The 72,089-nt window shown below is 36.1% G+C and overlaps 1 protein-coding gene and 2 long non-coding RNA genes across 4 annotated transcripts; 1 reads left to right on the top strand and 2 right to left on the bottom strand.

Moving 5' to 3' along the window:
* Positions 1 to 48,268: 48,268 nt before the first annotated feature.
* On the bottom strand, positions 48,269 to 54,771 carry LOC128212939 (uncharacterized). 2 transcript variants are annotated; one of them, XR_008257645.1, is made up of 3 exons: positions 49,834 to 49,957; positions 49,405 to 49,592; positions 48,269 to 48,419 (listed from the first exon to the last, which is right to left on the bottom strand). XR_008257645.1 is itself a non-coding variant. In XM_052918342.1 (3 exons), exons 1-3 carry the CDS (start codon positions 54,729 to 54,731, stop codon positions 48,391 to 48,393), a joined length of 345 nt encoding a protein of 114 aa, XP_052774302.1. In that variant the 5' UTR covers positions 54,732 to 54,771; the 3' UTR covers positions 48,269 to 48,390. The 2 variants fall into 2 exon arrangements, 1 of the variants encoding a protein (XP_052774302.1); XM_052918342.1 differs by lacking the exon at positions 49,834 to 49,957 and adding an exon at positions 54,604 to 54,771.
* Positions 54,772 to 54,844: 73 nt separating this feature from the next.
* LOC128213151 (uncharacterized) lies at positions 54,845 to 59,115 on the top strand. The gene is made up of 4 exons (XR_008257689.1): positions 54,845 to 54,925; positions 55,345 to 55,453; positions 56,673 to 56,895; positions 57,443 to 59,115. It is a non-coding gene; the product is annotated as an uncharacterized LOC128213151 (long non-coding RNA).
* A 6,043-nt stretch (positions 59,116 to 65,158) lies between these two features.
* Positions 65,159 to 69,353, bottom strand: LOC128214614 (uncharacterized). The gene is made up of 4 exons (XR_008257946.1): positions 69,162 to 69,353; positions 67,256 to 67,344; positions 66,533 to 66,747; positions 65,159 to 65,942 (listed from the first exon to the last, which is right to left on the bottom strand). It is a non-coding gene; the product is annotated as an uncharacterized LOC128214614 (long non-coding RNA).
* Between the last annotated feature and the right edge of the window lie 2,736 nt (positions 69,354 to 72,089).

Here is a 72,089-nt window from a genome sequence, read left to right as displayed (position 1 = left end):
ACACTCGAAAGTTTACATGTATATATATATACAAGAATAACAGGCATGAAAAAAAGCTTAGGTAAAATTTAAAAGTCACTTTTATTGATGCAGACTGACATTCTAAAAAATGACAAGCATTTTTAGTGAAAAGATATCCCCCGCCAACGATGGCTTGTTTGTGCTTGATGGCTTGTTTGTGCTTGAAGGTTAAACAAAATCTCAGAAAGAATAAGATAAGCACATTGGTTTATTCCTTTCCGAGCCAAATTATAAAATATCGACCGGGACTACTTTATGATAAAAAACTTTAACGAAATAAATCAGAGGGATGATTAAATAAAACTGTCTTTTCCGAAACTGCTTACTCGGAAACATCAATCATTGCAAAATAGTACTCAATAGTTGAGATAAAAATGTAGCCGTAGAAATTCACCGAAGAAGTTCATTGCAGGATGTTGGTTCATATAACATTCAAGTTTCATTAAATTCTAGCAGCTAGTTACTGAGAAACGGCTGCAAACAATGATTTTTTTAATAAATCAAGGGCAATAACTCCAAGGACAATTGACCGATCAAATTTTTCTTTGGACGGGCATCATTCCAGTATAGTGGTTCATATTTATTTTAAGTTTCATGAAATTCTACCGGCTAGTTACTGAGAAAACGCAGGTGACGGACGGACGGACGGACGGAAGGAAGGACGGACAACGCCATTTCAATATCCCCCTCCCTATTTCATAGGCGGGGGATAATAACTGAATATCCAGCATGTTAATTAAAATAAATCAATAGAATTTAACATATTATATTTTAATTTTAAAACTAGAAAATCTTGAAGCATGACATAAGACAGCTAAAACTATAGCGGATAGAAATTTATTAACCAAAGCACACCTTCAACTGTAATGTTTTCACTACATGTAACTTTAGAGTCACCACACTGCATTCTATATTGCTCCCTCTGATGTCTAGCACTTTCAACATGACTTTCATATTCATCAAGAAGTGTCATTTTATCATCTTCAGAAAGGGCACCACTTTGTGAAATACATGTATTACAAGAAAAGGTTTGGCATCTAAAACACAAGTCTGTTTTTGGTTTAGCTAAGACTATATGTGGGCACAACTAACGCCATACTCTGGTAAAAGTATTAAGACTTATACTTCTAGCACCATCTATTTTTTCATATTCAACATGAATGTCTGCTTGTGACTTATCAGATGGCAACAACAACACTTTACTATTGCTGTGGTTTGGAAGTCTTCCGGTAAGGGGCATTGCATTGTCAGATGCATAGCAGAAGAGGAACTTTCTTATGTTTTCTCTTTCCTCAAATGTGATTGCATTATGAGGTAGTCTTTTGGTATTACCATGAGTCCTAGCAATCAATCCATCATTGTCAAGAGAGCAACCAATTATTTTTAGTTTCTCCTTTCCGATGTTGTATGCAAAAAAGAATACCTCACTGCAAACTTCAACTCCCTTAATATAAAACTTCTGACTGGGCCTAACCCTCTCTTCTGCCGTTTATGCTTACTACTTTCAGTTTGTTGGCCATTTTTTCTGTGGCACAACATGGCTGATGTAATAACTAGTCCACCAAAATGGCCGTCAATGAGTCTTTTGACGATTTTTAGACTATGGCAGACTCGTTACAGGGATACACATGAAATGTCAAAATAATTAAAAAGTATCCCTGATTGCTCATTATTGTAGCTAATGTAATAACAAGATCAAGTTCATCTGTCTGCATACCAGCTGAATACATATGTAAGTCAGTAATATCATTAGCATCGACAACTTGACTGCATGGTTTGCCATAGAGGTTTTTACACCTGCAGGTATGAGCAAAGAAATCATCAGTTTTCTTTCTCTGTCTTATATCCTGTGCAGAAGGTTCCAAATCATGGTCAAAACTTTCACACTGAACAGTCTCTGTATTACATATATCACCATCTGATTCATCATTGACAGAATTACTTTCATGGCTAGAATCATTTTCTGAATCAGACTTACTAAATTCTATCTCACTTGCACCAGAACTCTCTGGACACAAAACCTCATGAAAATAAAGTCTACTGTATCAACTTCTAATAACTCTTCGCGAAATAAATGGTCTTGGCTTCATTCGTAGGAGACGGTGCTTTCTTGACTTAACTGCGACATATTCATAAAATTTGCAAGTGTTTTTCAAATTTTCCGCCATAATATCTGTTGCTATTAGTGGTCTATTAGTCGTCTGTTGTTACGGAAAAATACTTCCGGGTCAAACTGTCAAAAGGTTATTTAAAATAAAAATCAAATGGCAATTTAAATAAAGGATGACAACATAGATAAATGCATACACTTCCAAATAATTGTTTCCGTGTAATTAATCCGAAAAGCATTCTAATGCCGTATGGATAAACCGGCAAAACCGTCATATCTTCTGTACGGATTTCGACATGTTTTCATCTATATGGCGGAGAGCGACATCTTCAAATCTTGAAAGGGCGGTTAATCATGATTTAAGGTCAGGCAGCATGAATATTATCGACAATATTCAACTGATAGCAGAGTGATGTGCCTTTATAGAGTGTATACACTTCGATTTTGTAAATACTTTGAAAAATAATGCCAAAATAGTTAATTGACAAAACGATAATTGCTCAGAAAACGTGTTGTTTTTTAATCTCGCTTTATCTCAGTAACGTGATTACCTCAACAGGACTCATTTTCGCTGACGACGTTATGTTATAAATGAATCATACTGTATACATCTAGATACATACCAAAGAATAAATATTATATTATCAAAAAGTTTGTTAAACGTAAACCATGGTTTGTTTCTTTAAGAAGCACAAACCATGATGGTTTTCTTCATGTTAAATGGTCATTGAGATTTTTAAAAGCGTTAAATTTCGTATTCCCTGAGTATGCATTAATCATTTTATCATTTGATCGTTTCTGAACTATCAATAATAATTGCAAAAAATGAATATGACTGTACAAACCACTTGATTTATCAATGTATTATTGTTGTTTTTGTTTTTTCTGAAATATTTCTGTATGTGACATGTTTTTACTATTCGTGTCTTTCTTTATGACAAGCAATGAAAGCGTGGGATGGCATTGACATAAAACGTCAGTTTGGGATAGGTCTCAATGTTGTACCATGGAATATCAAAATGGATCAGCCAACATTATTATTATAAAATAAAACTATAAATTTTGTTTGATAAAGAACAAGCTTTATAAACAAATAATTGTTTACACTGATTAAAGAAAAAGAAAACTTCAAGTTACCAAAAAACGTTGTTACGAATCTTTGGGCACATTTAATGGGTATTTAATAACTCGTCCTCAAACTCAAAGGCTATGGGTTTTATTATATTTTGGTTTACCTTAAGTCCCGGCTCATCAAAGCTCAATAAAACGTTTGAAGATGTAAATAATCTGATTTTTAATGAATGGGTAACTATGAAAAGTCAATGATCATTCATTACCCATAAAATACCAATGATATTATGTAGGAACTGTACGTCATCCAACATTTACATAGGCTCAAACGACAACCCGTCAGCCAATCAAATCGAAGGAATTTCAGTTAAAATACGTCCGTCTTAAGATTACCCACAAGAAAAAGTTGTTGTGAAAGGGGTCGGTGGGTAACTGGAAAACAGAAAAACCGGAAAACACTTAAATGTTCATAAAAATATGCAATAGAGTTTGCGAAGGAGTGTTGGTGTCTGGGGTTCATACGTATAATCATATACCAACATATTAACATTCTTACACAGTGTTTGGTGCTGATATTGCCAGAACAGTGGCCGGGTAGAGGTTTGGGTGGTTACCTGTGGGTAGGGATTGACCTAACCATGGGAGACACTATGCTATGCTTTTACACGCTACTGCTTCTGATTATATTAGCAAAATCTAGAAGTATTTAAATTACACGATAAATAAAATACCTCCTCTTTGTAACACCTTCCAAAGATTTTTTCACAAACCGATTCTGATGATATTCACTAACCGATTCCAATGATATTCACAAACCGATTCTGATGATATTCACTAACCGATTTCAATGACATTCACTAACCGATTCCAATGTTATTCACATTATATAATTATTACAATGATATTTAATAACCGATTCAAATGACATTCACTTAACGAGTCCAAGGATATTCACTAACCGAATTCAATGTTATTCACTATCCGAATTCAATGTAGTTCATTGGTTGATAGCAAGCAGATAAGGAGCTAATGCCAACCACGGCATCTATGCACAAGCTGATAAACTAATGGTCTGACAAACGTTTCTCCAGATACCAAGGCGAAGGACTACCGCCTATCGAAACGTCAACTGGTTTTGAATATCAACATATATGTCGATGACTTTTTTGATGTTCAGCTACATAAAACAAACTTTCCAACCACAAGCCTCCCCGATGTAAACAAGCGCCAGCAATGCCAGCAGGACGCCAACTATCCCAAGGAACCAGTACCACAAGTTACCGCCACCTCCGCCCCGACCCCCTCCGCCTGAACCACCCACCACATTTGTCTTTTTTGACCCACCCTTCACTCCACCACGCGCTCCGCGACACTGGACATTACTCGCTGGAAATATATATATCGATATTACAGGATCATGCAAAGAGTGTAGTTTATCTACAGATGTGGTTAATTAACAATTATTTGGCATACAATAAACTAAACCACTCACATCCTCGCGTTATGATAGCAAGATGACAGTCTAGGTTGATTTTATCAATCGTACAGTTTGATATAATTGTTTTTAATTGTTTTTACTATGTTCGAGAGTTTCACGTTTCCTTGTTTGATTATAATGATCGTGTTTCTAAAATGAAAATATTTATTAATTAGAGTTTCAAATCATTTGGTTGGCTACAATAGTCATATGCTTAAAAAATGACGGACTAGATTTCTGAATTATTAATATTACAAAGTGGTATAATTTCACTTCCAACAAAAACTTCAATGACTAATACCGGATGTCGACGCACATTTACACAATATTCAATATTTAAACTTTTATCAACTGAGTTCCGCACTGGAAGGAGATGGCTGGGTGGTGCTGTTTAACGCCAGTGGTTACAATGAATGTATGTAACTCTTGTGTTGCTGATGTTATCTGGTATCTGGTTGATAGTGGTGTTGTCTTGTGGTAACCTTGAGGCATATAAGGTAACCGTATGGTTTGGTATGAGTTAACCTTGATTTGGTATGAGACTACCTTATGGTTTGGTTTTAGGTTATCTCATGTTTTAGGCTTCCTTATTGTTTGCTATGTGGTTTCCTTATGGTTTGGTTAAGGTTACTTCATGTTTTGATATGAGGTTACCAAATGCTTTAATATGAGGTTACCATATGGCCTAATATGAGGTAACCTCATGATTTAATATGAGGTTTCCTTATGGCTTGGTTTGAGGCTCCCTTATTGTTTTGGCATCAGGTTACCTTCCGGTTTATTTTAGGTAACCTCGTGTAAAGGTTTGAAATGAGTTATCTTAAGGATTGATATGAGGTTACCTCACGGTTTGGTATGAGGTTACCTTATGGTTTGGTGTAAGGTTAACTTATGGTTTGCTATGAGTTTCCTTATTGTTTTGAAGCATCCTTAAGTTTTGGTATTAGGTCACCTTATTGTTTAATTTTTAGTTACCTCATGTTTTGATATGAGGTTACTTTGAGGTTTGGTATGAGTTTCCTTATTGCTTGATATGAGGTTACCTTATGGTTTGGTTTGGGGCTACTTTATGGTTTGACATGAGGTAACCTTATGGTTTGGTATGAGGTTACCTTATGGTTTGGTTTGGGGCTACTTTATGGTTTGACATAAGGTGACCTTATGGTTTGGTATGAGGTTACCTTATGGTTTTATAATAGGTTACTTTATAGTTTGATATGAGGTTATATTTTGTTTGTTATGAGGTTATATTTTGTTTGATATGAGGTGACTTTATGGTTTGATAAGAGTTCTAATATGGAATAACCACATGGTTTGATATGAGGATACCTCATGGTGTGATATGAGGTTAGCTTATGTTTTGATATGAGGTTACATTATCGTTTGGTATGAGGTTCAATTATGGTTTGGTATGAGATTACAGTGTTGTTTGATATGTGGATAATATTTGGTTTGACATGAGGTAACCTTATTGTTATCATATGAGGTTACCTTATGATTGTATATGAGGTCATGTTATTTTTAATTTGTTGTTCGTTTTGTATGATTTTCAAGGCAGCTATATGTCTCAATGCGTGTCTTTCGTTGTAGATGTGGTAAGCCTTTAAACGACATCACAATTTATATTTCAGCTGGTGAGTTTTACGGTACCCAACATGTTTGAGTGACAGGTTTCGAACATATAATTCTCGAACACATCGCTTAAGGATCCAACAACGAAGGCAGATATATTTAATTCTGAAGAGGGCTCCTTTACCATTTTAGACACCCACTAAAACTGCATGTTCATTTTTATAGTATTTCAGAAGTATTTAAATCGAAAACGGCTTTTACTTGTAAAATACTCGTGATAGAAATGTATACTTGATATATGAGTCATGACAGATGACAGATGACTTAGTTATGAGTATCCGAAATTGACAGGAGGCATTGTTAACACTCGACTATGGCATTCCACAACCAACTCTTCTTAAGCTATGTTAAATGCCATTACGCCTCACGATAACATTTTAATATGATTGACCGAGAGATTCTTACCATGTGACCATCTTAAGATCAATAACAAATATTTGAAACGCCTTATCAAACATACTTTTAACTTGGTGAATGTCAAACGTTTTGGGTAAAACCATGTTTGTCCATTATCAGTAAATATAACCCTAACATGTAAATACCATAGGAAATCGTTGTTTTATCCCGACCCCAACCCCACGCACACATAAAGTCAATGTTAGCTCATAAGTAAACATTTGATATGACAATGTGTTACAGTCATAGAAATTAAGCTATGTAGTCACCAGCTAGTCGGGCCAGTAAATCACAAATTTAACTAGCCTAAATTAAAATTCACTAGCCCAAATATTTTTCTTATGTCAACGGGTTAAAATAACTGATGATGCTGCGTTTTTATTGAGCTCACTTTTTCAACGAAGAAATGATAAACCCCTCATTTTGTCTAGTTAACAACGTAAAACAATAGCAAAGAAGGGCTATATTGCTTTGCAATTGTGTGGCCATTTCTGAATTTAATTAACATTTGATCAAATTCAACCTCTTTTTGAGAAACACATCTTGAAGCTTCAATGGGCGTGTCTATTGGATTAAGCCTCAAATCTTGGTGCAATTTTGATGTGACACTAATTCCATGGCATTTAACATCATCAAAATGAATATCACCATATCCATCTGTTAAAAAAAGGATGACAATTCTCCGAAAGTTTAAGAATCAAATAATTTTTGCATTGTGATCTCAGTCGCAAATTGTATTTATAAACAACGATCACCATTGGATATTGGGAAGCATCACATTGATATGAGCGGTTTAGGCCAGATTGTAAGTCAACCAGAGTGAAAGTATTAACCAGCACATTAACATTAGGGTTTTGGCTGGTACAAAAGTGAAATTAGGATTTTTGTCACTAACATTTCGGGCTAGTACTTTGAGGATTTTCGCTAGCCCAAGAGAAAATATAGTAGTTTGTTTTGCTGTCGCACTAGTGCTAATTCCGACCACTGATGTTATCAAGATAAATTATACAGGCTGCTTTATTCATTAATATGCCCCTAGTGTATATATATATCACTGTTTTGTAAGAAAAGTGAAAACTACTATTTAGATAGCAACGTTTATTACATATAAATATTAAAGTTAACATATGCCTGAGGTAAATATGATGCAAATTTATGTGACTTGCAATAAACATGACATTTTACACTACGGTTTTAATATAAGTAAATATGAACACAATAACCAGCATAAGGAATAATAAATATAAATATAAATGAAAAGGAGGTACATGTATTTTAATGTACGTATAACGAATATAAATAGAAATCAAAAGGAGGAACATGTATTTTAATGTACGTATAACGAATATGAATAGAAATCAAAAGGAGGAACATGTATTTTAATATACGTATAACGAATATAAATAGAAATCAAAAGGAGAAACATGTATTTTAATGTACGTATAACGAATATAAATAGAATCAAAAGGAGGAACATGTATTTTAATGTACGTATAACGAATATAAATAGAAATCAAAAGGAGGAACATGTATTTTAATGTACGTATAACGAATATAAATAGAAATCAAAAGGAGGAACATGTATTTTAATACACGTATAACGAATATGAATAGAAATCAAAAGGAGGAACATGTATTTTAATGTACGTATAACGAATATAAATAGAATCAAAAGGAGGAACATGTATTTTAATGTACGTATAACGAATATAAATAGAAATCAAAAGGAGGAACATGTATTTTAATGTACGTATAACGAATATGAATAGAAATCAAAAGGAGGAACATGTATTTTAATGTACGTATAACGAATATAAATAGAAATCAAAAGGAGGAACATGTATTTTAATGTACGTATAACGAATATAAATAGAAATCAAAAGGAGGTACATGTATTTTAATGTACGTATAACGAATATGAATAGAAATCAAAAGGAGGTACATGTATTTTAATGTACGTATAACAATCATATTTAAAAAATGTATTAATATTTCATGATCAGAGTTGGATAGTGAGTAGGATATAGTATAATATTAATAAAAAATCGAATATGTTACGTAATGAGCAAGCGAATACAAATATTTAAAGAGCTGTCGGTCGATCGTTGCCCGATTTTGCCTTAAATTTAAAATGGCAACTGATTAGTGGAAGGCATATTTAAACATAAACTACAAGTGTTAAAAAATGAGAATATAATGACATGCAGCAACAATAGAAGCTGGTGAGTACTTAAAGAACGACGCAATCCTTGTCATTTCATAATCAGCACCATCTTTAAAGGGTCTCGCTCAAGTTTTTGTAAAAAATGCACTTTTCTTATGTATAACGAACAAAAGTGTGGCTAATCATTAGGAGAGATGCAACTAAGATACTGACGACTGGATCCCTTCAATAAATGTTGATACATGTATATGCTTAAATAATGTGTTTGAAGTTCACGATTTTTAATAGCATTAGTCACGCGATTCAACAAAAGGCTTACTAGTTAATTTATCCTTGAGTTTGTATATGAGTCCTTGTGTGCGTGAGTTTTTGTTTTCAGTTTTCAAATAGTTTTCTGACTGTTCCAGCCCACCCCAATAAAACCATTCTTTTAAAACTTAATTTCGATATCATACACAGAGTAAAATAGTGATACAATAAGTGTTTTCAAGTGAATTACCGGGACAACTAATGGCTTGTCCAAAAACATGAGCGAGTTCCTTTAAGGACGACTAAACCAAAATAGCACCAACTTATTAAAATGACTAGACTAAAATAGATAACGTATAACTAATGACAACTGTATGAAATATGAAGAAGTAGCAGTATACAAGTATTCTTTACATCTTTTTGATAAAACAGGATAAAATATACCGAATATGCGTCCAAATGAAATACACTCAAATACACTAAACCATAATTATATTGAATGTTTGTCTGTCCGCACACATTCACCTCCTGGTGATAAAACGAGGTAGTTCGGCTACAGTCACAGTTTGGGATAATTGCACATTAAAATAAGGAACACAATTCTTCAAAGACTATGCAGCGGCATGGTTATCATGGTTGCCCGCATTTAAATCTTGTAGATTAACACTTTTCGGGTACAAGCTTCGGGGTGTAGGGGATTTATAAGTTACGTTAAGCTTAAAGCATGCATCATCCGGATCATCTGCGGAGGCAGAACTTCAATATAAAATAGCCTGCAGCCCCTATGACAGCCACGCCCCCAAATATGACGAGGTACCAGTACCAGGCTAAAGTTCCGCCCCCAGCGCCGCCTCCACCCCTATATCCCCTCACCCTCGAACCACTTCTGCTTCCGCCACCACGCCCGCCACGACAATCGACCTCGCTAACTGTAGGAAGTATTGTAAACGGTTAGTTAAAAGGCATTAGTATGTTCGTTATTCACGGGATTTTGTTTGTTCAGTATCCGCCTTCCGGTTTTGAGTCTTGGAAGCCGTTAGTAAGACACACGAACCAAGGTTATCAAAATGTTCATGGACACCACTGACAGTTCTGACGCCGTTTATATATTAATTTGCACCTCAACTTTCATTCCTTTAATGAACTGCCTTTTGGGCAATTGCGGTTATCATCCGATGAACGGAACATCTTAGAATTTATTCGGATCGCGAATCATCTCTTAACAATAAACAGGAAAATCATTGATCTTGTTATTGTTTGTATTGTGTGAGCAAGTCCCGTAAAAATATATTAACATTTAACAAAGGGTTATTTTATGATATGTTAAATCAATTGTTGTCATTTGTGTTTCAGTTTTACGTTTTAAAGTGAATACAAGTTATTGTGACTTCAATTGATAATATGTATCCGGTTACAGTCGAGTCGTTTATGTACAGAATGGGTGAGGTGAGAAAGAATTACTGTCAGGTATTCTTAAATGAAATGAAGTATTTTTTAAAAAAAATCTTGAATGAAATAATGAAGTATTGGTATAAATATAAGTAATAAATTGTGGGATTGATGTAGTTATCGGGGATATGAACGCAGTTGGGCTGGCAAAAAAGTTATCCAAAAGTTCATGGACACCACTGACAGTTCTGACGCCGTTTATATGTTAACTGCATTGGAAATCGACAATACAAAATGTTGACAGATTTTAATGTGATTTTTTTAAACACAATGTAAGCTGGAATTAACTACAATTTATACAGCATATGCCCAATTTTCAATTTTCAAAACTGTTCCAAACTGAAGTTTCCAAAGTTAATGGACTCTATGAATAACTGATAACAAGATTCAGTGTGTGTATAGCACGTGATAAATTACGTCATATATGCTACGTCGGAAGGCAATATTTTGCTTAAATTAAAGACTTAAATCAAAGATAACTTTTCGCTTACTACACCATTTTAAATGAAACAAAAGCCGGTCTATGCGGCTTAAAGAGCCCCACCTTTGTTTTATAACCAGAGTTTGATAAGGTGGATAGTTTCATCAAACACTTCGACAAACCTGTTTCCAAAGCAATGTTTTGACAGTGCTCCGTCAGACAGCCGAATCGTGAAAAAGTGTTATAAGAAACTAAACTCTCAATCAAAATTTGGTAAATGACAAGAGGCGGGGCTCCGTTATCGGCATAGACTGTGCTATGTTTCATGTAAAATGGTAAAGTAAATAAAAAGTTATCATTGTTTTAAGTCTTCAGTCGAAGCCAAATATTGCCTTCCGACGTAGCGTTTATGACGCAATTTATCACGTGGTATACACATTGAGATTTTTACCGTGTATTTAATAGTTGAAAACGTGCAAACATTAAATGACTGGTGAGTGCTTAAATATTAACAGTGAACAACTATCGTCACAACAAAAAAGGTAGAAATACAGCGGCTTTGCACCTTTCTCTCAAAAAACATTCTTCATAAGAACCATTGATTTAATGTTGTATATATTCACCCTTTGCGGTAAATTTAGGCAACTGAATTAGTTGTGGTTTGTCTTATTTGGGAGTAAGAGTGCGTTTTAACAAAATCTTTTCTTAATAAAACTCTGATAAATTATATGTTAGGGTTATTTTTTATTTTGTTGTACTTCACTAATTCCATATAAGATGGCGCTAAATGTCTCAGTTAATAACTCCAATCAAATCGACCAAAAAACAAACATTAATAATTGGTTTGGCCTAAGTTTGAGAGCACACAGTTCATCCAAAGGTTACAAGATAATTTATCAAGGTATGTCGTATATTCATACCCAATACACTTTTATCGATATCATTTATTAAATTAATCAGGAAACCTTATTATTTGTGACATTAAGAGCAATGTTTTAATTCTGGTTGATGCGCTAAATACTTTGACTCTGCAGTTATTTTTATAGCCGCGATTATTAGTATAAGAAGAGCAATGTTCAAAGAAAAACAGGGGGTCATTTCAAAACAGGATCATTGTCGTAACTTTAAAGGCGCCCAAGAAAGGTTAATGAAAAAATGCTTTATCATGTTTAACTCATAACATTTAAATGATCAAAACAAAACAAAGAAAATTTGATTTGTGTACAGATGAAAAAATAGCATCCTTTATTAATAACAACTACGTTTAATGAATAAATACGCGGCCACAAATTCCCACGTTAACCCCCTCCCACCCCCACCCCCCACCCCCCCCCCCCCAAAAAAAATAAATAAATATCGCTATACCTATTTATCTGTATACATATTATAAGCGTTTTTCATCATTTGAGTCAAATAAGTTATATTAATCATGATAATGTTTGAAATTTAAAAAATGTATCAACCTTTTTCAAATAACTGAAATTTGTATAAACGTCACAAATTGTAACATTTGATTATTTTTATTTCCTCATGTTTGTGTTCATTTCATATACTGCTTATAGCTAATTTCACTCAAATATGTTGCAAAATAATAAAACTATGGCAATAAGATAATTTAACTTCATCAATCTGTATCAAAACGGCTCCAGACCCATTATCCAGATGACGGGTATTTGAATAGTATTTTGAACGGTTTTGGATGGACGTCTGTTTAAATGAAAAGACATTGAACAAAAAATACATGGAAACTTTTTTATGAAGAAGTTTTTGAATTAATAAACATATTTTGTTTGCAAAATGATCCAGCAATTTAGTGCCAATATACAACTTATATTGATTATTTTTTTATGCATTATAGATATCTATTACTTTAACACACTATAAAAAATACTTTCATTTTATTTTAACAACACTCTCAATGCACTTTTTCTTTTAACGTGAACTATTAGCAATATCTATATATGTTATTTGCGATGAAGAAAATTATTTATAATCTCAATACTGATAATAAAAAAGAACAATTACCTTCAAATAAAATGCTCAAAGCAACTATTAAAAGTATATAAACTCCTCTCCTCAGCGCCATATTTGTTTTTAAACTATAAACACAGCGTACAACTTGTCCTATTTATATATCGACATATTTGGAAATGGCTGCGTTTATTTTGAAATCCGACAAATCCGGGTAGTATTAACGTTTCCAATCTTTGGTTTCGAAATATTGTTGCAAATAATGTATGAATAGTTTGATTTAACTTATGTAGAGCTGTATTCCCCAAAAGAGAGCTAAAAGATGTTTTATATTTTATGCAATATATTTTCTTAAGCTAAATATACTTGCTATTTGGTATGTTTTGAAACAGGTACTTGCCTACAGGTACTAAGGCGTAATATATTAATGTTTGTTTCAGGTTGCTCACTACCCCTTTTGCCCCGACCCTTAACATTAAATGGCCGATTGAATAGACGTTCTTAAGCATATAATTTATAGTTTTTGGTAACAGAAAAATCTTAAGAAACAATTGACCTAATAAAAGAAATTCGACCACTAGCCTATTATTGAAACCTGGAACATTTTTACGCCTTATTAGCAATCAAATTAAAGGGATTCGATCACCAGATATTGTTTGTGATTAATTGTTGTAAAATGTCAACAAAATGCTTATTTCAACGACAAATTATCGTAAATTATTTATGCTAGCTCAGATGTAAATAATTGTTTTATAAATGCGACAGAATACGCTCTATTTTTAATCGCAATACTGAAAACATAAACATCCATTAGCTCTCTGTTAACGCTATTTAAAATTGAACTAATTACAGGCGCGTTGCTGCCTATTCGCGAGTTCCAGACTGAATACACATGATTCTGACAAAAATTAAAACAATTCACAAAGCATTTACAGTATTCGTATTTGACTTTACATGATGTTACAGACATAGGGCATTGACATTGAGAATAGAATTATGCAGTACAAAGGCAAGAAGGATGGGAATTTAGACCTCTGTTAGAAAATATGGTTGTTATTAACATAACTGCGGCTTTTATGCTTGCTATTTTAGAGAAAAATATCTGCGAGTAAAGGATTTGTTTTTAGATTAAAAATCCTTAAACTGTCCATTTCCCAGTACTAAATAAAGCACCTCAAAACAGTCATTATGCACTAGATTGCCCCATTGTATTTTATAAATTTAGGGGGGGGGGTGCAAATATGAATCCAAATGAATATAGGTCTAGCAATGCCCCCGATTAAGGTTCTGAGTCCCAGGACTCTGTTAAAATGCTACTGAAAGTTAAGTTTAAAAAATACACCTTTATGCCTAAGTATTTTTTTGTCGTTTTGCGTTGTTGTTTTATGCGCGTTGAGAATAGTTAAAAAGGTACCATACCTTCAAACAAAAGACTTAAAGCAACGATTAAAACCATAAATGTATGTTCCTCAACTCCCGATTTCTTTTGTGTTTACGTTATCTCTTTGTCAATGTTTGATAATAAACCACCAAGTGTTCTTTTTGAATGATCGACATATTTTGCAATATCTGACCGTATTTTGAAATAATATTTATCTTGGTAGTATTACATTTTCAAATCAAGGGTTTTGAAATACACACCTTGCATATTTAATAAATAGTTTATATAATGTTTAATCAAACATTGATTGCAATTGTGCCATATTACTTAATATCAACTTGGTTTAGAAAGATGGTAATATGATTTATACTCACCTGTATTTAAAGCAATTTTCATGGAAAAGTAAGTTCAATGTACAGATGTACATAAATACTACGGATCACCTGTTTTATCTTGGTATCAAATAATTGTTTAAAACTATACCGATTTCAGACTAATTTCAATTCAATAAAGACATAGAAACAGCAACGTATTGTATTTATGTACTGGTCCTGAATCAGTTGGAGCTAGCCCATAGTCCATGAGACAAATCTTCTTGTCAGTAGCCTCCATGGCCTAGTGGTCTGGACTGCTGACATTAATTATTGTACTGATAATACGGACCCGGTTTAACTATGTCAATCGTCAGCATATTTACGGAAAAGCATCACGTACCGTGCGGAAACAATGAAAATGCCAAATCGCACACGGTACATCAGATCTCTGATCTGACTAACCTTCTATTCCCTTATAATCGAACTATAAATATATATTTATAAAAACTATTTCCCGTCTTTTATGGTGCATTTTAGTGCTATTATTTTTGTGTTTATTTAAATGAATCTATTATTTTGTCTCCTTTATTGACATTCATAAAGTTATCTTGAAATTGAATTCAGCCACAACCTCCGTATATCCACTAGTGATATATATACATAAACCGGTTAACTAACAAGAATAACGCTAAAAATATTATTCTTTTAATATTTTCTAATAGTCATATTAAACGTTGTTTGGAATGATACATATAATATTGTATACTATTTGTAATATTTCTGTAATTCTATGGTAAAATCATATAAGTCTTCATACATGTACTATTCATGTAATTATGCAGCATTTTAAAAAGAAACAAAAAATCTCATAGATTTCAAGTCCATCCTCTCTAGTTATGAACCCTAATTCTTCAGTGTAACTCCTGATGAACGATAAGCATACAATTTACATCATCTGTTTGTTTCGGACATTGAACATTCAAGGTCACGGGTATCTCAACTTTTATAGAAGATTTTAAGGCCAAATTAAGCCCATGAACAACATCAAAAAATCTAAGGCATATACTGTATACCGGGTCTTGTAATCATATGGTGGCATAAAACTGCCGTAAGATAACAATTATTTCGTGCTATCTAGCTATCTAGTCAATATTCGCGTTACCTTTCTGGTAAGATAAATATCTTAAGACTTATACAGGCTTGAACGTGTCCAGAACCTACACTTATTACCCGTTTTTAGGTGTACAACATTAACAGGTTATCTAGTAATTGTACGCGGATCAACTTAATAAGTGACATTCTAACTGGCTAACGTAATTTGGTTCGTGTTACCACTTAGTTATAAATGCATTCCAGATTAAGGCGCTAACAGCTTAACAGCCTAGTTATGATTTGCGGATTCCACTCAATAAGTGACATTCTAACTGGCTAACATAATTAGATTTGTGTTATCACTTGGCTATAAATGCATTGCAGATTTAGGCGCTAACAGGTTTTCTAGTTATGGTATGCAGATTCCACTTAATAAGTGACATTTTAACTGGCTAACGTAATTTGATTCTCGTAATTTGATTCTCGTTAACACTATAAATGCATTGCAGATTTAGGCGCTAACAGGTTATCTTGTAATGGCTTGTGGATTCCACTCAATAAGTGTCATTTTAACTGGCTAACGTAACTAGATTCGTGGTACTACTTAGCTATAAATGCATTGCAGATTTAGGCGCTAACAGGTTATCTAGTTATGGCTTGTGGATTCCACTCAATAAGTGTCATTTTAACTGGCTAACGTAACTAGATTCGTGGTACTACTTAGCTATAAATGCATTGCAGATTTAGGCGCTAACAGGTTATCTTGTAATGGCTTGTGGATTCCACTCAATAAGTGTCATTTTAACTGGCTAACGTAACTAGATTCGTGGTACTACTTAGCTATAAATGCATTGCAGATTTAGGCGCTAACAGGTTATCTTGTTATGGCTTGCCGATTCCACTCAATAAGTGTCATTTTAACTGGCTAACGTAACTAGATTCGTGGTACTACTAAGCAATAAATGCATTGCAGATTTAGGCGCTAACAGGTTATCTAGTTATGGCTTGTGGATTCCACTCAATAAGTGTCATTTTAACTGGCTAACGTAACTAGATTCGTGTTACCACTTAGCTATAAATGCATTGCAGATTTAGGCGCTAACAGGTTATCTAGTTATGGCTTGTGGATTCCACTCAATAAGTGTCATTTTAACTGGCTATCGTAACTAGATTCGTGTTATCACTTGGCTATAAATGCATTCCAGATTTAGGCGCTAACAGGTTATCTAGTTATGGCTTGCGAATTCCACTCAATAAGTGTCATTTTAACTGGCTAACGTAACTAGATTCGTGTTATCACTTGGCTATAAATGCATTGCAGATTTAGGAGCTAACAGGTTATCTAGTTATGGCTTGTGGATTCCACTCAATAAGTGACATTTTAACTGGCTAACGTAACTAGATTCGTGTTACCACTTAGCTATAAATGCATTGCAGATTTAGGCGCTAACAGGTTATCTAGTTATGGCTTGCCGATTCCACTCAATAAGTGTCATTTTAACTGGCTAACGTAACTAGATTCGTGGTACTACTTAGCTGTAAATGCATTCCAGATTTAGGCGCTAACAGGTTATCTAGTTATGGCTTGCGGATTCCACTCAATAAGTGACATTTTAACTGGCTAACGTAACTAGATTCGTGTTACCACTTAGCTATAAATGCATTCCAGATTTAGGCGCTAACAGGTTATCTAGTTATGGCTTGTGGATTCCACTCAATAAGTGACATTTTAACTGGCTAACGTAACTAGATTCATGTTACCACTTAATTATAAATGCATTCCAGATTTAGGCGCTAACAGGTTATCTAGTTATGGCTTGCGGTTTCCACTCAATAAGTGACATTTTAACTGGCTAACGTAACTAGATTCGTGTTATCACTTGGCTATAAATGCATTCCAGATTTAGGCGCTAACAGGTTATCTAGTTATGGCTTGCGGATTCCACTCAATAAGTGACATTTTAACTGGCTAACGTAACTAGATTCGTGTGATCACTTGGCTATAAATGCATTCCAGATTTAGGAACTAACAGGTTATCTAGTTATGGCTTGCGATTTCCACTCAATAAGTGACATTTTAACTTGCTAACGTAACTAGATTCGTGTTATCACTTGGCTATAAATGCATTGCAGATTTAGGCGCTAACAGGTTATCTAGTTATGGCTTGCGAATTCCACTCAATAAGTGACATTTTAACTGGCTAACGTAACTAGATTCGTGTTATCACTTGGCTATAAATGCATTCCAGATTTAGGCGCTAACAGGTTATCTAGTTATGGCTTGCGGAATCCACTCAATAAGTGACATTTTAACTGGCTAACGTAACTAGATTTGTGTTATCACTTGGCTATAAATGCATTGCAGATTTAGGCGCTAACAGGTTATCTAGTTATGGCTTGCGAATTCCACTCAATAAGTGTCATTTTAACTGGCTAACGTAACTAGATTCGTGTTATCACTTGGCTATAAATGCATTCCAGATTTAGGAGCTAACAGGTTATCTAGTTATGGCTTGCGGAATCCACTCAATAAGTGTCATTTTAACTGGCTAACGTAACTAGATTCGTGTTATCACTTAGCTATAAATGCATTGCTGATTTAGGCGCTAACAGGTTATCTAGTTATGGCTTGCGAATTCCACTCAATAAATGACATTTTAACTGGCTAACGTAACTAGATTCGTGTTATCACTTGGCTGTAAATGCATTGCTGATTTAGGCGCTAACAGGTTATCTAGTTATGGCTTGCGAATTCCACTCAATAAGTGGCATTTTAACTGGCTAACGTAACTAGATTCGTGTTATCACTTGGCTATAAATGCATTCCAGATTTAGGCGCTAACAGGTTATCTAGTTATGGCTTGCGGAATCCACTCAATAAGTGACATTTTAACTGGCTAACGTAACTAGATTCGTGTTATCACTTGGCTATAAATGCATTGCTGATTTAGGCGCTAACAGGTTATTTAGTTATGGCTTGCGAATTCCACTCAATAAGTGACATTTTAACTGGCTAACGTAACTAGATTCGTGTTATCACTTGGCTATAAATGCATTCCAGATTTAGGCGCTAACAGGTTATCTAGTTATGGCTTGCGGAATCCACTCAATAAGTGACATTTTAACTGGCTAACGTAACTAGATTCGTGTTATCACTTGGCTATAAATGCATTGCAGATTTAGGCGCTAACAGGTTATCTAGTTATGGCTTGCGAATTCCACTCAATAAGTGACATTTTAACTGGCTAACGTAACTAGATTCGTGTTATCACTTGGCTATAAATGCATTGCAGATTTAGGCGCTAACAGGTTATCTAGTTATGGCTTGCGCATTCCACTTAAAACGTTACATACTAACTGGTTAACGTAATAGTGTGTACAGCTGTGTACCATATAATCCATATACTGTGTACATTTATTATACTCGCACTCGGGAAAATCCCATCCGGCGAGTGTTCTTATAAAATTGTTAGTCATATTAGGTTTTTAGAGCATATTTCACAGACAAAATGTAACACTTGTTAGAGTTACCCTGGTTCCAATGTATAGCACTGTCACATGGGACACCATTTAACGTCCCCCGGAAGAAGATTAGTATATCAAGTGATGCAGAGGGGAATCAAACAAGCGACCCCTGCATCAGGTCAAGTGTGTTTTCACTTAACCACGGATCCGCTACATCCATAACATAGTGAGGTTGCAGAATTCTACTTGTACCGGTACGGGTACGTGTGGACTACTTTTTTGTGCACTATGTCGTCAATTTATGTCAATATTGTACAAGTTAAGAAATACATCAGCACGAGGAAATGGATTTATGATCACAGAAGATACAGGTACACATTTAAATTCATTTCAAACTTCTCCGTTTATGTGTCTCTACATGTACAATAACGCATGTACATTTTGTCTACGTGTGCGACAGACATTTAAAAACCGGTTTAAACGTATAACGCGTTCAGTCACCAACTTCATTACGCAGCGGTTACTTCCCTTGCCTTACAGTATTGATTTGTATTGATTTTAGATTATATAAGGTCTGCCCCTGCTCAGTGCGTGTTATGTGTCCGCCCGGTTAGCTCAATCGGTAGAGCGTTGGACTCTGAATCGGACAACCCGGGTTCGATTCCCGGGCGGACCAGGTCACTTCTGTTGTGATTGGTTATGAAATCCTTTCTACGGCCATTCGCACTGTACCACTGCCCCTGGCATGTACAGAAGTTGTCAGTTCCTTGCAGAGGTGAAGGCACCCAGTACTGGTTCTGCCCAGGATAGGTGTGCGGTGGTTGAACTGTCACTCTGGGACCCTTCAATGTGCTCACGCCGGGACCCGGAGTATAAACTACTAACACCACCACCAGTGCGTGTTATGGCTTGACCCAACGCATCATCCGAGGAGGTTTAACTACAGGAAGGAGGCGAATTTAGCCTCACCAATGGATGAGGCATAAGGCCGAAGATAATTTCGAACCCCAATGTGTACCATATAGGAGAATGTTTGTTTTATTTAAGTTCATACAATATTCAAGCAAACCGGTCAATAAGTAGCCTTTGGCAATATTGTTTAAAAACACTAACGAAAGGAGAAAGGTGAAAAACGAACTCTGATTGGTCAATTTTACTGACTCTTGATCGAACTCTTTAACCGTATTTAAACTATTGTACGTACGGGTATTTTACGTCGTCTGTTGTTGGTTGTTTGTTTGTTGTGTGTTCATACATCAAGGCTGACAGATATGGAGATTTATTGGAAAACAGGCACTCCTTATAAACTTGTATTTTATATTACTCAAAGCATACGAGGTTTAAAAAACCCATTTCTTCATATTTCAATAATACAATGAAAACTACAGTGACAAGCACATTAGTCGAAAAAAATCCCTTTTATGAGGCACACGGCACGGACCCAAATGACAATGAATGACAACGATGTCATAATTTTCGGTAAACTTGCACATCGAATCTAAACAAATTCATGATACAATATTTCTTCGTAAAATTGCCACAACTTAAACATTTTGCAAATGATTTATGTTTCAATGTTTTGATATAGTTATGTATATACATACATAAATATGACATACAGACTTTTTGCAGAAAAGGGAACAATCATACATTAATATATCACCCGGTATGTATGACGTCATTCCGAATATAGACGAAGTAGACAAACATAAGTACTGCTACAATGGCAACTGTCAAGATCGTGCCCAGGCAGCAACAAAATGGAATGGAACCAATGCTCTTACTAGTCTCTTCTGTACTATAGTCATATAAAGTGTATAATCCAAAATCCAAGTTTATGTAGAAATACCAGTTCGTTTTATGATAAAATCATTAAATGAAATATTTCACAATTTGTGCGAAAATAGAAATTAGCCTTTTATAAGTAATTACTCGTCACCATTCTAGGAAACAAAATAAACACATAGTTATTAATAACTTTGATACAAGTTTTGGTGTATCCATCCATCCATCCATAATCATCCATCCATCCATCCATCTATCCAAGAACACCTTTCCGATAGACACAATTATCCTACTTGCTTTCAACATCAGATATTATGAGTAACGTCAACTCATTTAGATAAATGGTGTAATTTTAATTGATTTACCTCCCTTGGAAGGAAATTAAATAAAGAATTTCTGATTTAAGGACATTTGCCTGCTGTATCGTACGACAGAGTATAAGGAAAACTAAATCTTCTGTACAATTTGCTTAGTGTCAAAAAAATACGAGTCACAGCAAAATGCTTTATTTATTTTTCAACTCAGACAAATGGTATATAAATCAAAGCACTGATATAGTGCTGAATGGCTTGAGCGATGATTCCTTCCATGTGATATTCAAAACAAGATCATATGCGAGTGATAGCATAGCACTCGCTCACTCGCTCTCGATCCTTCCTATCCACTCATTTTACCTACCGACACACCTGCCTGCCCACTCACTCACTGTTATAATTATCATTCATAATCATATAACGATGATCTAGTTCTGGCTTCCATAACTTTAATGTTGATATTTATTTTTTTGATGTTTACAACACATTAAAGTTATGGCGTAACCCCCATAGTAAAGTCAACCAGAATCAATTGAGTGTGATGATGCAATGCAATCACATGACCATGATGACGTCGATGAATTCTATTTATAGCATCGGATTCACATTGTTCATTTAGTTGAATCCAATTGCAGTAAGGCTGTAAATACCTTTTGATAAGTAAAAACTATTTATTTATTCCAAATTTGTTATTAGTTATTTATTATTCGAAATAGAAAAAATAACAGGAAAATAAACACTAGGTCACTTGGGTATTTTCTGAAAATCTTGGTGTCACGTGATTAAATTTGAACACAACTATGACCTAGATAAGAAATGCTTGTACACGTAATAGGATTTATTAAAATGCTAAATCAACTATCTTTAAAGCGTTTTTTGGTTTTGAAAATGAGTTTGTGAACTACATTTTACCTCATTTACCTAAGGATACAGCTATTTTGTCTGTACAATGCATACAAGTGAAATAACAGCGTGACATAAAATGTCACGAATTCTGGTAGGGTTTGGATACGGCGTTCCCTTCAGCTAACACATCCAAAAAGGTAATATATAAGGTGTTCGCTGAAGTTCTTTAGCTACGATGATCAGCAGTTCCGTTACCACCTAATACGCAAATTAAAAGGGAAGTTCCATTTTCAAGTACTTTTGGTTTGCATTGGATTTATTATATGGGGTGTTATATTTACAGTAGCGGCATCATGTAAATCGTATAATATCTGTACAAGACATTAAGCTCGTCAAATTCTATGATGTTGTGTTGCTGACGCCGTCATCGACGACAAGAAATATATATTTTATTTTGACATATATAGCATTCCTCGTGTTGGTTCCATCCTTATAAGTGGGAGTGTACATGGAAAACCCCCAAAAGCCTATACATTAACTATGACGTTGTTGAAAGACACAACCAGCGGAAGGTCTAGAAATTGACGTTAGAGGGGGCCTAGCTTAGAGGTGCAACCATTTGTGATGCAACCTCCCTAAGAACCAAAATTTAAATGGTTAAAAATGTAGCAGAGAAGAGGGGGTCCGGGAAGTCCCAAAAGATATTTCTAAAAAAAATAATTTGATATTATGCATTTGGGGCGTATTTCATTGAACGTGACAACGAACACAACTGGGACAGTACTATATTGTACAGACAGAAGCCAAGTAGTATAAACATTCATTATGACATTGTTTAAAGGTACAGCCGGGGCAGTAATGGAATGTACAGGAAATAGCCCGGTAGTCTTAACATTAACTATGACATTGTTTATTTATTGAGTGTTTAAAGGTACAACCGGGACAGCAATGAAACGTTAAGTGAGATGACCAGTAGTCTAAACATTCATTAGGACATTGTTTAAAGGTACAGCCGGGGCAGCAATGGAATGTACAGGAAGAAGCCCGGTAGTCTTTACATTTACTATGACATTGTTTATTTATTTAGTGTTTACAGGTACAACCCGGACAGCAATGGAATATACAGGAAGAAGCCAGGTAGTGTTTACATTAACTATGACATTGTTTATTTATTTAGTGTTTAAAGGTACAACCGGGACAGCAATGAAATGTACAGGAATAACCCAGGTAGTCTTTACATTAACTATGACATTGTTTATTTATTGAGTGTTTAAAGGTACAACCGGGACAGCAATGAAATGTACAGGAAGAAGCCAGGTAGTCTTTACATTAACTATGACATTGTTTATTTATTTAGTGTTTAAAGGTACAACCGGGACAGCAATGAAATGTACAGGGAGAAGCCAGGTAGTCTTTACATTAACTATGACATTGTTTATTTATTTAGTGTTTACAGGTACAACCCGGACAGCAATGAAATGTACAGGAAGAAGCCCGGTAGTCTTTACATTAACTATGACATTGTTTATTTATTTAGTGTTTACAGGTACAACCCGGACAGCAATGAAATGTACAGGGAGAAGCCAGGTAGTCTTTACATTAACTATGACATTGTTTATTTATTTAGTGTTTACAGGTACAACCCGGACAGCAATGAAATGTACAGGGAGAAGCCCGGTAGTCTTTACATTAACTATGACATTGTTTATTTATTTAGTGTTTACAGGTACAACCGGGACAGCAATGGAATATACAGGAAGAAGCCAGGTAGTTTTTACATTACCTATGATATTGTTTATTTATTTAGTGTTTAAAGGTACTTCCGGGACAGCAATGAAATGTACAGGGACAAGCCAGGTAGTCTTTACATTAACTATGACATTGTTTATTTATTTAGTGTTTAAAGGTACAACCGGGACAGCAATGATACGTTAAGTGAGATGACCAGTAGTCTAAACATTTACTATGACATTGTTTATTTATTAAGTGTTTAAAGGTACAACCGGGACAGCAATGAAATATACAGGGAGAAGCCAGGTAGTCTTTACATTAACTATGACATTGTTTATTTATTTAGTGTTTAAAGGTACAACCGGAACAGTAATGAAACGTTAAGTGAGATGACCAGTAGTCTAAACATTTACTATGACATTGTTTATTTATTTAGTGTTTACAGGTACAACCGGGACAGCAATGAAATATACAGGGAGAAGCCAGGTAGTCTTTACATTAACTATGCCATTGTTTATTTATTTAGTGTTTACAGGTACAACCGGGACAGTAATGAAATATACAGGGAGAAGCCAGGTAGTCTTTACATTAACTATTACATTGTTTATTTATTAAGTGTTTAAAGGTACAACCGGGACAGCAATAAAACGTTAAGTGAGATGACCAGTAGTCTAAACATTTACTATGACATTGTTTTTTTTTATTTAGAGGTACAACCGGGACAGCAATGAAACGTTAAGTGAGATGACCAGTAGTCTAAACATTTACTATGACATTGTTTATTTATTAAGTGTTTAAAGGTACAACCGGGACAGCAATGAAACGTTAAGTGAGATGACCAGTAGTCTAAACATTTACTATGACATTGTTTATTTATTTAGTGTTTAAAGGTACAACCGGGACAGCAATGAAACGTTAAGTGAGATGACCAGTAGTCTAAACATTAACTATGACATTGTTTATTTATTTAGTGTTTAAAGGTACAACCGGGACAGCAATGAAACGTTAAGTGAGATGACCAGTAGTCTAAACATTTACTATGACATTGTTTATTTATTAAGTGTTTAAAGGTACAACCGGGACAGCAATGAAACGTTAAGTGAGATGACCAGTAGTCTAAACATTAACTATGACATTGTTTGTTTATTTATTGTTTAAAGGTACAACCGTGACAGCAAGTAAATGTTAAGTGAGATGACCAGTAGTCTTAACATTAACTATGACATTGTTTATTTATTTAGTGTTTACAGGTACAACCGGGACAGCAGTGAAATATACAGGGATAAGCCAGGTAGTCTTTACAATAACTATGACATTGTTTATTTATTTAGTGTTTGAAGGTACAACCGGGACAGCAATGAAACGTTAAGTGAGATGACCAGTAGTCTAAACATTAACTATGACATTGTTTATTTATTTAGTGTTTAAAGGTACAGCCGGGGCAGTAATGGAATGTACAGGGAGAAGCCAGGTAGTCTTAACATTTACTATGACATTGTTTATTTATTTAGTGTTTACAGGTACAACCGGGACAGCATTGAAACGTTAAGTGAGATGACCAGTAGTCTTAACATTAACTATGACATTGTTATTATTTAGTGTTTAAAGGTACAACCGGGACAGCAATGAAATATACAGGGAGAAGCCAGGTAGTCTTTACATTAACTATGACATTGTTTATTTATTTAGTGCTTTAAGGTACAACCGGGACAGCAATGAAACGTTTAGTGAGATGACCAGTAGTCTTAACATTAACTATGACATTGTTTATTTAAGTGTTTAAAGGTACAACCGGGACAGCAATAAAACGTTTAGTCAGATGACCAGTAGTGTTTACATTAACTATGACATTGTTTATTTATTTAGTGTTTAAAGGTACAACCGGGACAGCAATGAAACGTTTAGTGAGATGACCAGTAGTGTTTACATTAACTATGACATTGTTTATTTATTTAGTGTTTAAAGGTACAACCGGGACAGCAATGAAATGTACAGGGAGAAGCCAGGTAGTCTTAACATTAACTATGACATTGTTTATTTATTTAGTGTTTAAAGGTACAAACGGGACAGGAATGAAACGTCGAGTGAGATGACCAGTAGTCTAAACATTTACTATGACATTGTTTTTTTATTTAGAGGTACAACCGGGACAGCAATGGAACGTTAAGTGAGATGACCAGTAGTCTTAACATTTACTATGACATTGTTTATTTATTTAGTGTTTAAAGGTACAACCGGGACAGCAATGAAACGTTAAGTGAGATGACCAGAAGTCTAAACATTAACGATGACATTGTTTTAAGGCACAACCTGGAGAGTACCGCATCCACATGTATCGATCCACTGGTACATTTATACACACATGTCCTGCAAAATCAATTAACTACTGCACATCTGTGAAAATCTCAGCAAATAATAGTTTATTCATTACATAATGTATGAGTTACTTACAGACTGTAACTAAGATTTACATGACAAAATTATTTACCTGTCAGAAAAGTTTAAGATTCTTAGATAAAATAAACAAAGGTTACACAATTTTGTGGTAAATATAGGTAACACCTTTAATAGCCAGTATTTATTAATTAACCAATTCTGATTTCAAGTGCAGATATTTTGTTGTTCAAACATTGCTTAACACATTGTACTGTTTATAACTTAACTATGAATTTTAGGAGTGCATTGTTCCTCGATATATTTCAAAAAACGTGTGACAAAAGAGAAATTTCCGTTTTCCCGTCTTATTCTTATTTTTTACACCTTACAATTTGTTGATTGCTTTTGGACTCTTTTTGTGACCGATTATCTTCCACATAACAAGAGCGTTAACGTAATGTTGTTTAGAAATTGATGACCCAGAGTAAGTGGGGACAGTTTGCCAGATTCAACGGGGGCAGTTTTCCAGACTAAATGCGGACATTTACCCAGACTCAATGGGGACAGGTTGCCAGACTCAATTGGGGCAGAATGCCATACCCAATGGGGAAAGTTTCCTTCACTCAATGGGGACAGTTACCCAGACCTATAATGGGGCAATTACCCAGACTCAATGGGGACAGCAACCCAGCATCAATGGGGAAAGTTACCCAGACTCAATGGGGACAGGTTGCCAGACTCAATGGGGACAGCTACCCAGACTCAATGGGGACAGCTACCCAGACTCAATGGGGACAGTTACCAAGACTCTATTGGGTCAGTTTTCCAGACTCAATGGGGGCAATCACCCAGGCTCTTTGGGCACAGTTACTCAGACTCAATAGGGACAGTTTCCCAGACCCAATGGGGACAGTTACCCAGACACAATAGGGACAGTTAAAAATTAAGAAACTATGCCCAAACATGTATTACAAATGCAAAAAAGAATTATTTTAAGAACACACTTGAATGTAATAAAAATGATTCAAAGTCTATATGGAAGAGCCTTAAACAGCTTGGTTTGCCTTCCAAGAAGAGCCAGTCCTCTTCCAGCATTGGTTTGAATGTTAATGGTGAAATTTGTTTTGATAAATCCAAGGTAGCTGAAGCTTTTAATGTATTTTACACAACTGTTGCTGCAAACCTTGTTGATAAACTGCCACAGTGTGTAAACAGATTTGGCAGAAATTTTGTTTTTCAATATTATTCGTCCAAAGGTGTAAAACCAAACAGTTTTGGTACTTCAATAGTTACAGAAAGTAAAGTATCGAAATTCTTGGACGGCCTTAGCTCCAACAAGGCAACTGGTCTTGATGGTATTCCCTCGAAGTTTGTTAAGGACTCATCAAACATTATAGCAAACCCCCTTGCACATATAATTAACCTATCCATCATTCAAGGAGTCGTACCAGATGACCTTAAGTCTGCACGTGTTGTTCCTTTGTTTAAGAAAAACGACAAAACTGAAGTTGGAAATTATCGTCCAGTCTCCATTTTAAACATCATATCTAAGGTCTTAGAAAAGGTTATCTATGACCAAGTTGAGGAATATTTGACAAACAATGAACTTCTGTATAGTTTACAGTCCGGTTTTAGACGCAAGTATTCTACTGAGACATGCCTCATTCATTTGACCGATTACCTACGTTTTAATATGGATAAAGGAAATCTTGTTGGCATGGTGCTCATAGACTTACAGAAAGCGTTTGATACGGTCAACCATGATATTCTTCTAATGAAACTTAAAGCCATTGGTCTGAACGAGTCAACAACACGATGGTTTTCCTCATACCTGTCCGACCGTCACCAACTTGTTTCAGTCTCTGGTACTTTATCCTCTCAATCAAAGGTCACATGTGGTGTCCCACAAGGATCAATATTAGGTCCACTTTTATTTTTAATTTACGTGAATGATATGCCAGCTGTTGTCAGAAATAAGCTGCTCCTATACGCCGATGATTCCGCAATTTTAGTGTCAGGCAAAAGTACAGAAGATTTAGAGTCTAGCCTTTCTGAAGAATTAGAACTTGTTAGTGAGTGGCTTATCTGTAATAAGCTATCTCTGCATTTGGGTAAAACAGAAACTATTTTATTCGGGTCAAAACAGAGGCTTAAATCTAAAGGCAATCTAAACGTGACTTGCAAAGGTTTGCCAATTGACTGTAAAACTTCAGTAAAATATTTAGGCGCAACCATTGATAATTGCTTGTCTTTTGAGGACATGGCTAGGTCGGTCATGAAAAAGGCAAATACAAGGTTAAAATTCTTATTTAGGAAGCGTGAGTACCTTACCCAGCACACAAAAAGGTTACTGGTCATGTCCCTTATTCAGTGCCATCTAGACTTTGCCTCTACCATCTGGTTTTATTCTGTTAACCAAGACTTGCGTAATAAGCTTCAGGTCACACAAAATAAACTAATGAGATTTGTTTTAAATTTAGAATCTAGGTCCCACATTGGAAAATCTCAGTTTAATTGTCTTAACTGGTTACCTGTGGACAAAAGGGTTGATTTTATAACTCTTTGTCATGTTTTTAAGATTCATTCCAAATTGGCCCCTTCATATCTAAGTGAACATTTTAACCCCGTTAGTGTGGCACACAATTATAAAACTAGATTCAGAATGTCCGCTACATCTCAGGGCACTGATTTTATGGATAGTAGGCGTTTTTCATATCCAAAGGTCAATAGTTTTGGTAAGAAATCCTTTGCTTACCGAGGATGCTCACTATGGAATGATCTCCCTAAGGAAATAAGGTTCAGCAAGTCTTTGAAGTCTTTTAAATCTTCCCTTAAAACATATTTGTTGGACTAGGGCTGTTCATATATCATGTATTTTATATTGTAATAGGTTCATGTCCAATGTAATCTTACATTTTTAATTTAGCATACCTATTATTCATGGATATTTATGTCTTGTTTTATTGTCCATTGTTGAATACATTCTGTTAATCTAGTATTTGAACAGCACTTCAATTGTGATACACTGTGATATTTCTTATTTTACCTAACATATTATTATTTATATTTAAATATGCAATACAATTAATACATAATCAGTCTTCTACTGTGATATTTTTTATTTATTTATTTTTTTTAATTATAATTTCTTAATAGCATGTCTTCCTATGTCAACTAGTTTGTTATATAAGGACCACAATGGAAATAAGGGATTATCAATCCCTTTTTGTGTTATCCTTAGATATATAATGTAGTTAACATGGATATATTTTATTCCTGATATTATTTATCATGTGTTTAATTCCATGCTATGTACATTTTATGCTGAAATAAATCTATCTATCTATCTATCTATCTATCTATCTATCTATCTATCTATCTATCTATCTATCTATCTATCTATCTATCTATCTATCTATCTATCTATCTATCTATCTATCTATCTATCTATCTAGTTACCAAGACTCAATGGGGGCAGTCACCCAGACTCAATGGGGACAATTTACCTTACTCAATGTGGACAGTTACCAAGACTCAATGATGGCAGTTACCCAGACTCTATGGGGACAGTTTCCAAGACGCAATGGTAGCAGTTACCAAGACTTAATGGTGGCAGTTACCAAGACTCAATGGGCACAGTTACCCAGACTCAATAGTAGCAGTTACCCAGACTCAATTGGGACAGCTACCTAGAATCATTCGGAACAGTACCCAGACCTATTGGGGACATTTACCCAGACTCAATTTGGACAGTTACACAGACTCAATACTGGCAGTAACCCAGACTCAATGGGGACAGTTTCCCGGACCCAACGGAGACAGTTGCCAAGACTCAATGGGTACAGTTACCCAGCCGCAATTGGACAGTTACCCAGACTTAATGGGGACAGTTTACCTTGACTCAATGGGGACAGTTACCCAGACCCAATGGAGGCAGTTTCCCAGAATCAATGGGGGAAATTTACTAGACCCAATGTTTACTATTACCAAGGCCCAATGGGGGCAGTAAACCAGACTTAATGGGGACAGTTTCCCAGACGTAATGTGGATAGTTACCAAGACCCAATGGAGACAGTTACCAAGACTCAATGGGGACTGTTACCAAGGCCCAATATAGACAGTTGACAAAACCCATTGGGGGCAGTTATCCAGACCAATTTAGGACAGTAACCCAGACCCATTGGAGGCAGTAACCCAGACCCATTTGAGGCAGTTTCCCAGACCCATGGCAGTAACCTAGACCCAATAGGGTAGTAACCAAGACCCACTGGGGATAGTTACTCAGACCAATCGTGGCAATATCCCAGACCTATTGGGGGCAGCAACCCAGACCCATTAAGGGCAGTAACCCAGACCCATTTGGAGCAGTTACACAGACCCAATAGTGACAGTTACCCAGACCAAATAGGGTCAGATACCCAGACCAAATGTGGACTGTTACCTAGACTCAATGTGGACAGAAACCCATGCAAATGTGTACTGTTACCTAGACTCAATGGTGGCAGTTACCAAGGCTCAATGGGGACTGTTACCCCGACCCAATGTGGACAGTTACCCAGACGTAATGGTGGCAGTTACCAAGACTCAATGGGGACTGTTACCCCGACCCAATGTGGACTGTTACCCAGACTCAATGGTGGCAGTTACCAAGTCTCAGTGGGGACTGTTACCCCGACCCAATGTGGACTGTTACCCAGACTCAATGGTGGCAGTTGCCAAGGCTCAATTGGGACTGTTACCCCAACCCAATGGGGACTGTTACTAAGACTCAATGGTGGCAATTACCAAGACTCAATGGGGACTGTTACCCCGACACAATGTGGACAGTTACCCAGACTCAATGGTGGCAGTTACCAGGACTCAATGGGGACTGTTACCCCGATCCAATGGGGACAGTTACCCAGACTCAATGGTGGCAGTTACCAAGACTCAATGGGGACTGTTACCCCGACCCAATGTGGACTGTTACCCAGACTCAATGGTGACAGTTGCCAAGGCTCAATGGGGACTGTTACCCCAACCCAATGGGGACTGTTACTAAGACTCAATGGTGGCAGTTACCAAGACTCAAGGGGGACTGTTACCCCGACCCAATGTGGACAGTTACCCAGACTCAATGGTGGCAGTTACCAGGACTCAAGGGGGACTGTTATCCCGACCCAATGGGGACAGTTACCCAGACTCAATGGTGGCAGTTACCAAGACTCAATGGGGCCTGTTACCCGACCCAATGTTGACAGTTACCCAGACTCAATGGTGGCAGTTACCAAGACTCAAGGGGGACTGTTACCCCGACCCAATGGGGACAGTTACCCAGACTCAATGGTGGCAGTTACCAAGACTCAATGGGGACTGTTACCCCGACCCAATGTGGACAGTAACCCAGACCCAATGGGGGCAGTAACCAAGACTCAATGGGGACTGTTACACCGACCCAATGTGGACAGTTTCCCAGACTCAGTGGTGGCAATTACCAAGACTCAATGGGGACTGTTACCCCGACCCAATGTGGACAGTTTCCCAGACCCAATGGTGGCAGTTACCAAGACTCAAGGGGGACTGTTACGCCGACCCAATGTGGACAGTTACCCAGACTCAATGGTGGCAGTTACCAAGACTCAAGGGGGACTGTTACCCAGACCAAATGTGGACAGTTACCCAGACTCAATGGTGGCAGTTACCCAGACTCAAGGGGGACTGTTACCCCGACCCAATGTGGACAGTTTCCCAGACCCAATGGGGGCAGTAACCAAGACTCAATGGGGACTGTAACCCCGACCCAATGTGGACAGTTTCCCAGACTCAATGGGGGCAGTAACCAAGACTCAATGGGGACTGTTACCCCGACCAAATGTGGACAGTTACCCAGACCCAATGGTGGCAGTAACCAAGACTCAATGGGGACTGTTACCCAGACCCAATGGGGACAGTTACCCAGACTCAATGGTGGCAGTTACCAAGACTCAATGGGGACTGTTACCCCGACCCAATGGGGACAGTTACCCAGACTCAATGGCGGCAGTTACCAAGACTCAATGGGGACTGTTACCCCGACCCAATGTGTACTGTTACCCAGACTCAATGGTGGCAGTTACCAAGACTCAAGGGGGACTGTTACCCCGACCCAATGTGTACTGTTACCCAGACTCAATGGTGGCAGTTACCAAGACTCAAGGGGGACTGTTACCCCGACCCAATGGGGACAGTTACCCAGACTCAATGGTGGCAGTTACCAAGACTCAATGGGGACTGTTACCCCGACCCAATGGGGACAGTTTCCCAGACGTAATGGTGGCAGTTACCAAGACTCAATGGGGACTGATACCCCGACCCAATGTGGACAGTTTCCCAGACTCAATGGTGGCAGTTACCAAGACTCAATGGGGACTGTTACCCCGACCCAATGTGGACAGTTTCCCAGACCCAATGGGGGCAGTAACCAAGACTCAATGGGGTCAGGTACCCAGACGCAATTTGGACGGTTACCCAGACGTAATGTGGACAGGTACCCAGACTTAATGGTGACAGGTACCCAGAACCATTGGGGCAGTAACCCAGAAACAATGGTGACAGGTACCCATACGTAATTGAAACTACGCCGATAGCGATAAGGCTACGCCCAAGTACTAGTTTAGTTTAACAATCAATTAAAAAAAACATGGAACTTGGTAAAACATAGCAGTAAAAGGAAGAATGATATTAAATTAGTATCATTATTCTTTGAATGCAATGTATGATTCAAATAAAAACGATTTAATGTCGAAACTTTAAAACTTTTAATTTCTAAATAACATCGGACTTTTGTTACAGCAGGTCTCTTTTTAAAACCCAAGTTCAGGGAATCAAAACTTGTATTAATTTCGTTTATAGTTATACGTTCAGCGGTAATTAGAAAAATACGTGAGCATAAATAAAATTAAAATTTTATGATATACTAGTTCATATCATATTCATTTGATGTTACATTTCAATTTTTTATAAAGAAAACTCGCATTTGTTGATATTTTGGAGATCAAAGATATCAACTTTCGAATTACCCGCCACAGTTCGTAGCCGTTCGTCAATCGGAACTCCTCGGCTAGTATCAAGATATGGCCTCGGATATAATACGGGTCGTATGAAAATAGTCCATCATGGCCGACCAAGAAGATGTTCAAACAACCAAGAGATATGTTAGTCCAAAGACAGAATGAGGAGCGAACTTTTACCACTTATTTGTGTGTCAGTGTTATTTTTATACTTATTATATTTTAATAAAATATAAAAATAGTTTTAAAAGAGCCCTAATGAGAAACTAATTGGAAATGTCATTAATTTTTAGTGGGTGGGGTAAAGTCTTCTTTCATTTGACAGATTCTAATTTAGTAAATAACAGTTTTAAAGCATCAGTGATCAGTGGCAAAAATTAAGAAAACAAATACTCTATTTGTTTGTTTTTTAATAACAAATAAGTCTGAATCTGACTTTACTTAGATCGATAATAGGTTAGACTTTCTTTCTTAGTGTATTTATCTCATACATTTCATATCATTAACTTTAATTTTTTATAATTAAAATTTACATTCTTTTAACCAAGGATGTATGGTTTATATGTCCGTGAGTGTTGGTAGTGAACAACTTAATGTAATGGCACAATTGAATACCTCGGCCCTGTTCACTAATATAGTTCTCTAAATAAATTAGATCTTCATTCTATTGGTTTAACAAAATGAGTTTGAACGCATAAACCAGCACACATTTCTTTCAAGACTAAATTCTTTGATATCCACCAGTGGTGGTGATGCAGAAACATTGAAAAATGCTGACATTTTTACTGTGCCAATGAAATGCAGACATTTAAATTTTAATCTTATTGTCATTTTCAGAGAAGAGTATGGTACCAGGGGTGCAGCTGACTCTTATTCCCGGCTTGTTCTAATGAAAAAAGGCAGATGAGGTAATGGTTGTGCTATTTTCAAAATTCGGACAATAATTTAACAGTCAAGTATCCTATTGGTTAAAAGCCCAAAAGTACCTGCATGTTTGTACAATTAACCAACAAGGATTGACAGTATTAAAATATCAACATTGTAGATGAATTTAAACATGATAACAATTTCATATTTTTTAATAAACCAGTATTCCAGAGCTAAAAGCTGCTCTCTCACAGATTGACAGTTCTTCTTGGTCATTCTTCAAAAGCCCAAAGGAGTAATTAAATTAAATTAACACATATAATTAATTATATGGCTTAAAGCAATATCAAAAAAATATTTTCCAAACAATTGAAATCTGTTCTATTATGTGTGACCTTATATGACTAGTTGGAGGAATTTTTACCAAATTTTCAAACTTGTATATGAAAGACTGTGATCTGATATTATGTCAGCAGTCTAATATCACTGGTTTCCATTCATTTGCACAATAATTGCCAATTGGCTCGTTTAAAGACAAAAATAAAAAAGGTAAAAGGTCAGAACAGTAAAACTGTGAGGATGCAGCATTAAATTGGTGTTGCACTTAATGTTTTGTGAATACTTTTCTGTTGTTGTACAGGCTTTTAAAACAATTGATCTGAAAATATAATTCCTATTATTGTTGTATTTTCTGTTTTCTATTTCAGGCACTGGAATCCGAATGTAATCAAAATTGCCATTGTATGAGGATTGACCTGCAATGCATGGCAATCATCTTAACACAACTGCAACGCCTTCCTTGGAAAAATGAGTGCAAGATGGAAACAAAGCGTTCAGTGGAACATCTTGTCATCTCAAATATTTGATGACTTACATACTGATGTGAAGTTGAAGATAAAAGTCATCTGTTGGTCCGTGATCATTAAATAAATCTGAACATATATTTTAAAAGGGTAAAATGGTAAAGGATTTATATACGCTTTAAGTGGTTTTCCTATATTATGGAGGGAAGATAACTACAAAAACAGAAACAGATGGCATCGGCAGACCAAATAAAGGAGAACTATTTTGTTCAGTTCAATTTTTAAGACTTCAGAAAATCTGTTAATAGGGAACATCCTTGCAAATGCCATATTGTAAACTGGGCTCTTTAAAATGTGAAAAGGTGAAAGTGGTGAGGATAAGCCCCAAATTCAAGGTTGTGAGTTCAAGACCTCCAAGATACTTTCTCTTGACATCAGGAAAAGGATGTCCATACTTGTTTCTTCTTAGGCAACAGACTTAAGAGTGATTTTGTAAGCTTCCAGCTTGCATAGCAATCTGATAAGGCATAAAATAAGATACTAGCTGACTTGCAAACAGTTTTTTCATTTGTGTTGATTTAATTTTCAGTCTGTTGGAATGTTTATTAGAAGTGATGCGCATTGCTTACTGCAACCAATATTTATTTTCTTTATTAAGTTGAATTTAACGAACACATAACATGACTTGTGATTTTACAGATGCATGTTTATTTCGTTGATTGTATGAGTTTATTTTCTCAAATGATGTAATAAAAGTTATTCTGAATGACTGTCCTTTTTTGTTTGAAGAAAATGTGTTGAGGTTTTGGCATAGCATAGTGTCATCATCATCATCATCATTGTTGTGTACAAATAAAACATTCAAAACAATGTATTAAAAACCAAACTGTCAAGCCAAGTACTCAAAGAGGCACAAGGATATTGCTAAAGAGACCGGTAATACAATAGACAAATAAAATGTAAAGCAGGGTTGCCAGCGGACTTGAAAAGTCAGGGAAATTGGGTATTTTTTCAAGGTCAGGGAAATGTCAGGGAATTTTGAAATTTGGTCAGTGAAAAATGAAAATCCTGAAAAGTCAGGGAAAAGTCAGGGAAAAATTATTTCAAAGGTCGAAAAATATACGCATTGAAGGTCTTTCTTGGCTATGGCAGTCTTTAGGCATTTAATATTTGACTTTATCACTCTCACAGTTAAGCATTAAATTCAAATAACAGTAAACTGTGATATTAAGAAGCATTATATGTTAACTTAGTGATTATAATACCCATTATTTACCTTAGAACATCATTCAGCCTAAAGACTGAAAGGCTTTGCAACCCTTGCCTCCAGAGATGACTAATGGGAGGATTGGACGGCTATAGGGGAGGTCAGGAGGCCGTTTATGTGTTTGACGATTTTGGTCAGTGAAAAACATGAATTGGTCAGTGAAAAGTCAGGGAAAAGTCAGGGAATTTTATTTCACCAAAGTGCTGGCAACCCTGTAAAGAAAGATCTATTATTCTGACACATGGTAATGCTTTAAATAGTCCTCTCATACAGTATATTTTGTTATGAAGACTTAAATTTGTATGGCAACTTAAAGCCATATATGGGGATTAAGCGCCAGAAATATTGTGAAGTCTCCCAAAAGACTCAATGCACTTAAAAGGGCTTGGCACAGAAATGAAAGTAAAAATGGGAGCAAAACCTAATTTATCATTAGTTTTACATTGGATTGCATACACATGGCTCTTTTATTACTTGACTAATATTAAAAATAAAATTAAGAGACATGTTGATCCAAACTGTAATTATTCTTGTTTGCATTTTATGGAGTTGACATAAAAGAGTCATTTGGTGAAGAGTGATCTAAAGGCTAATTATCCAAAATAGATTAAGTATTATTGAAAAAAGTCTGGTATACATTGCTGAAAAGCTTAGTAACCTGGCTAAATATTTGTTTAAGGTTTTTATTACAAAAAAAATAAATCAGTTGAGTATCTTATCAGTTACTCTTTTGGTGTTGTTGTTTTTAATAAAAAATGACAATTTACTCAAAGATATTGAGACTAATAATTTTAGATTTAGACAAGTATAATGTGTAAGGAAACTTCTAATGAGTGGGTTTTATCCACAGCCTAGGAGGTAAAGTGAAGCATGATCTGCCTTGAACAAATACAATTTTAAGACGAGATTTGTCAACTTCGTCAATTGTAACCCCCCCCCCCCACCCCAGGTCAGGGGGAATACTGGGGTTAACCAGGGGAAATGGGCCGCGTTTTTACCTATCAGGTGGCCCTGCAGTGCTGGTTGAATGCGGTGGTTTTATCTTCGCTTAAAATATAGAGGGGAATGGACCTTACCTAGAGTCCCTGGGGTGTGGGGGCATTTGGCAGGGATTTTGCCATTGGATCGTCCGCGCAGGGTGGGGATTTTAGCCGGGGTTGGCTGTACTGAAAGTCAAAGTCCCCACTATTCCCCAGACCTGGGGAGGCCCTGGTTACAATTGTCTGGTGCATATCCACATGAATGTTGTATTGGTACAATTGAGCTTACTGCGTGGATAGTCACCGCCCCACCTCAACCCCACAGAACTGTTTACTTTACACAAAAAAAATCTGCAGCCCAAACCCAATAATGCTGAAGTAAAGGCATGCATAGATTTCAGCTGGTAAAGCTGACTTGGTGCCAAGCTCACACCCATCCTACCACAATCCACAAAAGTCTGCACAATGCAATCAATGATTTTACAGAATAGTAATGTTGTTTTAATGGCAAGGCATGGCGTGAAAAATAACACGGCAAAGTATGACTTAAAACTTACATTTCATAGGGTATTCCTATAACTGTTGAGAAAATGTTGACATTTAGTCCATGCATGCATTTAATCCGATGTAATGATTCATGCATGCCATGAACCGTATGATCATTTCAATGACTGCCAAGTACATTTTCTGTGTGCTCACGATTTTTCTAGAGGAAATAGAGTGCTTCAACTATAAGAAAACATCTAAATATTCATAAAACGAACATTTTTTGAGGTTACAATAAATATTTTCTCTTAAACAAGCACATTTAATTTAACACAAGCCATTTCCTTGTTGTTACAATGGGCCTTCTTTACGCGGATTGAAAACGGTGTTAATCGCCGGCAGCCGCATCGCACTTTCGTATATCCTTACTACTATTTACGAGGTCTATCTCGAAGCTTGCCGGAGATGACCGAGTTGTTACGATTGAGCCGTTCGTAGCCAGCTTCGGAATCGATCATTTGCATAATACATGAATGAAGCGCCCGTATGTAAACAACCGATACTGGCGATAGCGACTTTCATTCGGTTAGCCTAAGGTACAGTACGGATTGTAGTATTGCCAGATAAACGACAGTACGGATTTCAGCAGGTGCTTGGATGGTCTATTTACGTCATAGATATTTGTGTAAATAGAAAAATTTGCCTTTGCAGCAAAGTATTAAGGTTGACAATGTTTATCATAAATTTCTCTTGTCAAAATGAACTCAATTTTGATTGTGTTTATATAAAATAATAATGTAAGTAGTTGCCACATTTTCCCATGATTATTTTATGAAATAATTTGGGTAAATCAAACAATTAAGAAATAAAGGAAGATCTACACTGTACTTTATCTTTGATTTAGATTTAGCTAATACAGTATAATTTAGTATTTTAGTACTCCATATAAACAGCTGCTTCTGAGTCTTTAACGGTTTTTGAATAGGCGAAAGTTCCCTATAATCGCATTATTGTGCCTAGTATTTTAGAAGGTGTAAACAAAGGTCCATGCCTTTAATTTTAATACCTATCAATCCTTTATTTATGTTCATCATGAAAAGCATCCAACTTTGACACTGAAATTTAAGACATCCATTACGTTTTGAAGTATTTTGACTGTAAATCATATGACTGTAGCAATCATTGCTTTGGAACACGTTCAAAAGCACTGTAGTTTATCAAATGACCATATATCTCTATGCTGGTGGTCATAGCTGGGGGACACGTTCTAAAGCACTGTAGTTTAACAGTTGACCATATATCTTTATACTGGTGGTCATAGCTGGGGGACACGTTCTAAAGCACTGTAGTTTATCAAATGACCATATGTCTTTATACTGGTGGTCATAGCTGGGGGACACGTTCTAAAGCACTGTAGTTTATCAAATGACCATATATCTTTATACAGGTGATCATAGCTGGGGGACACGTTCTAAAGCACTGTAGTTTATCAAATGACCATATATCTTTATACAGGTAGTCATAGCTGGGGGACACGTTCTAAAGCACTGTAGTTTATCAAATGACCATATATCTTTATACTGGTGATCATAGCTGGGGGACACATTCTAAAGCACTGTAGTTTATCAAATGACCATATATCTTTATACTGGTAGTAATAGCTCGGGGACACGTTCTAAAGCACTGTAGTTTATCAAATGACCATATATCTCTATACTGGTGATCATAGCTGGGGAACACGTTCTAAAGCACTGTAGTTTATCAAATGACCATATATCTTTATACTGGTAGTAATAGCTTTGGGACACGTTCTAAAGCACTGTAGTTTATCAAATGACCATATATCTCTATGCTGGTGGTCATAGCTGGGGGACACGTTCTAAAGCACTGTAGTTTATCAAATGACCATATATCTTTATACTGGTAGTCATAGCTGGGGGACACATCCTAAAGCACTGTAGTTTATCAAATGACCATATATCTCTATGCTGGTGGTCATAGCTGGGGGACACGTTCTAAAGCACTGTAGTTTATCAAATGACCATATATCTTTATGCTGGTGATCATAGCTGGGTTACACGTTCTAAAGCACTGTAGTTTATCAAATGACCATATATCTTTATGCTGGTGATCATAGCTGGGGGACACGTTCTAAAGCACTGTAGTTTATCAAATGACCATATATCTTTATACAGGTAGTCATAGCTCGGGGACACGTTCTAAAGCACTGTAGTTTATCAAATGACCATATATCTTTATACAGGTGGTCATAGCTGGGGGACACGTTCTAAAGCACTGTAGTTTATCAAATGACCATATATCTCTATACATGTGGTCATAGCTGGGGGACACGTTCTAAAGCACTGTAGTTTATCAAATGACCATATATCTCTATACTGGTGGTCATAGCTGGGGGACACGTTCTAAAGCACTGTAGTTTATCAAATGACCATATATCTTTATGCTGGTGATCATAGCTGGGTTACACGTTCTAAAGCACTGTAGTTTAACAGTTGACCATATATCTTTATACTGGTGGTCATAGCTGGGGGACACGTTCTAAAGCACTGTAGTTTATCAAATGACCATATGTCTTTATACTGGTGGTCATAGCTGGGGGACACGTTCTAAAGCACTGTAGTTTATCAAATGACCATATATCTTTATACAGGTGATCATAGCTGGGGGACACGTTCTAAAGCACTGTAGTTTATCAAATGACCATATATCTTTATACAGGTAGTCATAGCTCGGGGACACATTCTAAAGCACTGTAGTTTATCAAATGACCATATATCTTTATACTGGTGATCATAGCTGGGGGACACATTCTAAAGCACTGTAGTTTATCAAATGACCATATATCTTTATACTGGTAGTAATAGCTCGGGGACACGTTCTAAAGCACTGTAGTTTATCAAATGACCATATATCTCTATACTGGTGATCATAGCTGGGGAACACGTTCTAAAGCACTGTAGTTTATCAAATGACCATATATCTTTATACTGGTAGTAATAGCTTTGGGACACGTTCTAAAGCACTGTAGTTTATCAAATGACCATATATCTCTATGCTGGTGGTCATAGCTGGGGGACACGTTCTAAAGCACTGTAGTTTATCAAATGACCATATATCTTTATACTGGTAGTCATAGCTGGGGGACACATCCTAAAGCACTGTAGTTTATCAAATGACCATATATCTCTATGCTGGTGGTCATAGCTGGGGGACACGTTCTAAAGCACTGTAGTTTATCAAATGACCATATATCTTTATGCTGGTGATCATAGCTGGGTTACACGTTCTAAAGCACTGTAGTTTATCAAATGACCATATATCTTTATGCTGGTGATCATAGCTGGGTTACACGTTCTAAAGCACTGTAGTTTATCAAATGACCATATATCTTTATACTGGTGGTCATAGCTGGGGGACACGTTCTAAAGCACTGTAGTTTATCAAATGACCATATATCTTTATACAGGTGATCATAGCTGGGGGACACGTTCTAAAGCACTGTAGTTTATCAAATGACCATATATCTTTATACAGGTAGTCATAGCTCGGGGACACATTCTAAAGCACTGTAGTTTATCAAATGACCATATATCTTTATACTGGTGATCATAGCTGGGGGACACGTTCTAAAGCACTGTAGTTTATCAAATGACCATATATCTCTATACAGGTGGTCATAGCTGGGGGACACGTTCTAAAGCACTGTAGTTTATCAAATGACCATATATCTTTATACTGGTAGTAATAGCTCGGGGACACGTTCTAAAGCACTGTAGTTTATCAAATGACCATATATCTCTATACTGGTGATCATAGCTGGGGAACACGTTCTAAAGCACTGTAGTGTATCAAATGACCATATATCTTTATACTGGTAGTAATAGCTTTGGGACACGTTCTAAAGCACTGTAGTTTATCAAATGACCATATATCTCTATGCTGGTGGTCATAGCTGGGGGACACGTTCTAAAGCACTGTAGTTTATCAAATGACCATATATCTTTATACTGGTAGTCATAGCTGGGGGACACGTAATTTGTTAAGTGTTAAATCATAAGGAAAGGAGTGTTAAAACAAAAATAGCAAAAGCTGGAACCCTTTAGCAAAATAATGTTGAAGACCACAATTTCAAACGTGTATTCAAAATTAATTACGGCTGATGTGTTGTTTGATTGGTTGATTGACAATGTATCATGTGATATAATGAATGTTTCCATAAGGGGCCAACATATCCACCATTTTTGTTAAAGTCCCGGTGGCTGTGTTGACTAGCCGGCTGTTTTTTTTTACTGTTCACTTTGGTTTTTCCTGGCGTGGGTTTGAACCCCACAAAAACCAAAATAAATTTTTATGCACTGGATTTTTTTCTGCATTATTCATAACATAAAAAAATGATAAAAATAGTTTTTTTCAGATGCATTACCGGGAAAACTAATATTTGGTCCAAAAACAAAAGCGAGTCACTTTTAAGTACTGCATTCAGTTTACTTGGTATATGCCTTCCAGATGCGTATCAGGCTTTACTGAATGTTACGCACGAAAGGGGGATGGTGTTGAAGGAGGAATATCCCTGTAGCTGTAGGGGGGCTCCCCAAGGAAAAAAAATGAAATATAGAACTAACATGTTGGGCACTGATGTGTATTTGGAGGGATTTATAGGTTCGGGGCCGCCGACCTTGTAGTAACCAAGTGATTGATTTAGGCTCAGTAAGCTATCCAACACAGAGAAAAAATGCTTACTATAGCTGATCTTCCCTTTATTCTGATATCAATATTTAGCTTAGCCCTTGAATTTGATGCCATTTTTTCCCATATTTATTTTTTCATTTTTCAAATTGATGTTACACACATGCGTAAGTGCATAATGCTGGCTACGCCCCAGCCTTCAATGCTTCATATGAGTAGTTATGGCGGTGACAGCTGATGTGAAGTTCTAAATCTTAAGCAATGCAGTTTATCAACTGATCACCTGGAATCATGACTTGAAATTGGATGTTCACCTGGATACACTTGAGGAGCAAAGAGGTCATGTTATGTTTGGAAAACTATGAAAAAAAAGTTGTTTGATTTGAAGTCTACAGATAAAACTCAGGATCTATACAAGTGTAAGAAATGTGGTTAGAATCAGTAAAGACTTAAAAGAAAGTCTTCACTGGATGTGTTAAGAAATAGGTAACTTTTGGTTTAATGAAGACATGGAATTAGAGAAAAAAGGTCACATTGGATTAAGAAAGTGATCTACAAGAATAGGTTTATGTGAAGAAAACTACTAGCTCAACAATTGGATTCACCTGAGGAGTTACAAGAACATTGGATTAAGAAGATATACAAAAATAGGTTGGATTATGTGAAGCAACTACTAGTTAAACAGATTTGGATTCACCTGAGGAATTACAAGAAACTATATGATAAAGGTCTTTTTTACTGTGCTTTGAAAAAAGTTCATCTGAAATGGGCCAAAGTTGAAGAAAAGATTGAAAAAATATGAAAGAATTGTGTGGATTTTAGATGACATGATTGAGTCTGTGACAAAAAACACTTCCATTGTTGGTAGTTTTCTATGCTTGGTGAAATTGAGAAATAATTTTTCATACAAGTATGGTTACTTATCTGCATGGAAAAATCAACATAAGCGGAACTTATGTGAACTGTGCCACAAATTAATTCTCCTGAAAGTACACAGTAACTATTATACACTTTCGTTTGCAAATCACCCTGGAATACATAGATCAAGGGTCTGAAGCATTGATTGATCTTGGCTTTTGTTCACGCTTAAACCACCAAGTGAATTTCCTTTCAAGTCTGACAGCTATGGCCTGTCATTTAACTTCATGCATCATTTTGCTAACATCATCTGCAATTTGACCTGTTGTTTAACTAATCACATAGAACTTTCTACCAAAAAAGTGGGCTCATTTCCACACAAACCATCCATGTTCAGTTTGCATTGATCTCCCCTTCACCAGGGCTTTAAAGTATGCTTGCAACAACTGCATGGTTACAAAGGGAAATCTTTAAAGAGTTGATCATGACTACCTGGGTTATCTTTTAAGAGTTGATCATTACCGTACTACCTGAGATATCTTTGAAGAGGGGATCATGAATATCTGGGATATTTTTTAAGAGTTGATCATGACTACCTGGGATATCTGTGAAGAGGGGATCATGACTACCTGGGATATCTTTTAGAGGTGATCATGAATATCTGGGATATCTTTTAATAGTTGATCATGACTACCTGGGATATCTTTGAAGAGGTGATCATGACTACCTGGGATATCTTTGAAGAGGTGATCATGAATATCTGGGATATTTTTAAAGAGTTGATCATGACTACCTAGGATATCTTTAAAGAGGTGATCATGAATACCTGAGATATTTTTGAAGAGGTGATGATCATGAATATCTGGGATATTTTTAAAGAGTTGATCATGACTACCTAGGATATCTTTAAAGAGGTGATCATGACTGCCTGGGATATCTTTGTGAAGAGGTGATCATGACTATCTGGGATAGATATCTTTGAAGAGGTGATCATGACTACCTGGGATAGATATCTTTGAAGAGGTGATCATGAATAACTGGGATATCTTTGAAGAGGTGATCATGAATAACTGGGATATCTTTGAAGAGGTGATCATGAATACCTGGGATATCTTTTAAGAGGTGACCATGCATACCTGGGATAACTTGAAAGAGTTTATCGTGACTACCTTTACCTGGGATATCTTTGAAGAGTTCATCATGACTACCTGAAGGTGGTATAAATTAACCATCTGCTTTTTGCAAAATGGAAAAATGATTTTAATCATGCCTTAATACATGTAACAGATACTTTTTCAAGCTTCCTGTTGACCTTATAAGGATTATAGTAATCACTTCATACAAGAAATCAACATTTTTAAATACTTTATTTGAAATCATAGTATGAAAATAAAATAAATCCATTCAAACAAGTGCTGACACAGCAATTTGACAAATGTTCAGGACAGGGTTTACTTTACACAGAAAGCCAATTGTTCAATGTTCTGTTTGCAAACATAAAAGCCCATATTAGGGAGAAACATTTACAGATGTGCATCATGATGAACCCACTGGTTCAATGAAATTTTAAAAGTTTGAAGGCAAAAGCTGTTACATTTGAGATGAACAGTTACCTTAAATGGAGCTTTAAGCAAAAATCTTAGCAATACACAATCTAATATAAAAGTAAGGTAAAAAAAGTTCTTAGTTTCAGCTAACTTCTAAAATAAATAGGGTTGATCAGTATGCTTTTTTTCTAAAAAAACAAGAGGCCCATGAGTGCCTATGCTCTAGTGGCATGGCTCATGTGGTTATTTTTGATCCAGAGCATGTATGTATGAGTAATAGCCAACAAACATATTGTTCACGTTTTGTGTTTGAGTTAGCTTAAAACGTTGCACATTTAACATCTGAGAACAGAAAGTGTTGTAAGCAGATTAGTTGCATGAACTACTAGTATTCTAATATGTGCCAAGTAAAGGTCATCTGAGGAGAATAAAATTTGCTACAAAACTGTACTATTGGTCAAATTTTCATTTTTGTAGCTTTAAAAGGACAAAATGGATGGTGGCCCGGCCCAGGGCACATAATTTCAACTGTTTTGCTAGACGGTCTACATATAATGCTCCACAACAAATATCAAAGATATGAGCCTTGTGGTTTGAAACAAGAAGATTTTGAAAATATTTCTTAAAAAACTTGTGACCCCTGGGGGCAGTGCCAGTTTTGACCCTAGGGGCATAATTTGAACAACCATGGTAGCAGACCAATAAAATAATCCTTATTCAAAATAACAAGGGTCTGCATAGTTGTTTCAGACATAAAGATTTTCAAACATTTCCCAATTTAGTATACCAAACCGGTGAACCCAGTGGCGTGGCCAATCATGACCCCAGGGGCCTAATTTGAACAATTTTTCACATGAATTTGTGACTTTACATGTAAACTTGTCTAAAAATAGACTTCGCTCATGTAGACTTGGCTAAAAATAGCATTTTTTTTTACTTTTGAGGCCCATAATCTAGGTATGCATGGGCAGATCTGGTTTTCGAAAGGAACCAAGCTCTAATTGATATCTTAATACTGTTCAAGTTTCATCTATATACAATTAAAACTGAAGACTGTACCATGTTCACAAGCAATTGTTTACAGTCGCACAGACATTCAAGGCCTATAATCTAGGCATGCATGGGCAGATCTGACTGGTTTTCGAAAGGAACCGAGCTCTATTGGATATCTAAATACTGTTTTATTGAGATACAATCATAACTAAAGACTGTATGGTGTTCACAAGCAATTGTTTACAGGCGCTAGGAAGCACATACTACGTACACATTACCATCACATCAGATATTCTGATCTTTGGCCAGTAAAGCTAAAATTAAAACCGTGATAATGTACCAAAACTACCTATATCAGGGTATATCACTATTGTATTCTTTTTAGGATATACAAGAGCTGTCATGGGGCAGTGCCCTCAACTATATGCTGCTTTGTCTTAGAAATGAATACAATAATGATAAAGGTAATATGCAATAAAGAGACAAAATAAAAATTAAGAATGAAATGCTGCAATGCAAAAAAAACAACAAGTTTTCAATGATTGACAGACAAACCTAATTAAGTAAGCCTTTGTTGTGCGATTAAGTTTCAATATTTTTTTGTTTTAGTGACCTTGATCCTATGGGCCCCGAAAGCAATTCTATAATACTTTGTATACTAAGTTTGTAGATGTATTTGATGCTGCCCTCCTCCTGGCCTGCCAACACAATGACACAGTCATGTCATTTTTATAACCAGGTTTCACTTTACAGGTTAACAAGAGCTGTCGTAAAACAGTGCGCTCTACTACGCCTCTTGGAATTGGACGTAAATACAATAATAGTGTGATGTGCCTGTAAAAAGCAATAAAACAATTAAATAAAAAAAGTGAATAAGAATCACAATGTGACAAAACAAGGTTTGATTTGGTTAAGATTATAAAAATGTGCCTGTCAAAATAAAAAAAATAACAAGACGCCAACGCGGCAAAGCTTGATTTTCTATTTGACAATGCAATTTTGCAAACCTAGGATTTGAGCTAATGACCTAGTATTTTTAACCAAAAAGACCCATATTTATATTTATCGGAGATATCATTCATACAAATAACCTGATCAACAGAAACTATTCCATTTGTGTGAGGAAAAACGAACATTTTATAAATACATCAGCTTTTCCAAAAAGATCTGTCCCAGAGACCTAGTTTTTGACCTTAGATGACACACTTTATCATCTAAGATTTCATGTACACAAATATTTTTAAAGTTAATTAAAATTTAAATTTTTGAAAAATATGGTTAGATCTGAAATTCATGATTGGGATGTGTGTTTATAAAATAACAATTGAATTTAGTTATTAACTGATATGGATAGCTTTGGTAAGCATGGATTTTTTTTATGACATCAGGAAAGTATTTCCTAAGATTTGACCTAGTGACCTAGTTTTTGATCTGAGGTGACCTATATTCACAAATGATTAAGACAACATGTAGACAAATATTCTGACCAAGTTTAAAAAAGATTTGACTAAAATTAATGAATTTTTATGACTGTGGTATTCTTTCTTCTAAAATTTGACCTTGTGACCTAGGTTTTGACCGGGGATGACCCATATTATAGAACTTTTAAGATATTATGCAGACAAATATTCTGACCAAGTTTCATAAAGATTTGACAAAAATTGTTCAATTTATGATGTGGAATGATTTTCCTAAGATTTGACCTAGTGACCTAGAATTTGACCCGGGATGACCCATATTAAAAAACTTTCAAGATAGTATGCAGACAAATATTCTGACCAAGTTTCATAAAGATATGAAAAAAAATGTTGAATTTATGACATGGAAATATTTTCTCTAAGATGTGACCTAGTGACCTAGAATTTGACCAGGGATGACCCGTATTCATACATCTTCAAGATAACATGCCGACAAATAGTCTGACCAAGTTTGATTACCATTGGATAAAAACTCTTGATTTTATTACATAAAATGAAAACTTTAACGCAGAATTGTTAATGATAGTATAGCCCACCTATTCTTCGAATAGTCGAGCTAAAAATGAACAAATAATAATTTGCAATGCTAATAAGCTCTTGCTCAATTTCATCATGTCCCTTTCACATATGAGTTGGACTGATATATCAATCACTAAATATTAATGGTCCTAGGTCAAAGAATTCAAGGGTCATTGTGCAGAATAACCACTGTTAGCCATTACCTTCACCTTCGACCAAAAAACTCCGAAAACAATACTTGTCATGTTCTGGTCAAATATAACCTACCATTAATGTTTCATGGATTGAAGTCAACCTACAAAATGTATTTTCAAATTATTCAAAAATATAAATGTGTCTGTTTGAAATATAAATGTGTCTGTTTGAAAACATACGCTAAAACATATGCCCATTTGTTTTTACAATAGTGGCATAATACATATAAAATACAATAAATCAATGACACAATGCAGAACAAAAGAGTTCTTTTATATCACAGATTCTCTGCAAGCCAAGGTAGAGTAATTCCATCCAAAGAGCATGCAAACTGACAACAGCCTGTTGAAGAGATTTTCCTGAGGAACAATCCTGGGTATTCATTCCCTTCCTTCTGTCAGAGTAGAGACGTTTCAAACTGACAGCCTGCAATTTTAATGTACATATTTGAAAACTGTTTATATTCACAGTGACTTTTTATAAAAAAAAATACATAAAGTGATGTTACATAAAATGTTGCCCATATACAATAAAATGATTAAACAGACTATCATAAACAATAAGTCTACAAGTACGGTATAAGGCCTTAAAGGGACTGTACACCAGACTGGCACTAAAAAAGTTTTTTTTCTGTAACATATCTCAGGACAATTATTTAATAGAATGTGTTACGCTTTTATGTCATAATTGTAAAAAAAGTACAAACATGTAAAAAAAAATGTGTCACCAAAATTGAAGTCCAGTGTTGTATCAACTGTACTACGAAGGCTTACTTTTTACATAAAGTGATGTTACATAAAATGTTGCCCATATACAATAAAATGATTAAACAGACTATCATAAACAATAAGTCTACAAGTACGGTATAAGGCCTTAAAGGGACTGTACACCAGATTGGAACTAAAAAAGTTTTTTTTCTGTAACATATCTCAGGACAATTATTTAATAGAATGTGTTACGCTTTTATGTCATAATTGTAAAAAAAGTACAAACATGTAAAAAAAAATGTGTCACCGAAATTGAAGTCCAGTGTTGTATCAACTGTGCTACGAAGGCTTACTTCAATCAAGTGGTATATTAAAGCTATACACCTAACTTGGTTATATCATGTGATAACATCGACTAGCCAATCACGCATAAGAAATTAATTCTACTAGGTAGACATACCCAGTAATCTTTTTGAATGGAAAAATATGAAATAACTGCTAAACTTAATAAACTTGCAATTTGATCATCTGGTGCACACTGTTGCTTTAACAGCAATTAAAAAAACAACACATTCATGAAACAAATTATATAATTTACTTTGCCTGTATATAATTATTTAAAACTATATTTATTTATTTTTAATTATTTTTCGTTTTAAATACAGAAATGCTTATGCTGAGGACTTGGAAAGTTCTATTCTTACACATGGAAGTGGTGCAGAATGTATCCATTAATAGCCACGGCCGCAGATGTAATTCTGTAGATGTTTTCATGGCTGCTACTGATATCATGGACTCAACGGCATGGTCAACTGTTGGTCCAGGCAGCGATATATCTGCCATCTCTGTGGAAGGCTCTGGATGAAGGGCGGCAAAGGTCCATAACCAACTCCTAATAGCAAAATGAATTATTATTCAGAGTATGAGATGCACTATTTATTGAACATGTAAATGTACATGGGTATATCATTTTTGTTCTCACTCATCAACTCAATACTCTTTAAATCGTTGTTTATATTTCAATCCTGTACTTGTGTATAGACCTGTACTTGTTCATAGACATTTCCTTTAGGCCTGGCGGAAACAATAAATGTCTTATCATACAAAATTACAAACACAAAGCACAGTCTTACCAGTTGGCGTTTCAACACAGTTTGTTCTTCAACATTCCAGAAGCAAGCACGTGTAGACAGACACCAAGCACACACTTTAGGGTGATAGTGGTGGTGGTCATTTTGTGCTATTGTGCATCTAATAGCTTGTGCTACAGGTCTTTTTAGGCCAAATCTAAAAAAAATGAACATCTGTCAATTGACCTACAGTGCATGAGAAAGTCACCTTTATAGAGTTATATGGTAAGAGAATTTAATAAAAAAACAGAGCTTTTAAGGTAAAGTCCAGTCAAAATCTCTAATATAAATGTGTATGGTCAGTGGAATAAGAACACAGCTGAAGACAATATACTTCCTGCCATATAAACCAGTGTAAGGTATAGATATGTACCGGAGTATATACAGTCATCTGTTAAACTACAGTGCTTTAGAACGTGTCCCAAAGCTATATGATAACTAGTATAGAGATATATGGTCATTTGATAAACTACAGTGCTTTAGAACGTGTCCCAAAGCTATGATAACTAGTATAGAGATATATGGTCATTTGATAAACTACAGTGCTTTAGAACGTGTCCCCCAGCTATGACTACCTGTATAAAGATATATGGTCATTTGACAAACTACAGTGCTTTAGAACGTGTCCCCCAGCTATGACTACCTGTATAAAGATATATGGTGATTTGATAAACTACAGTGCTTTAGAACGTGTCCCCCAGCTATGACTACCAGTATAAAGATATATGGTCATTTGATAAACTACAGTGCTTTAGAACGTGTCCCACAGCTATGACTACCTGTATAAAGATATATGGTCATTTGATAAACTACAGTGCTTTAGAACGTGTCCCCCAGCTATGACTACCAGTATAAAGATATATGGTGATTTGATAAACTACAGTGCTTTAGAATGTGTCTCCCAGCTATGACTACCTGTATAAAGATATATGGTGATTTGATAAACTACAGTGCTTTAGAACGTGTCCCCCAGCTATGACTACCTGTATAAAGATATATGGTCATTTGATAAACTACAGTGCTTTAGAACATGTTCTCCAGCTATGACTACCAGTATAAAGATATATGGTCATTTGATAAACTACAGTGCTTTAGAACGTGTCTCCCAGCTATGACTACCAGTATAAAGATATATGGTCATTTGATAAACTACAGTGCTTTAGAACGTGTCCCAAAGCTATGACTACCAGTATAACGATATATGGTCATTTGATAAACTACAGTGCTTTAGAACGTGTCCCCCAGCTATGACTACCAGTATAAAGATATATGGTCATTTGATAAACTACAGTGCTTTAGAACGTGTCCCAAAGCTATGACTACCAGTATAAAGATATATGGTCATTTGATAAACTACAGTGCTTTAGAACGTGTCCCCCAGCTATGACCACCAGCATAGAGATATATGGTCATTTGATAAACTACAGTGCTTTAGAACGTGTCCCCCAGCTATGACTACCAGTATAACGATATATGGTGATTTGATAAACTACAGTGCTTTAGAACGTGTCCCCCAGCTATGACTACCAGTATAAAGATATATGGTGATTTGATAAACTACAGTGCTTTAGAACGTGTCCCCCAGCTATGACTACCTGTATAAAGATATATGGTCATTTGATAAACTACAGTGCTTTAGAACGTGTCCCAAAGCTATGACTACCAGTATAAAGATATATGGTCACTTGATAAACTACAGTGCTTTAGAATGTGTCCCCCAGCTATGACTACCCGTATAAAGATATATGGTCATTTGATAAACTACAGTGCTTTAGAACGTGTCCTCCAGCTATGTCTACCCGTATAAAGATATATGGTGATTTGATAAACTACAGTGCTTTAGAACGTGTTCCCCAGCTATGACTACCCGTATAAAGATATATGGTCATTTGATAAACTACAGTGCTTTAGAACGTGTCCTCCAGCTATGTCTACCCGTATAAAGATATATGGTCATTTGATAAACTACAGTGCTTTAGAACGTGTCCCAAAGCTTTTACTACCAGTATAAAGATATATGGTCATTTGATAAACTACAGTGCTTTAGAACGTGTTCCCGAGCTATGACTACCAGTATAAAGATATATGGTCATTTGATAAACTACAGTGCTTTAGAACGTGTCCCCCAGCTATGACTACCTGTATAAAGATATATGGTCATTTGATAAACTACAGTGCTTTAGAACGTGTCCCCCAGCTATGACTACCAGTATAAAGATATATGGTCATTTGATAAACTACAGTGCTTTAGAACGTGTCCCCCAGCTATGACTACCAGTATAAAGATATATGGTGATTTGATAAACTACAGTGCTTTAGAATGTGTCTCCCAGCTATGACTACCTGTATAAAGATATATGGTGATTTGATAAACTACAGTGCTTTAGAACGTGTCCCCCAGCTATGACTACCTGTATAAAGATATATGGTCATTTGATAAACTACAGTGCTTTAGAACATGTTCTCCAGCTATGACTACCAGTATAAAGATATATGGTCATTTGATAAACTACAGTGCTTTAGAACGTGTCTCCCAGCTATGACTACCAGTATAAAGATATATGGTCATTTGATAAACTACAGTGCTTTAGAACGTGTCCCAAAGCTATGACTACCAGTATAACGATATATGGTCATTTGATAAACTACAGTGCTTTAGAACGTGTCCCCCAGCTATGACTACCAGTATAAAGATATATGGTCATTTGATAAACTACAGTGCTTTAGAACGTGTCCCAAAGCTATGACTACCAGTATAAAGATATATGGTCATTTGATAAACTACAGTGCTTTAGAACGTGTCCCCCAGCTATGACCACCAGCATAGAGATATATGGTCATTTGATAAACTACAGTGCTTTAGAACGTGTCCCCCAGCTATGACTACCAGTATAACGATATATGGTGATTTGATAAACTACAGTGCTTTAGAACGTGTCCCCCAGCTATGACTACCAGTATAAAGATATATGGTGATTTGATAAACTACAGTGCTTTAGAACGTGTCCCCCAGCTATGACTACCTGTATAAAGATATATGGTCATTTGATAAACTACAGTGCTTTAGAACGTGTCCCAAAGCTATGACTACCAGTATAAAGATATATGGTCACTTGATAAACTACAGTGCTTTAGAACGTGTCCCCCAGCTATGACTACCCGTATAAAGATATATGGTCATTTGATAAACTACAGTGCTTTAGAACGTGTCCTCCAGCTATGTCTACCCGTATAAAGATATATGGTGATTTGATAAACTACAGTGCTTTAGAACGTGTCCCAAAGCTTTTACTACCAGTATAAAGATATATGGTCATTTGATAAACTACAGTGCTTTAGAACGTGTTCCCGAGCTATGACTACCAGTATAAAGATATATGGTCATTTGATAAACTACAGTGCTTTAGAACGTGTCCCCCAGCTATGACTACCTGTATAAAGATATATGGTCATTTGATAAACTACAGTGCTTTAGAACGTGTCCCCCAGCTATGACTACCAGTATAAAGATATATGGTCATTTGATAAACTACAGTGCTTTAGAACGTGTCCCCGAGCTATGACTACCTGTATAAAGATATATGGTCATTTTATAAACTACAGTGCTTTAGAACGTGTCCCCCAGCTATGACTACCTGTTGAAAGATATATGGTCATTTGATAAACTACAGTGCTTTAGAACGTGTCCCAAAGCTATTACTACAGTCCTGTATAAAGATATATGGTAATTTGATAAACTACAGTGCTTTAGAACGTGTCCCCCAGCTATGACTACTAGTATAAAGATATATGGTCATTTGATAAACTACAGTGCTTTAGAACATGTCCCACAGCTATGAATACCTGTATAAAGATATATGGTCATTTGATAAACTACAGTGCTTTAGAACGTGTCCCCCAGCTATGACTACCAGTATAAAGATATATGGTCATTTGATAAACTACAGTGCTTTAGAACGTATCCCAAAGCTATTACTACCAGTATAAAGATATATGGTCATTTGATAATCTACAGTGCTTTAGAATGTGTCCCCCACCTATGATCACCAGTATAAAGATATATTGTCATTTGATAAACTACAGTGCTTTAGAACGTGTCCCAAAGCTATTACTACCAGTATAACGATATATGATCATTTGATAAACTACAGTGCTTTAGAACGTGTCCTCGAGCTATGACTTCCTATATAAAGATATATGGTCATTTGATAAACTACAGTGCTTTAGAATGTGTCCCAATACTATTACTACCAGTATAAAGATATATGGTCATTTGATAAACTACAGTGCTTTAGAACGTGTCCCCGAGCTATGACTACCTGTATAAAGATATATGGTCATTTGATAAACTACAGTGCTTTAGAACGTGTCCCCGAGCTATGACTACCTGTTAAAAGATATATGGTCATTTGATAAACTACAGTGCTTTAGAACGTGTCCCAAAGCTATTACCACCTGTGTAAAGATATATGGTGATTTGATAAACTACAGTGCTTTAGAACATGTCCCCCAGCTATGACTACCAGTATAAAGATATATGGTCATTTGATAAACTACAGTGCTGTAGAACATGAGGCCCAACTAGGACTACCATTATAAAGCCAATTGTCATTTGTTTAACTTGTTTAGGTTAGTTTAGGTTAAATGTCAATAAATTTTGTAAAGGTCAAAATTCAGCTCATTCCCACCAAATCACTGTGTGCTTTGCTGAAAAAAATGATTTGCAAGCATCAATAGTTAAATAATGCATAAAATTATGGAAATATTTAATACCGTCTTCCCAAAATTCTTCGTACTAGAGTCAGGCACAAATTATCTTGCATTTCCAGCTCCTGGATTTTCCTTAAAGCCTCTTCCAAGGTTTTACAAACCAGCAATTTTGTTCGCTGTGGTGTACTCATGTGTTTTACACAGATATCAATGACGTAATTGTGTAAACACGCACCTGCCTAAATCCACACTGTCGTTTATCAAAATCCATACTGTATTTAATTTTTACGCTTTCATTCAGCCACGGACCTATAAACCAGTTTATATGTCCGTGATTCAGCTACCAACATGATCAAAAGAAATGTTTCTACCAGTTACTCTTGAGGTTAGAGTGTTATTTTATTTTACTTCTAACCGACTTTTTAATGAGGTAATGAACGAACTTGCATTTTATTGTTTATATTTTCTAAATTCTACCATAAATCAAAAGGCATGTCTACAGTAACTGAAGTGGGTGGGGTAAAATTAAGTTAATATTCAATCGCGCCTAATTTATCATAGATATCGTACAGTATTATGTTTGGAGCAACGCATACTTGTAAGTAAACGTGCATTTGATTTCTGGACCATTAATTCATGATTGATTGACTTATTTCTATTGTGAAAAAGATGAAACTAAAAGTAAATCACGTAGTGATCTGCATGGGTGTCAGGTAGATAATTTACTGTACAGTATAGATAAAATTCTTATTTTTGTATTTTCAGTCACCTCCAAGCATTCCCATATTATTTTTGTATTTTCAGTCACCTCCAAGCATTCCTTTATCCCAAATTGATATTAAAAGAGAATGTTGATGAACCTGATCCGTCGATTCAAATACCATAACACAGCCAACCCCAAAAAAACAACAGCGTAAGTTTATAACACGTACATCATCTTAGAAATCCATTTTAAATGTGTATTTGAATGTACTTGACTGATGCAGAGAATTAAGAATCCAAATCTAGATCACTCTATAATTTGACACTTCACATAAGTGAAACCACAAGTTGATCAAGTAATAATTAATATGTTTGGGGGGTTACACAATTATGTTTGGTGGGTACTCCTTTCCATATTGTGTTTTATATTGTATATTTTAAAGCTGAATTCTCACTAATTGACCGTTTTGACTTCTTATATATCATTTGTCTTTAATTGCCATTATACTTCCCAAATGTTCTTCAAGTTTCCAAAACATGTCAGTATTTGCAATTGAAATGTGAACATGTAAGAATTATGCAACAGTCAATTGTAACTACGCCCCCCAATCCCCCCAGGTCCGGCGAAATGGGCCGTGTTTTACCTCCAATGTGAACCTGGGTGAATGCGGTGGTTTTGTCTAGTGCTTAAATAGCGGGGAATGAGCCTTACCTTTGATCCCCGTGGGTGCAGTTGCATTTGGTGGGGATTTTACCAGCAGTTCAGGGATATTTTCTGGACCTAAAGTCAAAGTCCCTGCTTTCCGCACCGGTGGGGGGGGGCATGGTTACAACTAACTGGTTTGTTGTTTTGGAATAAATGTAAACAAGTTGATCAATAATGAGAGTCAGCTTCAGGGCTTTTTCTATAGTACCCACAGCTCCGACTATCAGACCCATTCCCAAAGCAAAATATACAATATTTTTTCCCAATCTTCAGAAAAAAATCCTAGTCAAACAAAGGCAAAAAAAACAAACGTTTTTATGGAAGTCTTTTTGCCTGTACTGGCTCATTCAACATCCTAATTAACCATGTGTTATGTAATCTTAAGTTTTGGAAATATATGAAATCAGAAATTATTGATATTCATCACATTCAGAGATCGATCAGTATGAAATATTTTGTGTCATGATTTATTGCTAAAGATATTTATACCCCAAGTATTGATATTTCAGGCATTTAAGGTCTTTTGAACGGGAAAATAAACTTATTTATAAAAAATTCTCTATTCGCAGGAGACTGAAAGTCTTGTTTTTTTAACTGTAAAATTTCCCTATTTAGGAATATTCGCGACTCAAAATTCCCAAAATGTCTAGTGCCTTTTGCCAAACAAAGCGCTGCGCTATTTTAAAGGTACAATTTTACTTGTAATATTATTTATTATCTTTAGAAACAAGTGAGCAAGCTGACAAAGCTGCAACTTCAGGGAGCAATTATAAGGGTCATCAAGATGGAGCCAGGATTCATGATGCTCGTATTAGAGGTGCTGGACCAGAGTCTGAGGAAGGGAGTAGAACTCCAAGCTGGTTTGAGTGTGCTTCAACTGCCGGGACATTTCAATGCAGAGTTAAAAAGTTTGTTGTCGCCGGGAGGCCAGTCTTTCTCAAACTGCTGTAAGAACCTTATAGAAACTAAAATTCAGTATAGATCTAAGACATGAGTGTACCTAAATGTTAAATGAAGTTGATATTTATGAACAATATTATAACATTTCATGTGAATTTAAAAGCTGGTTTTACATTATTTAATATTGCTAATGAGTTCTTGAAAATTTGTACTGAAAAATAGATACTTGACAACTCATTTGCATGTTTGTACTTCATAGGAAGTCTAGTGTTGTATTTTTCTAAAAAATATGGTTTTAAACATCTTAACATGCATGTAGTCACACACAGGCAGACCAAGTTGAATTGTTGGCATGTATGAAATATGGGCAGTGTTATTTTATAAACGTTTAAAAGCTATTTTATATGCTGACAAAGTTTGTATCTACTAAGTTATTAAAAGCACTCCTGTTTAGGTGAGTGCTGAGAACTTTCTTGAACATTCGTACTGAAGTAAGTATGACTTAATAGTAGCACATCACTGGATATTTCTTATTTTTAATCTTAGTATCTGTGAATTATGCTACTGACTTTTGATAAACCTTCCCTCTTTCAGGACTCTGACCTCCTTGTTTTGAATGAAGAAGTTCTAACCCTTGCCCGTTTGATGAGGCAGGATTTCTTGTGTTCATTGATGAGGAGGACCAGGTGCAACCCAACCGCTACTAGGCGACTTATATTGTGTTCTGACACAGAGTTATTTTTGGGCTGGTGACAAGAGGGCTATTCACTTATGTTGTGTGGAGAGTCCAGGAAACCTTCCCTAAGAACAATACACTGGCCTTGTGCAAAGGAGGGTTCAGTAGATGAACACAATTTTTGCAGACGGATCGTATCTGTTCTCTTGATTTTCTTAAATATTAAAATATGATATAAACAATATCAGGTCATTTTTGTATACTTTTGTGAATGACTTGTTATTTTATAAATACTGATTTGTACTGTCTTTGGTTGCTAAACTGTCATTAAGTAATTATCTCGTTTCAATTTGAAAGCCAGAAAACCTGCATGTTATGTATACTCATGTTATTGTTTATATTTATGCCCCCTCCGAGGAAGAGGGGTATATTGCATTGCACATGTTGGTCGGACGATTCGCAGCTTTGTTGGTAGACCAAAGCTTGTCTAAGTGATAACTCAACAACTGAAGGACAGATGGTTATCAAACTTGACATGAATGTTGGGCCTGACCAGTAGATAACCCTATTGATTTAAGGGGTCATCAGGTCCAAGTTCAAGATCACAGTGACCTTTAATGGTATAAAGTTGTTAAAGCTTGTCCGAGAAATAACTAAAAAATACCTGAACGTACGGTATGGTTATCAAATTTGACATGGAGGCTGGGCCTGATTAGTAGATGACCCCTATTGATTTTAGGAGTCATTGGGCCAATGGTAACAGTCACAGTGACCTTTAAGTTGAAAAGGTTAACAAAGATTCTCTGAGTGATATCACAACAATGTCTGGCCCTATGATCATCAAACTTGACATTGAGGCTGGGTATGACCATAACTGATTTAAGGAGTCATTGGCCCTAAGTGACGAAAGTGCGTTAAGAATGAACGAGTGATAAATCAACAATGCCTGCACCCATGGCTCTCAAACATGATAAGGGAATTTGGCTTTACCAGTAGATGGTTCATTTTGATTTCAGGGGTAATCAGGTCAAAGGTGAAGGTTACAGTGACCTTGAAAGCATATTCGTGTGATTACTTGACAATGCCTGCACCCATGGTTCTCAAACTTGCCATCTAGGTTGGGGGTGACCAGTTGATGATCTTATAGATCTTGAAGTTAGAGGTCAACCTATATGCATGATTAAGTATTTTGTCATATTTACTTATTTCCTGCTGCTGAAAGGATATATTTTTATCTGCAAATATCAGTCATCATCTGAACATGATTTAGAACTTTACTTACTATCCTCACACTTTGAACGGTCATAATCTTAAAACTGCCGCAAAGGCATCTAATGTCAATGACAAGTCAGCTGTCATTTCAGTCTTTGCATATTTAATTCAATTTGCGGAATAAGCCTGACAACTTGGCGCTCCTCAAGGGGAGGGGGTTCATATGTTTGACAAACATCTCTTGTTTTTCTGTTTAAAAGCGCTTTCAAATGACACTCAAGCAATATGTCTGTTTGAATCCAAATTTCACATTTTATCTTTAAAATGTGTCATACCTTTCTCAACCTTGTTTAGAAATAATAAAATGGACCTAAAGCAGGCTCAATTTTGATACAGCCCATTTCTTAAATAGAACAAAGATTAATGCAAAAAACCACTTTCCCACAAAGAAGTAAATAACTGAAATAAAACCATGAAGATCCCACAGTTTGTTGACTTCTTCTTGATTTAAAAACTCAGATCTTATATATCCGATAACTTGTGTAAGCAAAATAGTAAACAAGAGGGCCAAATGGCACTGAATCGCTCACCTGTCATATATTGCACATTCTTCCATTATATACAAATATTAAAAACCTAAGCCAATGAACACGGGGCGTGGCCAATTTTGACCCCAGGGCTAAAGTTTGAACAATCTTAATAGTGGTCCAATAAACAATGCTTCATACCAAATATCTAAGGCCTTCGCCTTTTGGTTTCGGAGAAGAAGATTTTTTAAGTTTTCATCATATACATATATATAAGGAAACCCATGACCGCCCGGGTGGGGCCATTTTTTGACCCCAGGGCCAAAGATTGAACAATATTGGTATAAGTCAACTAGATGATATATCATGCCAAATATCTAAGCTCTTGTCACTACTTGATTTTACGTGCATATCTATATATGTATATTTGTTATTAATTGTTGTATGTGGCCCATATTGAAAATTGGTATGTGCACTAAATATGTTATCCAGTTTAAATTAAGACTTTACTTGTCTGAGTTCGGAGAAGATTTTTTAAGTTTTCACTATAACACATATAGAGAAAACCCATCAGCCCCGGGGTGTGGCCAATTTTGACCCCAGGGCCATAATTTGAACAAACTTTGTAGAGTTCCACTAGACGATGAATCATGCCAAATATCTAAGCTCTAAGCAACATAAGTTCAGAGGAGATTTTTGATTTTTTTTTACTATAAACATATAGAGAAAACCCATGACCACCCAGGGGCGGGGCCAATTTTGACCCCAGGGCCATAATTTGAACAATCTTTGTAGAGGTCTACTAGACGATGAATCATGCCAAATATCTAAGCTCTAGTCCAAGTAAGTTCAGAGGAGAAGATTTTTGAAGTTTTAACTATAAACATATCAAGTATACCCATGACCCCCCGGGGTGGGGCCAATTTTGACCCCAAGGCCATAATTTGAACAATCTTTGTAGAGGTCCACTAGACGATGAATCATGCCAAATATCTAATCTCTATTCCAAGTAAGTTCAAAGGAGAAGATTTTTGAAGTTTTCACTATAAACATATAGAGAAAACCCATGACCCCCCGGGGCGGGGCCAATTTTGACCCCAAGGCCATAACTTGAACAATCTTTGTAAAGGTCCACTAGACAATGAATCATGCCAAATATCTAAGCTCTAGTCCAAGTAAGTTCAGAGGAGAAGATTTTTGAAGTTTTAACTATAAACATATAGAAAATACCCATGACACCCCGGGGCGGGCCAATTTTGACCCCAGGGCCATAATTTGAACAATCTTTGTAGAGTTCCACTAGACGATGAATCATGCCAAATATCTAAGCTCTAGCCCAAGTAAGTTCAAAGGAGAAGATTTTTGAACTTTTTACTATAAACATATTGAGAATACCCATGACCCCCCAGGCAGGGCCAATTTTGACCCCATGGCCATAATTTGAACAATCTTTGTAGAGGTCCACTAGACGATGAATCATGCCAAATATCTAAGCTCTAGTCCAAGTAAGTTAAGAGGAGAAGATTTTTGAAGTTTTAACTATAAACATATCAAGTATACCCATGACCCCCTGGGGTGGGGCCAATTTTGACCCAAAGGCCATAATTTGAACAATCTTTGTAGAGGTCCACTAGACGATGAATCATGCCAAATATCTAAGCTCTAGTCCAAGTAAGTTCAAAGGAGAAGATTTTTGAAGTTTTCACTATAAACATATAGAGAAAACCCATGACCCCCCGGGGCGGGGCCAATTTTGACCCCAAGGCCATAATTTGAACAATCTTTGTAAAGGTCCACTAAACAATGAATCTTGCCAAATATCTAAGCTCTAGTCCAAGTAAGTTCAGAGGAGAAAATTTTTGAAGTTTTAACTATAAACATATAGAGAATACCCATGACCCCCCGGGGCAGGGCCAATTTTGACCCCAAGGCCATAATTTGAACAATCTCTGTAAAGGTCCACTAGACGATGAATCATGCCAAATATCTAAGCTCTAAGCAACATAAGTTCAGAGGAGATTTTTGATTTTTTTACTATAAACATATAGAGAAAACCCATGACCACCCAGGGGCGGGGCCAATTTTGACCCCAGGGCCATAATTTGAACAATCTTTGTAGAGGTCCACTAGACAATGAATCATGCCAAATATCTAAGCTCTAGTCCAAGTAAGTTCAGAGGAGAAGATTTTTGAAGTTTTAACTATAAACATATCAAGTATACCCATGACCCCCCGGGGTGGGGCCAATTTTGACCCCAAGGCCATAATTTGAACAAACTTTGTAGAGTTCCACTAGACGATGAATCATGCCAAATATCTAAGCTCTAGCCCAAGTAAGTTCAAAGGAGAAGATTTTTGAACTTTTCACTATAAACATATTGAGAATACCCATGACCCCCCAGGCAGGGCCAATTTTGACCCCAGGGCCATAATTTGAACAATCTTTGTAGAGGTCCACTAGACGATGAATCATGCCAAATATCTAAGCTCTAGTCCAAGTAAGTTAAGAGGAGAAGATTTTTGAAGTTTTAACTATAAACATATCAAGTATACCCATGACCCCCTGGGGTGGGGCCAATTTTGACCCCATGGCCATAATTTGAATAATCTTTGTAGAGGTCCACTAGACGATGAATCATGCCAAATATCTAAGCTCTAGTCCAAGTAAGTTCAAAGGAGAAGATTTTTGAAGTTTTCACTATAAACATATAGAGAAAACCCATGACCCCCCGGGGCGGGGCCAATTTTGACCCCAAGGCCATAATTTGAACAATCTTTGTAAAGGTCCACTAAACAATGAATCATGCCAAATATCTAAGCTCTAGTCCAAGTAAGTTCAAAGGAGAAGATTTTTGAACTTTTAACTGTAAACATATAGAGAATACCCATGACCCCCCGGGGCAGGGCCAATTTTGACCCCAAGGCCATAATTTGAACAATCTCTGTAAAGGTCCACTAGACGATGAATCATGCCAAATATCTAAGCTCTAAGCAACATAAGTTCAGAGGAGATTTTTGATTTTTTTTACTATAAACATATAGAGAAAACCCATGACCACCCAGGGGCGGGGCCAATTTTGACCCCAGGGCCATAATTTGAACAATCTTTGTAGAGGTCTACTAGACGATGAATCATGCCAAATATCTAAGCTCTAGTCCAAGAAAGTTCAGAAGAGAAGATTTTTGAAGTTTTAACTATAAACATATCAAGTATACCCATGACCCCCCGGGGTGGGGCCAATTTTGACCCCAAGGCCATAATTTGAACAAACTTTGTAGAGTTCCACTAGACGATGAATCATGCCAAATATCTAAGCTCTAGCCCAAGTAAGTTCAAAGGAGAAGATTTTTGAACTTTTCACTATAAACATATTGAGAATACCCATGACCCCCCAGGCAGGGCCAATTTTGACCCCAGGGCCATAATTTGAACAATCTTTGTAGAGGTCCACTAGACGATGAATCATGCTAAATATCTAAGCTCTAGTCCAAGTAAGTTAAGAGGAGAAGATTTTTGAAGTTTTAACTATAAACATATCAAGTATACCCATGACCCCCCGTGGTGGGGCCAATTTTGACCCCATGGCCATAATTTGAATAATCTTTGTAGAGGTCCACTAGACGATGAATCATGCCAAATATCTAAGCTCTAGTCCAAGTAAGTTCAAAGGAGAAGATTTTTGAAGTTTTCACTATAAACATATAGAGAAAACCCATGACCCCCCGGGGCGGGGCCAATTTTGACCCCAAGGCCATAACTTGAACAATCTTTGTAAAGGTCCACTAAACAATGAATCATGCCAAATATCTAAGCTCTAGTCCAAGTAAGTTCAAAGGAGAAGATTTTTGAACTTTTAACTGTAAACATATAGAGAATACCCATGACCCCCCGGGGCAGGGCCAATTTTGACCCCAAGGCCATAATTTGAACAATCTCTGTAAAGGTCCACTAGACGATGAATCATGCCAAATATCTAAGCTCTAAGCAACATAAGTTCAGAGGAGATTTTTGATTTTTTTTACTATAAACATATAGAGAAAACCCATGACCACCCAGGGGCGGGGCCAATTTTGACCCCAGGGCCATAATTTGAACAATCTTTGTAGAGGTCTACTAGACGATGAATCATGCCAAATATCTAAGCTCTAGTCCAAGTAAGTTCAGAAGAGAAGATTTTTGAAGTTTTAACTATAAACATATCAAGTATACCCATGACCCCCCGGGGTGGGGCCAATTTTGACCCCAAGGCCATAATTTGAACAAACTTTGTAGAGTTCCACTAGACGATGAATCATGCCAAATATCTAAGCTCTAGCCCAAGTAAGTTCAAAGGAGAAGATTTTTGAACTTTTCACTATAAACATATTGAGAATACCCATGACCCCCCAGGCAGGGCCAATTTTGACCCCAGGGCCATAATTTGAACAATCTTTGTAGAGGTCCACTAGACGATGAATCATGCCAAATATCTAAGCTCTAGTCCAAGTAAGTTAAGAGGAGAAGATTTTTGAAGTTTTAACTATAAACATATCAAGTATACCCATGACCCCCCGTGGTGGGGCCAATTTTGACCCCATGGCCATAATTTGAACAATCTTTGTAGAGGTCCACTAGACGATGAATCATGCCAAATATCTAAGCTCTAGTCCAAGTAAGTTCAATGGAGAAGATTTTTGAAGTTTTCACTATAAACATATAGAGAAAACCCATGACCCCCCGGGGCGGGGCCAATTTTGACCCCAAGGCCATAATTTGAACAATCTTTGTAAAGGTCCACTAAACAATGAATCATGCCAAATATCTAAGCTCTAGTCCAAGTAAGTTCAGAGGAGAAGATTTTTGAAGTTTTAACTATAAACATATAGAGAATACCGATGACCCCCCGGGGCAGGGCCAATTTTGACCCCAAGGCCATAATTTGAACAATCTCTGTAAAGGTCCACTAGACGATGAATCATGCCAAATATCTAAGCTCTAGTCCAAGTAAGTTCAGAGGAGAAGATTTTTGAAGTTTTAACTATAAACATATAGAGAATACCCATGACACCCACGGGGCGGGGCCAATTTTGACCCAAGGGCCATAATTTGAACAATCTTGGTAGAGGACCATTTGGTGATCCTACCTACCATATATCAACGGCCTAAGCCTTGTGTATTGGGAGAAGAAGTTTTTCCTTTTAGTTGCCATGGCAACCAGAGTTCTGCATGGAATTGAATTCTCTGAACAACTTTGATAGAAGACCACCCGAAGAAAAAACCCTATGAAGTTTTATTAATATTGGCCCAGCGGTTAAGGAGGAGATGTCTTTTAAGTAAATTGTTGACGGACGACGGACGCCGGACAAAAGGCAATCACAAAAGCTCACCTTGTCACAAAGTGACAGGTGAGCTAAAAAAGAGCTGCCTTTGTATGCACCCGAAGAGTTGTTCGGAATGGTCAGTATGTATGATTTGCTGGTATGTGACAATTGCTCCTTAAGTGCTTATTATATTTTGAAAGTTAATATAAACAGATGAATTCTTGAAAATGCTAGTCAATTTACAAAATACCCAACCACAACACTGTTCTGAAATGGTCTTAAAGCGTTTGTTTAGGTTAACATCCCCAAAATTATAAGGCAGGTAAGGTAGAGATGTTATTCAAAAAAATGCTCTATCTTGTGATTGTTGTCATTTCTCGCAAACATCACTATTTCTAGCCAGTGTCACTTATATAAAACTGTTGTTACGGAGCTATATAATGTCAAAAGTTAATGAGAGTTAATGTTTAAAAGAAATACTAATGTTGGCCCAGTTATCTAAAAGCTAACTTGTCTACATGTTGTGTTTTTTTTTTCTTTTACAGAAAGATTCCATGAAAAACAAAAGTTTAATTTGACATTTTTTTTATTTTTGAGAACTTCACCAAAATAATCATCACATATAAATCAATATACATGTATGAAGTTCAACTTTCAAAGTATCCTATGTGCTTTTGATATACCCTATTTTCAAAGGGTTTTGGTCAAGTTCCATCCACTTTAATATAAAATCAAACTTTTTTTAAATACTTAAAATGCGTTAGCATGTCGCAGGTAACACGACTTATAAAGCTGAAGAGAACAAATATACACACAAATTTATTGCGAGTACATATTTTGCTTCTAGCACCCAAGTATTTCTTAAGAAGTGACCATATTTTTTACCGTATGTGACAAACTTGATCTCCCTTAACATTTCATCAAGGTGAACATTCTCACTAAGTTTGAACACATGTAATCTTACAAAGCAATATCAAGGTTTGATTCTATAATGTTTTAAAAATAAAATCAAGTGACTTCCATTCAGTCCACATGTGACCTAGTTTCAAACAAGACAACAATGAGACCATTGTCATTAAGTTTCATGAATATTGGAGCACACAGTAAACCTCTAGAAATGTCTCTTATTAAACCTAGATTCTTGCTCGCTGTACAATTCCCTTCTTGGTTAAGGAGATAACTGTTCAAGGTGGCTAGAGATTTGTCGAGGGTAGTGCTTCTCCATAACAGCCTTTCTACCCATACCGAAAAATTGTTGGTCAAGTAACACATGAAGATCAGTTTCTTCAGCGACTCTGTATGGATAGGTCTTTTTTCTTTCACTGCTTTTACTGGGGAATATTGCCATCCTCTTCTATTGTTCCATGCACGGTTTAGTCTGCATACAAAACAAGAAATGTTTCATTTACAGAATAAGAATTGACCACATCACACACACGCACAATTATCTAGAAGTAAGATAGTTATCGAAATAAATATTTCCACTTATAACCAGACTTAAAGCTGCACTCTCACAGATATACAAATTTTACATTTTTATTTTTTTTGTCTTGCAAAGAGCACATTTTTGCGAGAATATCTGGAAACCAATAATATAAGATTGCTGACAAAAAAATCAGATGGCAGTTTTTCATATTTCCGTTCGAAAAATAATGTTAAATGCATAAACATCACTTTCTTTAACTTAAATATAAAAATCTGCTCGTTTCAAGACAAAAAAAATAAAAGTTGTCAAAACGTTCAATCTGTGGGAGTGCAGCTTTTAAGCCTGAAAATGTGATCAGATAATTTCAATTTCATGAATTATGATGCAGTTATTTTATGAAATGCTTATTCTTGTTTCCTGTATAAATAGCCTGAATTCCCTGATTTTTAATATAATTATATATATATATAGTATAACTTCAAACTTCTACTAATATAAGATGTGAAAAGAGTCAAAGCTTGCTGTACATTAAATTTATTTACCTGTATACTAGATAGTATGCATCTTTGATGGAAGGTGGTTGTCAAGGACAATCACTCTGAGGGCTTTAAGGGTACTAAAGTGTTTTTTTATTGTTAAGCCATGGTGAATTCCTCTCCTCTTGGCTCAATGGCCCATGACTTTACTCATAATATTGAATCGGGGGAGGCCACTCATGCTCATCCGTCAAATGATGGAGAAGAACAGCTGAGATGCCCTTAAAATAAATAGCATTTCATTTTATTTTCATTTATCTACTTATATCATCAATAAATGTTATATGTTAATTATCAATATTATAAACACTTAATCAATATACCAACATATACTTCCAAGCTCAAATCACTGCATTTTCATGACACAAATATCAGGCCTTATTTGATAAAAAGGATATCAACCTCTTTTCGACCTTTTCATGATTTTTAAAGCTGCATTCTCACCTATGGACTGTGTAAACGTATTTTATTTCAATTTTTGTTTTGGAATTCATCAGCCACTTTTTAAGCTTATATCATGAAACCAGTGATATAAGATATGCTGACAAAAGAGGTGAGTGCAGTTATTCATACTTACTTTCAAAAAGTATGATGTTTTTTGCCTAAAAGCCTTTCTAACACTTATGAATAGAAAATGAGATTTTGGAGTTGATAAAACGCTGCCTTTGATTTTCTATATTTGAAAAGTTCGAATGATATTTTTTATATTTGCGAAAAAACTGTACTTACAGTACACTTGGCATGTTCAAGCCAGGTTAAAATCTGTGACATCACCAGCCTCCTGACATCGGAGTCTTGAAGCGTGATGTCAAAAGATACTGAAACCCAAAATACCGTAAATTTTTATTAACTATTATTATATTATGTTTATATAGAAATTTCAGCAAATCATTTATCTTATAATAATTAAACCCTTGGTACATGTATTTTGTAGAGTTCATATACAAAACAGAAATATAAAAAGAAAAGAAATATAATTTTTTGCATTATTTTTTTGCATAAAAGATGGATGGACTACCTTTAACATGTTAACTAGTATCACATATGTACCAATTTCTATTTAAAGCCAGGTTCTTATATTATTGATATAAAAATGATAAAATATTTTTTCAAATGCCATTTCAATCATGAGCAGGATCAAAACAATCATTGAAATTAGACTTTTTGATGAAGAAGCCCTGATTCGTATACTTTAGCTTTGAATCAAATTTCAAACAAGCCCTACTATAAAAAATCAGAATTTGGGTAAGACCCGAGGCATTTTACCAGTGCAGGGCTTACTGGCTTGTGTTAATTTCGACCATTTGTCAAAAGGAATGGATTTTCTTAACAAACGAATGCTTTATCACAGCTTATTGAAGGGCTGTATTTACACATTTGGGGGTTGGGCTCAGGTCCTTCAGTTAGTCAAAAAAGACATCAAATGCAATTTTTTGGTAATGAAAATATTTCAAAACAAATTACATATATTGAAATATGCCAATAAATGTGCTGTATACAATTGTTCTTTTCAATTGAATTGCAGTTGCTATTGGATTTAGCTTGACTTTTTCAAGTTTTTGACGATATCTCTAACTTGCATATGATGCCAACTACCAGTATTTTGCCCTTTTAACATTTGACTTAGAAATTCTGGATTTTGCATGTAATCTTATTTTACAGTGATCCAGGCATGTTTTGCCAAAGCCTGCCAAAGGCGGATCCAGTAATTGACACAAGATTGGAGTCACTCAGGGGTTGTAACCTTTCAACGTGTGTCCCCCCCAGAACTGAATAATTCTGGTCAGCAATGATGGCAAACGGCCAGGTTCACCCCCTAGGAAATGTACATAATATCTAGTCCGCAATGGTACATTTTGGGCAATTTATTTCTTTTTAATCCTATATAAAAATATGCCACCTGAATGACTTTCAACGAGTCTTTTGACCATTTTTATTACTTAAGCGTACAGGGAAAAGATAAGAAATGTCAAAACAATAAAAAAAGTATGCCTGATTGCTTATTAGTGTACCAGTACCATTGAAATAGGCAGTAAACAAGGAAGTTATGGGGTTAGGTGTGGGGTGTGCCCCCCATATTGATATTGCAAGTGCTGAAATCCTTAATGCTTATGTACCAGTCATTTGTAACCACAGCCCCGTAGGTCCGGGGAATAGCAGGAACTTTGACTTTCGTTCCAGCCTACCCCGGGTAAAATCCCGGCCCTGCCGGGATGACCAGTTGGTAAAATCCCCGCACCCCAGGGACCCTAGGTAAGGTCCATTCCCCACAAATTTTTGCGAACATAAAACCACCCCATTTACGCGGTACTGCGGGGCCACCTGGAAGGTAAAAGCACGCCCCATTTCCCCCCGGACCTGGGGGGGGCGTGGTTACAACTGACTGGTGCATTATAGAAATGAAAAAAGTCGATCATGCTGCCTCTGACAGCTCTTGTTTGTTTTCGAAATTATTTTGGATTTTGAATAGGAACTTTCACTAACATTTTGGCGAATAAGTACATCCGTTCTCCAAGGAAATGGGGTATGTGCACCCGCCCGAAAGTGTGTCGAAAGATAGCCCTACTGACTGTTAATAAATAAACTATCAATGTTTTTCAAACATCAGGTAACATGTTAAAGATAAAACACAAACCTATCGTGATGTTTCGTTTCCACGCCCCCCATTTTCCCACTCCATTTGAAGCTTTGAATGCTATCCTTTTCTTTCAATCAATGCCTAAATAAACCATCGACGTCAATATCTTTCCTACATTTTTCATTTACCGTCGCTTTCTGATCGATTTTGGCAATCTCTGTCTGCCTCTGTTTCTCTTTTCATTTTCATCTGTCCATCGGATTTTTTGGTAACCACCAAAAAATAAATATGGTCTGAAAATCGTGTTAATATCAGGCCATCGGAGTGGAATCTAGAGACGAAATTTCGCACAACGCTAAAATAAGGATGCCTTTTCACGACAGTTGTGTTATTTTTGTGTTTTATGACCAAAATTCTCGCTGAACGTACAACTTTATGTAAGTCAACAAAAAACGACGTTTGTTTATATCAAATGTGGAAACTTAAATTGATTTTGCTGTTTTTCTTTTTTTTTCAATTAAAAATCACCTCTTTCTTTACAAGTTTAATGAATTATTAGTATTGATATAACTACCTTAATGTTTCTCTCAATGTATCAATATCAGTTTCAGTTTCAGTTTATTGGCAATATCATTAAATACATGCTTTGGGCCATAATTAACATCAAATTTGACAAATATCCATATTAAATGAAATGCAAAACTGTTCTAACAAGCATTAAAGACGTTAAAAATTATCATAATCGATATCACAAGTTTATAATACGATTTGCGTCATTTACAAAGATAATTTTGTTGTATCTATTCGTATATACGTTTTGTAATGTTTAGCTATATGACAACACGGACCTATAGACTATTGATCTGTGAGGATATTACATCTTTTATCTGAATTAAAAAAAATGTAACTCAAATCAGCTGAGTAGTCGTTTCTCCTAAAAGTATGTCCAAACAAATTTAAAAAAAAAATGTATATGCTTAGGATTTAAAAATTAACGCACAAAAAGGAAATAAATATCTAAAGAAAAATAAATAAATCGATTGATATCGTCAATATTTTACACTAATACTGATAACTTAAAATGATATTTCCTATTTAAAGACTATCAGAAAATATACGTATATTATTTTACTACTTCGTTGAATAGAAACCAAATAAACAACATTGACAGTTTCTGAGTTTTACTTCTGCATAACAAACATTATAATCGCATAATAACCTTTATACATAATAACTGCAATTAGAACAACAACCTAACAAAAAGTAAAAGGATTGGCAAAATACGGCCGTGAAAACGAACGGACTCCATGATAGGTCCTAATGACACACGGCTGGAAGTCCGAGTGGGAAAGAACCACGCAATCCGAGAGAGGCTAGGCTGAGCCGTTGTATTAAGTGTAAATTCAAAGTGTACTCTATTAATACTATAGTTTCCTATGATATGCCAGTGCTGGAATAGACTGTTTGGCAAAATGAGACAACCCAGCAACTACGGTCTACGTGCAAATGCTCCTTTTGCCAAAAGCAACTGCAAAACCCGCAATATATCCGCAATCTCCTAGCAACGCAATGCAACCACCAATTACCAACAGCAAATGCAACATCCGCAATATATCTCCGCAATCTCATGGCAACGCAACGCAATGCAACGCAATAACGCAACCACCTGGACGCCAAGTACTAGGACGTTCCCGGCCTTGAGAAACAGACATGCAGCAATCTCCTTAAGAACTTGTTATTCCAGCAACGGGATAATTAACGTTATATCTATATTCATCCTAATTAATTGATTTTAGTGTATAATTCCCAATTTAATATGTACTCTTGTTGATTCCCATACCGAGTGATAACTAGCACCGAGGTGCTCGACCAAGGTAAAAGGTCTCAACAAGCCCAAATACATCTAAATCATAAATTATATATGTATGTACTTTTAAATTGAAATGGATGACGGCCTAGCCAGCTCTCGGCTTGCATTTTTTTTTACCCGCCTTCACGACTGACTAAGTATAGTAAAAACAAAAACATGTGGATCCTTGGACAGCGGCGCTCATTTACCTCAAACTTCTATTAAATACTACCTCATATGCAATCTACCGGTGACCAAATTACGCTGGTTATTTAAGCAACAATGCAGCTATTTTTATTTTTTTGCAAACAGAAAGCAGTTTCCGATGTCCATGGTTCCATATTAAGACATTCTTAAATCACAAACAAAATATAGGCACATTCTCAACATGTTTACAAAAAAGTACATGATGTTCACAAGTCAGGTTCAGTCCAATGTATCTATAACCAAAGTTATTTCCACTAAAAGTGGGGGTTGACACTCTGTCGTGGCCTATCTATGGCAACAGTCAAGTGTTCCATACTGAACTCCCATCCGCACGAGTTTCCAGTTATGATAAATCACCATGACTACAAGATCATAGTCGCAAGTAATGTTCCATATAGCGGTTACACATTAAGAAGCGACTGTATATTTCCGGCACTCTTAAGATGACACTCCAGATATATTCAGATGGCGATTTGTGATCCGTTGCTCCCCGACTGTTTTATGGTATTTTCTGTCAAAGCGAACGCCCCCTGGAGAGACATCAACCCGCCATAGCGCGCCATTGGACCAGACTCGAACCACCGCTGCGATACATACTGTAACATACAACATACGAAAGAAACAAAACATGACAGTAAATTTCTGAGCAGCAAAGTTCAAACTTAATTACTTATATAACAGGTAAATTCTAAACAAAAGGTAAAAGGAAAAAAACAATCTATGACTGGGTGGGCTGGGCGTGCTTTTTAATTTTGATCCTCTCCGCACGAGATTTCGCTAGCAACGAAACATTCCCGGTTCATAGACCGGTTTAATTTAATTTAAACGTTTACTTTAAGCTAGAGTCAAATATCGAGACCCAGTCCATATTGACTTGACCGATAGAGACCGAGTGTTCCGATTGCTTAGCAACAGAACGACAACCCTTA

This window comes from Mya arenaria, chromosome 13 (assembly GCF_026914265.1).
Source record: "Mya arenaria isolate MELC-2E11 chromosome 13, ASM2691426v1".
In the NCBI taxonomy this organism is placed as follows: Eukaryota; Metazoa; Mollusca; class Bivalvia; order Myida; family Myidae; genus Mya; species Mya arenaria.
This window is presented reverse-complemented; position numbering and strand designations above follow the sequence as displayed.

Coding starts and splice junctions, on each gene's coding strand:
- LOC128212939 (XM_052918342.1), bottom strand. CDS start 54,731: ATGAGTACACCACAGCGAACAAAATTGCTGGTTTGTAAAACCTTGGAA. Junction 49,593..54,603: donor CGAAGAATTTTGGGAAGACG/GTATTAAATATT, acceptor TTTTGCTATTAG/GAGTTGGTTATGGACCTTTG. Junction 48,420..49,404: donor ATTCTGCACCACTTCCATGT/GTAAGAATAGAA, acceptor TTAAAATTGCAG/GCTGTCAGTTTGAAACGTCT.